The sequence below is a fragment of the Poecilia mexicana genome, unplaced genomic scaffold (assembly GCF_051168715.1).
Source record: "Poecilia mexicana isolate PSO_F unplaced genomic scaffold, ASM5116871v1 scaffold_19, whole genome shotgun sequence".
In the NCBI taxonomy this organism is placed as follows: domain Eukaryota; kingdom Metazoa; phylum Chordata; class Actinopteri; order Cyprinodontiformes; family Poeciliidae; genus Poecilia; species Poecilia mexicana.
The window spans coordinates 1,198,022-1,267,072 of NW_028263388.1; the positions used below are offsets into that span (position 1 = coordinate 1,198,022).

The 69,051-nt window shown below is 44.2% G+C and overlaps 6 protein-coding genes across 10 annotated transcripts in view; 3 read left to right on the forward strand and 3 right to left on the reverse strand.

The window, feature by feature from the left end:
• The window catches only part of maff (MAF bZIP transcription factor F), a 12,145-nt gene extending 4,759 nt beyond the window's left edge, over positions 1-7,386 (forward strand). For both annotated transcript variants that reach the window (XM_015000210.2, XM_088016490.1), the window contains exons 2-3: positions 2,110-2,180; positions 4,702-7,386. In XM_015000210.2, coding sequence (XP_014855696.1) covers positions 2,148-2,180; positions 4,702-5,145 — 477 coding nt within the window. In that variant the 5' untranslated portion in view covers positions 2,110-2,147 and the 3' untranslated portion in view covers positions 5,146-7,386. The remainder of the gene's footprint in view (positions 1-2,109; positions 2,181-4,701) is intronic.
• Positions 7,387-8,194: 808 nt separating this feature from the next.
• On the reverse strand, positions 8,195-17,910 carry tmem184ba (transmembrane protein 184ba). Of its 2 annotated transcripts, none has more exons than XM_015000206.2 (8): positions 17,555-17,910; positions 15,982-16,167; positions 15,742-15,907; positions 12,362-12,452; positions 11,971-12,138; positions 11,735-11,895; positions 11,155-11,349; positions 8,195-10,043 (listed from the first exon to the last, which is right to left on the reverse strand). In XM_015000206.2, exons 1-8 carry the CDS (start codon positions 17,672-17,674, stop codon positions 9,811-9,813), a joined length of 1,320 nt encoding a protein of 439 aa, XP_014855692.2. In that variant the 5' UTR covers positions 17,675-17,910; the 3' UTR covers positions 8,195-9,810. The 2 variants fall into 2 exon arrangements, with proteins under 2 accessions (XP_014855692.2, XP_087872615.1); XM_088016489.1 differs by having other exon boundaries at positions 15,982-16,190; positions 17,555-17,690.
• Positions 17,911-19,044: 1,134 nt separating this feature from the next.
• csnk1e (casein kinase 1, epsilon) lies at positions 19,045-28,281 on the reverse strand. The gene is made up of 11 exons (XM_015000207.2): positions 27,924-28,281; positions 26,856-26,953; positions 26,044-26,154; positions 25,827-25,975; positions 24,650-24,878; positions 24,405-24,575; positions 24,172-24,320; positions 23,663-23,861; positions 23,448-23,593; positions 22,416-22,468; positions 19,045-20,989 (listed from the first exon to the last, which is right to left on the reverse strand). Exons 1-10 carry the CDS (start codon positions 27,956-27,958, stop codon positions 22,436-22,438), a joined length of 1,320 nt encoding a protein of 439 aa, XP_014855693.2. The 5' UTR covers positions 27,959-28,281; the 3' UTR covers positions 19,045-20,989; positions 22,416-22,435.
• A 1,124-nt stretch (positions 28,282-29,405) lies between these two features.
• On the reverse strand, positions 29,406-49,390 carry tnrc6ba (trinucleotide repeat containing adaptor 6Ba). Of its 2 annotated transcripts, XM_015000202.2 has the most exons (22): positions 49,254-49,390; positions 47,486-47,572; positions 47,079-47,100; positions 46,275-46,700; positions 42,300-44,804; positions 41,564-41,728; positions 40,732-40,928; positions 40,561-40,632; positions 39,803-39,994; positions 39,541-39,660; positions 39,322-39,447; positions 37,634-37,774; positions 36,729-36,833; positions 36,117-36,312; positions 34,919-35,086; positions 33,652-33,798; positions 33,430-33,573; positions 32,380-32,472; positions 32,041-32,250; positions 31,694-31,761; positions 31,469-31,608; positions 29,406-31,129 (listed from the first exon to the last, which is right to left on the reverse strand). In XM_015000202.2, the coding sequence occupies exons 2-22, from the start codon at positions 47,540-47,542 to the stop codon at positions 30,661-30,663; spliced, it is 5,763 nt and encodes a 1,920-aa protein (XP_014855688.2). In that variant the 5' UTR covers positions 47,543-47,572; positions 49,254-49,390; the 3' UTR covers positions 29,406-30,660. The 2 variants fall into 2 exon arrangements, with proteins under 2 accessions (XP_014855688.2, XP_014855689.2); XM_015000203.2 differs by lacking the exon at positions 39,541-39,660.
• Positions 49,391-49,669: 279 nt separating this feature from the next.
• LOC106925739 (uncharacterized) lies at positions 49,670-53,608 on the forward strand. The gene is made up of 8 exons (XM_015000209.2): positions 49,670-49,804; positions 50,704-50,831; positions 51,101-51,310; positions 51,381-51,563; positions 52,002-52,133; positions 52,213-52,317; positions 52,850-52,979; positions 53,054-53,608. Exons 2-8 carry the CDS (start codon positions 50,705-50,707, stop codon positions 53,118-53,120), a joined length of 954 nt encoding a protein of 317 aa, XP_014855695.2. The 5' UTR covers positions 49,670-49,804; position 50,704; the 3' UTR covers positions 53,121-53,608.
• A 12,501-nt stretch (positions 53,609-66,109) lies between these two features.
• cdc42ep1a (CDC42 effector protein (Rho GTPase binding) 1a) overlaps positions 66,110-69,051 on the forward strand; it is a 13,499-nt gene continuing 10,557 nt past the window's right edge. Inside the window, exon 1 of one of the 2 annotated variants that reach the window (XM_015000214.2) lies at positions 66,110-66,549. The gene's annotated coding sequence lies outside the window, so the exon portion shown is untranslated. The remainder of the gene's footprint in view (positions 66,550-69,051) is intronic. The other variant, XM_015000213.2, reaches the window with a different exon arrangement.

The window sequence follows — 69,051 nt, forward strand, 5'->3', positions numbered from 1 at the left end:
AAGCGGACCGGAGTCGGGTTAAAGCGGACCGGAGCCGGGTTAAACCGGACCGGAGCCGGGTTGAAGCGGACCGGAGCCGGGTTGAAGCGGACCGGAGCCGGGTTAAAGCGGACCGGAGTCGGGTTGAAGCGGACCGGAGTCGGGTTGAAGCGGACCGGAGCCGGGTTGAAGCGGACCGGAGTCGGGTTGAAGCGGACCGGAGCCGGGTTAAAGCGGACCGGAGCCGGGTTAAAGCGGACCGGAGTCGGGTTGAAGCGGACCGGAGCCGGGTTGAAGCGGACCGGAGCCGGGTTAAAGCGGACCGGAGTCGGGTTGAAGCGGACCGGACTCGGGTTGAAGGGACTTAAATATATAAATGTTTCTTACAGAAATAATAAAATCTTTTGGGAATAAATTGTAGTTGGCTTGAGTTGACTTTAAAGTTTTCTGCAAAGATTAAATATGGATTAAGATTAAATATATAATAATTTAAAATATTTCGTGACCCAGTAAATCTGCTCAGATTTCTCTAATTTTGGGAGATTATGTCTCCAGGTCATGGTCATGTCAATAATCACCACACTGTCACCAACTCAGCAACTTTCTTGCTGTATTTAGCAATAAATAAATCAGTATTGGCCAAAATCAAAATTGGTGATCAATAGTCAGCCAGAAACCTCAATGGTTGCTCTGACGATATGAAATAATGTGATATTGTTATTGAACTGCACCTTGTGATCCACTGGGTTAGTCATGTTTGGACAACGTGATGCTGGCTGATTCACAGGCAGAACATCAGAACAAGGTTCTGAGGTCGGGTTCAGTGGGACCGGCCCGTTTCTTCCTCCAAACATCGGGACTAGAAAGCCTCACCTGGAGGAAAATATGGAGGAAGGACGATCACTTTCCATAGAGAAAAATCCCAGGTTGCGAAAAATGAGAAAGTTTGCTGTGAGTCTGCAGAAGCAGGTCAGGGAAAAACCCCGAGCCGCTTCGGCTGGGTGACAGCAGCTCTGGCTTCTTCTCACTAAGGTTTTATTTCACCTTCCTTTGTCTGAGTCAGTTTGTTTCAGTTAGTTTAATATTGTTTAGCTTCTATTGGTTATTATAGTAGTTTTAGTTTTTTCATAATTTGGTTAAATTTTTAGGGGCAGAATTCAAAAAGGTCAAAGTATTGAGATCATGTTTACGTTAATTTGGGTCATGAATACTCACCAAAAGTTAATATTTTCTAAAAAATGTAAATTATTGTTGAACAACGAGCTGACTGACGTTTTATTCCAACTTTTACTGTCGACGTTTTACCGACTAGCGTAGCGCCGCCAGGATGGTGACGGAGCGTAAACTGCTTTAAAAAATCAGTCCCATCATTTTGAAGGCTAATAAATGATTGATAAACATGAAAATAAAGGACATCATGTCTGCATTTCAGAATGTTTAGTTAGTACTGTAAACACGTTTCGGGTCCAGTTATAGTTTTTCCTCATTAATTTCTTCAGTTAATGACGATGTTTTCTGTCAGTCTTGTTTAATAACCTGGGTATCATTCCTGCGAGCGTTCGGGTCGGCTTGGCAGCGAACCAGAACCTTTACCGATCTGAAAGTGATCCGGAGCGGCACTGAGCATCCGGGGAGAAACGGCCCACTCAGAGGTCAGAGGTCAGACTGAGCCGTCCGGGAGAAACGGCAGAAACAGGCCAGCTCAGCGCTGCGTCACGGCACCGGTCCAGGTTTTCCCCCTCGGTTTTATTTTCAGTGAAAGCTTTGAGCCGTTGATGTTGACAAGAGGAAGTGTTGAGCGAACTGGTTGGGACACCTGCCTTTGAGCAACTAAACGCCAGACACACTCGATATAACTTCCCCTCGCCATTCCAGCGAATAGAAGAAAGGCAGCCGGGTTTTCAGAACCTCCTCTTCCTCCCGTATCAAACCGCAGCGCTTAATGACAGAGCGCGTTTGGAGAAGCATGAAAGCGCTGCGGGTTCTCCTTTTCTTCACAGCGTGTGCATGACCGGCCGTCTTGTGAGAGGATGGGAAATGTCAGGCCGAAACGAGCCAAAAACAGCACAATGCCTGAATCACATGAGGAGCCATAAAGTTTTAATTCAGTTTTTTTTATTCTTCTTCCAGAGTCTGAATCTGTTTGAAGAGCCGAAGACAATCGGATCATGACGACAGAGAGGAGCAACAAAGCCCTGAAGGTAAAACGCTGGCAGGAAGATCTTTATGAGCCGGCAGAACAGCAACACGACAGCTGCAGACCAGCTGCTCAGAAACACTCAGACATGAGCAGCAGCTGCTCTGGAGGAGCTGCAGAGATGCACAGCCAGCAGGAGGACGCGACCAAAATCTTTCTCACCCAAAAATATCTGATCTGATCCACTTCCATACGCTAAACCGATCCAATACCAGGAAAGCACCGATCCACTGCTTTCACTGGCTTAGTGTCGGCTGGAACAACTTAAAACGTTTATTTTCTTTTAAACAGACAGATTTGCACATCTAAACCCAGCAACAGCTTCACCAGCTGCTCAGACATGTGAAAACAACTTTAAGCTGTTCAGTCACTGCAGTCAGGAGTAAAACAGCCAATGAAAATAAATGATAAACCGAAACATCAGGTTGACTGCAACAAACATCCTGTCAAAAAAACGTGCAGTTAGGAATGCTAAATATGATGTCAAATAATGAATGAAGCACAGAATTAGACTGAACTGATCAGGCACATTGTCACAGACAATCAGTCCAGATTTATTTTGAAGTATCGGGCTGATACGGATACTGCTATGGGATCGGTGCATCTCTAACCGATAGTTTCCAAAGCGTCTGATCTGGAACAAACGGCCCTTTGATTCTTCGTCTTAATGTGGAACTAAATGAAACTGAGCTTCACCGCCTGGCTTACATCAAAGCTGGCCTAGTCAAAGTCCAGACCTAAAAAAAACCTGAATCTGCAGAATGACTTGATGTTGTCCATCCAGTCTGACGAAGCTTTAGCTTTTCATGATGCAGTTCAGACTTAAAACTCTGAGGTTTGTGGCTCTAATGTGGCAACAATCGAAAAAGTTTCATGTTTTAACTTTTATTAAAAATGTTTTTGTTCTTAAACGTGCCTCGATGTCGCAACAGTGAAAGATCGATCTCCTCCTCCTCCCTGAGTTAATATTGTCCTCTGAAGAAATGAACCAAAAACAACCAGGAGGCGGGGCTTAGTGCTGTCAATCACTGTCATGTACTTGAATGCTAAATGCACCAATGGCAGCAAAACAACTCGCTGTTACAGGAAGACTATTTATCTGCTGTTGCCACACTAACTTGCACACACAGACTTGTTGCCATAGCAACTGACAACAACAACAACGTTAATGTATCAGGATTCAATACCAAAATGATGCACAAACATTTCTCACACAAAGATCAGAACATTCAATCCATTCCAGTTTTATGTTTCCAGGGTCGATGTTACTTTGCGTTTATTAATAAGCTAACACAGCCGTGGTAGATTAGCTCTCACTGCTATTAGCTAAGCTAACACAGCCGTGGTAGATTAGCTTTCACTGCTATTAGCTAAGCTAACACAGCCGTGGTAGATTAGCTCTCACTGCTATTAGCTAAGCTAACACAGCCGTGGTAGATTAGCTCTCACTGCTATTAGCTAAGCTAACACAGCCGTGGTAGATTAGCTTTCACTGCTATTAGCTAAGCTAACACAGCCGTGGTAGATTAGCTCTCACTGCTATTAGCTAAGCTAACACAGCCGTGGTAGATTAGCTCTCACTGCTATTAGCTAAGCTAACACAGCCGTGGTAGATTAGCTTTCACTGCTATTAGCTAAGCTAACACAGCCATGGTAGATTAGCTTTCACTGCTATTAGCTAAGCTAACACAGCCGTGGTAGATTAGCTTTCACTGCTATTAGCTAAGCTAACACAGCCGTGGTAGATTAGCTCTCACTGCTATTAGCTAAGCTAACACAGCCGTGGTAGATTAGCTTTCACTGCTATTAGCTAAGCTAACACAGCCGTGGTAGATTAGCTTTCACTGCTATTAGCTAAGCTAACACAGCCGTGGTAGATTAGCTTTCACTGCTATTAGCTAAGCTAACACAGCCGTGGTAGATTAGCTTTCACTGCTATTAGCTAAGCTAACACAGCCGTGGTAGATTAGCTCTCACTGCTATTAGCTAAGCTAACACAGCCGTGGTAGATTAGCTTTCACTGCTATTAGCTAAGCTAACACAGCCGTGGTAGATTAGCTTTCACTGCTATTAGCTAAGCTAACACAGCCGTGGTAGATTAGCTTTCACTGCTATTAGCTAAGCTAACACAGCCGTGGTAGATTAGCTTTCACTGCTATTAGCTAAGCTAACACAGCCGTGGTAGATTAGCTTTCACTGCTATTAGCTAAGCTAACACAGCCGTGGTAGATTAGCTTTCACTGCTATTAGCTAAGCTAACACAGCCGTGGTAGATTAGCTTTCACTGCTATTAGCTAAGCTAACACAGCCGTGGTAGATTAGCTTTCACTGCTATTAGCTAAGCTAACACAGCCGTGGTAGATTAGCTTTCACTGCTATTAGCTAAGCTAACACAGCCGTGGTAGATTAGCCAATTTAAGATTTACAGCGTTATGCTAAGAACTTGACAGCTAAATGCTAGTCATCATTAGCAAGCTGTTTCATGCTGGAATGTGTCTAAATATCCTGCTCTGTGTCCCTGCCAGGTGAAGCAGGAGTGCGGGGAGAACGTTCCCTTCCTGTCGGACAGCGAGCTGATGTCGCTCTCCGTGCGGGAGCTGAACCTCCACCTGCGGGGCCTCTCCCGCGAGGAGATCCAGAAGCTGAAGCAGCGCCGGCGGACCCTGAAGAACCGCGGCTACGCAGCCAGCTGCCGCGTCAAGCGCGTCTCCCAGCGGGAGGCGCTGGAGCAGCAAAAGATGGAGCTGCAGAGGGAGGTGGAGCGGCTCGGCGCCGAGAACGCCGGCATGCGGAAGGAGCTGGAGGGGCTGGGCGCGCGGCTGGCCGCCCTGCAGCGGTTCGCCCGCGGCCTGGAGGCCGGTGGCGGCACGCTGCTGGCCACGGCGCCGCGCCTCAACACCGCCTCCGTCATCACCATCGTCAAGAGTCCGCAGCAGCCACAGCAACAGAGAGAGCAGGAGCCGTCCTAGGGGAACCGGAACCAGAACCAGGGGGACAGGAGGGGTTTGCGGGGTCAGGTGGTCTGCAATGCAAACACACACAGAGGCGTGGAAATTCAGAACCAACACACAGGATGCACAGACTGGATCAGTAGGAAAATACTAAACATGCTGTCTGCACCTTTTTCACGTTAAGCGGAAGTGATTTACCTCAGTGCAGTAAAGTGTGCGTCGTTGCCTAGCAACAGCAGCTTAGCTTTTCTATCCAGGAGCAGAAAGTCATCTGTCCTCTCTCCACACACAGACTCACCTGCTCCTCCTGAACCGGACCGACCCAGAGTTACTGTACCGCATTACTGCAGACAGGAAGTGGGCGCAAACTCTGATTGGCTCGTTCCAGCAGTGGAAACTGAAACTGTTGATCCAATACCAAGTAAATAAAAGGCCAAGATACCGGTACCGATACTTTTAATTACCATCAAACTTCTGACCTTCAGCTGTTTTTGTGGTTTTTTATGTCATTAAAAGTCAAGACAGAATTTGGACAAAATTTAAATTTGTCTACAAAATACTTGTATAATATATTATTATGAACAGAAACAGTAGAAAACAAAATAACTTTGTGCTTTTTCCCAAAACAAAGTGCAAAATATTATAATTTGAAAACAAATCAAAACAAAATTTTGAGTTAGATTTGAGAAATTACAAAACATTTCAAAAGGGAATTGAAACTAAAATATCAATATTATTGATATTTTGGATTGATCTGACCTCTGACCCAAATCATTCATCTGCGGTGACTGCTTTACCAGTTTAAATAATATTTTTTAAATAATTAATTTTTTATTTTTGTTTCACATTATTTCAGAAATCAAAACGGATTTAGTTTTTTTGTGTCGACATTCAGGGCTCCCTACTTAACAACCGCTGTCCATATTTATTTAGATATGTTGAAGCTCTTATTTTGAAATTAAACCGGAAGACTTAAGTCCAATCACAGAGAAGTAAGCTAGCGATAGCTAAGCTAAAGTTAAAAAGAAGGTGAAATGACATTTTAATTTCTTCCAATCAGGTGTGGCCTTTGTTTTTTTGGAAACGCCCACTTCCTGTCTGAAGTTCTGGGTTCTGTCATATTCTGATCCCACCGTCCAGATTAGCGTGGATATTAGCCTAGCATAGCAGTGACTGTTAGCTGTCCGGGTCTCTAAGGTTAAAGATGCGGCCGGAAGTGTTACTGGGTTTACTTCCCCCGCTGTTCTCCTCCATCACGGCGGTCACCAACGCAGTGCCTTCGGTTCACGCAGAACCCAAACAAAGAAAAGCAGAAGCTAACCACTCCTCCTTTCCTGTTTTAGAGCCGCGGCACTTTCAGAATGACTGCTGTGGATTTTCTAGGTTTTCAGCCCTATAACACACACACACATTTCATAAATGTGCAGTAACTTGGGTTCAGTCAGCTTCAGTTTCATTACAAACAGACTTTATCTCCAGGCTTCAGACCCGCGTCGCTCCTGCTCGCCTCAATGCAAATCCTCTGAAACATTCCAGTTTTGTGTTATTTGTAACGTCCGTATGTGCTGCAGAGACGAAAATGTTGAGTGACATTTTTAAGAGATATATATTCTATATTTTATTTGTATTTAAAGGTAGATATTCTGAAAAGACAAGCTAACGAGTGCTGTGATGTTCTACATGTTTTCAAAAGTACTTATGACTAGTCTGAGAAGATTCTCACGTCTAATTATTATTACTGTGTTGTGTGGCGACAAAGATTACAAAACGTTAATGATTAGCTGCGTAGAAATACTCAAAGCCAACGGCCATATTGATGTATGATTATTTTTCTGTGTGTGTTTGTGTTTTATTGCCATATTTGTACCAGCTCGTCGCAGCAGATTCCAGGGAGGGACATTTATTTTTCTACGGTGACGTTTGTTTAAAAAAAGAAGAAAAATGGAGAGACAGAAAGCTAAAGAAAGATGGCGGAAGAGATGGAAACGGAAAGTCGAGGCTGGAAGAGAAAGTGCAGAGAGGACGGCTGGTTGACTTGAAGAAATGGAGACATGTTTAGGCCACTGAATATTCATAGCAATATAGGTATGAGTAGGAATTATAACACCAACCATGCTGCAGAGTAAGACATGTTTAGCTAAGTATGAGCATTTATTCCCGATATCTTAACGTTCTTCCAATCGTGCTGGATGTTTTGTAATACCTGCAAAACAAAAATGGTATTTGTATTTATTACCTGTATTTTTTCTATTGTGAAAATTTAAGTACATTGTCTATTTTATATATTAATTATAATAAATGTTGTACATATTGTACATAAAACAGCTGTTTGTGGGGCTTGTTTGTGGAGCAGCAGCTTAACGGCCCAATTTAAAGCATTAATGTTAGATTTTAAATACAAAAACAACAAGAAGGAAACAGAGATAGAAGAAGGAAATGCTTTAATTTATGGAGATGTAAAGACAGAAACGGCTGCAGGTCAGGAGGCAACCAGGGGTTCAATGCCCGGCAGGAGAGGAAGGCTGGATGGACAGAAGGGAAAATGACAAGGGACGAAAAACAAGAAATTAGAAAGAAAATGAAAAAGAATAAAGGAAAAATTGGAAGGAAGAAAAACAAAAAGGGCAGATTGAAGAGAAAAAAAGAAACAAAGATGAAATGGGAGTGAAAATAGTAAAAAGAAATAACCTAGACGGGAGAAAAGTCATGATGGATGAAAAGTTTGGATAAAGTTTCTTTTTTGAATACTTGATCCAAACCTTGAGAATCCTTAAACGGATCTCCAGGCTTTTCCAGGCTCAGCAGGAATCCTGGCGCCATCTTAATTCCAGCGGCTCAGAGAAGAAGAGGAGGAGGAGGAACTGGTTTGAGCTCCAAACTGGTTCCTTTCAGGTTTCACTGGGAACCTCAATCTGCTGAGTCATCCTTTCTCAGCGCTGCTCCCGGACCCCCTTCCCGCACACGCACACACACGCATACGCACACACACACACTCATTATGACAGAAGCAGCTGGAAACGTGCCGATGACGTCAAAACATCCAGGATCAACAACGTTTTCACCTCAATTCAAACCCAATAAGTTTTTTTATTTTATTCCTCTGTTCATCACAGCAGCGACTGAAACAACTAAAAACAAAGTTACTCAAATAAAAATACAAAAGGAATCAGGTTAACATCTTAGATTTTCTCTGGGCTGAACACACGTCACCAAAACAAGCGTTAAAATGATCCTAAACAGGCAGCGCGCCTCTTAGCGCGCCCTCTGGTGGCCACGGCCTGAACTACAGCGCAGCAGTGAAAGTACCAAGTAAACAAGTTGGCATTTTCACCATGACTCATCCAGATGACTCAACAAGTCCAATTATGAGTAAAAAAAAGAAAGCAGCTGCTTGTGGCGAGATCTAAACAAAAACCACATGAAAAGCTCCGGAGGGAGAAAAAAGTGCTTCCAAATGGAAGAAAAACAGGAAATTTAAACTTTATGTTCACTTTTTAACTGAGTCTGATGGAGTTTCAGGGCCTGACTGTTAGAGTTACAGAAACAACAAAAATAAAAAACAATGTTGCAATGCTGACCGGCAGAGATTTAAACGTTTAAACTGTTAAAGTGCAGAAGAAATCAGTGAAAATTTCCAGTTTCTGGATCGTCTGGGTTCAGAGTCGCTGCTTTTCCTGCATTAAAACTTAGAAATGATAATTATCCAAAGATAAAAACCACCGTCAATAAAAGCTGCAGTGACCTTTGACCCAGTTATCGAACTGGTGTGAATATCAATGATGCGGACCTCGGTGTCGGCTGATTGTATCCATGAAACACAAACCTGGAAGCAGCACGTCAACCTGGGTTTATAAACCAAATCATTTCAACAAAATTAAGTAAAATGTCACATTTTTAAGCCACTCATGGCTAAAATTATCTTAAATATCTAGATTTAAGAGCGGGGAGACGACCAGGAATCAAAGCTGCAGTTTTTGGGCCGATCATCAATGTTTATCATCTGACGATTTTCACCGATACCGATTTTTTATCTGAAAAGTCAATAAATATAGCAAGAAAAATCGCTAAGTTTGCAACAGAGAGTGACGGTCGTTTACATCCAGATCTCTGTGGAGGAAGATCAGACGCATCGGCCGATTTCTCAAATTAAAGTAAATCAGAGCCGATTTGTCGGTGCACCGCACCAGGAGCGCACGTTTTTATCGCAATTAATGTCGTAATCTGCCGATCTTAGTCATTTATTAACATATTGGACCAATAAGTAAAGCTGGGCTGATATTAATAACTGATGTTTATTCCTATCATGCTGTTTGATCACATCATGCAACAAAAATAAAACAATTATCAATATCAATATTTAATTGATATCAGTATTGGCCCAGATTTTCAGATCGTTCCATCGTTTGTTTTAAGAGAAACAATCAGTTTTAAAGAATAGATTTCGACTGAGCAACACATTTAGGAAGAAAAAGTAAAAATATAAAAATGAGGTTATATTAAAGGCTTTAAACTGTTGAGGTTTAAATCAGGCTGAGTTTCCACAGACTCAGACGTCTGAGTGTTTTGCTCCAGTTTCTGCATGAAGTTCCTGATTTTCCCATTAATCCTCCCAGAATAACCAACCGGTCTGCGTCGGGTTTGATTCTCTTTAGTTTTCAGTCTGACAGCAGAAAGCGTTCGGCTCTAGAACTCGTCATCTGAGCTGAGCAGCAGCGTTTTCTCCGTGTTGCCGTGGGCGCCGAGCGCGGCGGCGGGGCGTGGCGCCCGCGGCGGCGGCGCCCCCCGCTCCAGCGTGGCCTGCTGCGTGTACTGCTGGTACGCCGGCGAGAAGTTGTGGATGGCGTCCTGGACCATGTCGCCGGGGCTCATCGTCTCCTTCAGGCTGCTGGAGATGCTCTTCATCGGGGCGCAGCAGCCTGAGGAAGAGGAGGAGGAAGAGTCAGCGACTCAAACTGATTCAGTTCAGAGAAAACAGAAAACATCAAAGAAACTAAAACAATAAAGAATATTCATGATTCAGAAAATCATCTGATTTATTTGAAGGATGATCAACAATAAACCTGCAGATTAATCTGAACTATCCACACCAAAACGATGCAAGAAACACAGGAAATGACATCACAGGGCAGGATCTGGACTTGGAGTATGGCACGCTGATTTATAATAAAACAGCCTCCTGAGTATTTAATCTTAAAAATGTATTTCATATGAGAGTCTCAGGCCCAGACTAACAGGATTTATTTTTTTAAATGATGAGAATAGTTAAAGAATAAAGTTGTAGTTTTATGAGAACTCCTGCAATCATTTCATCTGGTTAAAAACTGAGTCATTATTCTGTTAATATTTGGACTTTTCTCTCTTTAAATCTAGTGAGTGTTATTCTGTCATCAGATCCTGTTGATTTCAACTATAAATGTGCAGCGCCATCTACTGTTCAAACCATGTCACACCACATCAGTGTTTATGTTGCAGAAATAAATGTTTATGAATCCAAATTAACTGAATCATTCCTCACAGTGAGAAACTTTCAATTTGACACTGAAGGATTTTAAGATGTTTCTGATTTTTGGTGAAGCTAAAATGAATCAAACATTTGGGTTTTGATTTCATTTCAATCAAAAAGCTCCGTTAGATCCCTGCTGAACAACAACAACAACATAAAAACACAACGAGGCAGTAGAAATGATTCTGGAGTCAAACCTACCAAACTCTCCGTATGTAGAAAGAAATCCTTTATGTTGCAGCAGAGAGGAAAGAAACACGATGCTGAGTCAGCAAACAAGAACCGAATGAGGAGAGAAGTGAAGGTGTCAGGCTCTGGAGCAGCTAGCGCTTAGCATTCAGAAAGCTAGCACTCAGATTAGCGTTCTGAAAGCTAGCACTCAGATTAGCGTTCTGAAAGCTAGCGCCTATGTTAGGTCTCTGAAAACTAGCAACTAGCTTAGCGCTAGGACTTTTGAAGCTAGCGCCTAGCTTAACGCTCTAGCACCTAGCTTAATGCTCTAGCGCCTAGCTTAGCGCGCTGACCTGTGGAGTTGAGGCTTTTGTCCATGTAGACCTTGTAGGTGAAAGCGTGCCGAAGGGCCAGAGCTGCAAAAAACATCTCTATGCAGATGATGAAGTTCTGGTAACCGGCGGCGACCGTGCCCTCGCCCACGGAAACCTCCGGAGAGTTGATCTGAGGAATGGCCCCGCATTTCTCCAGGATGGCCAGCAACATGCCTGAACAAAAAAACAACAGGAAGTGAACTAAAACCAGAAACCGACATGAAGGGAAATCTGATTCTACAGATTCTGAATATTTTATTTTGGTTTGAGAAAATCTGCGGATTCAGGTCTGGACTTTGAGTAGGCCGTTGTACGCCATGAATCTGCTCTGATCTGAACCATCCTGTAATATCTCTGGCTGCTGGTCCTGATTTAACTCCATCCATCAACCCTAACCTGCCTCCCGCAGCATGATGCTGTCCCCACCGCAGTGTGTGTAGCGTTAGCGTTCTGCTACTACTTTATCACATCTATTCGCATTGCGACAGAGAAGCTGGTAGCTTGCGTTGCTAACGGATGTGATGAAGACTCCACAATGAAGAGTGATGAAGACTCCTACCCTGCCAGAAGGAGAGGAAGATGACGGACTTGACGGTGAGGAACTTGAGCATGGGCCTGTAGGGGCTCAGCAGCTCTCTGGTGGAGGAGTAGAAGAGGAAGAGCGCGTAGAGCGCCAGGCTGACGGAGACGTTGTAGACGTACAGGTAACCGCCGGCAACGCTGCGGCGAGAAGGCGGGAACGGGATTAGACACGGATCAGACGTCTGAGGCGTGTGGGTCTGCGGCCGGACTCACTCGAAGTCTCCGTCTCTGTATCTGCCGCAGGCCTGCAGCAGCACGGCGATGGCGGCCATCAGCGGCTTCACCACGCAGAACTGCAGCGTGGCCTGCTTACAGAACCGCAGGAACCCGATGGAGAACGGGCGGCCGCGCAGGCAGCAGGTACCGTAGCAACAGCTGGACCTGGGCCGAGAGGGAGACGATCAGAAAACATGACACTGGAATATAAACACAACCTTAATGCAGAAATGCAGCAAATATATTTTTAATGCATTTCTAATTCTGTATATATATAAAAAAAAACTGCAGAATGTGAATTTTTTATGTGATTAAGCCTTTAATTGTGGGAATAATCTATAGCTTCATTGATTATCGATTTGAGGAGAAGGTTTTTCTCTGGACTCACTCTATAGGTTTCCCCCGGATCTCCGCCATGATGGCGCTCTCTCCACCCAGATACTCGAAGCAAAGACTCAGGAAGTTATAAATCACAAACGCTGCAGAGACAGCAGAAGAAGAAGAAGAAGAAGAAGAAGATTGTTACTTTTCATGGATTTGTCAGGAAAAATTAAGATTTTCCAGTTTCATGGAGAGATGAACCTGAATGGAGGAGACAGAAACCAGGACATGTAAATCCTGAGAACCGACTGCTGCACAAAACTCATCAGCAAGATTAATATTAATAACAAGGAGATGAGATGAGTCGGGTCATGATAAACTGCTGGACGATAAATCGTCCCAGAAGTTACTGCGATAAACGATAATATTGTTGTTTTGAGGCCATTTTCCAGCAATAAAAAAAGGTAATAAATAATAATAATAATAATGCAAGGATACATTGTCAAATATGAATAAACTCTAAATGTGTTGAACATTTAACGATGGAACTGGAGACATTTTAAATTTACAAAATAAAACAACAAATAAAATGAGATGAAATCTGTGGAAACAAAACTTCAAACAAGGTTTAGTTAAAAACAAAATGAAGAATTTTCTTCCAAAATCTGGAGAAGAGAAAATATTAATTGATTATTGATTATTGTGACAGACTTACACAAATCTATTTGTGTTTAAATATAAATTGATGGAATTTGATACACTAAATATTTATTTACAGTCTTTTCCAGAATCTTTGGATCATTTGAATAGAAAAATTAGTTTCTGGATTAAAAATCGTTTATGAATCGGATCATTAGACACCAAAAGATTCTCATCTCTCCGCCCGTTTGTACCGACTCCACCCGAACACACCGGCCGACGCCTGAAAGACAGAACCCAGGTGAAAGGATGCAGCCTCCACCCGGCTGGCGGTTGCCATGGTGATGCAGCAGCCGAGGGATTCTGCAGAAGAATCCATTATCTGATGCAGCCGGAGGATGTCTGAGCACGGTTGCCATGCAACAGGTTGCCAGGAAAACAGATCTGAGCAGAAGAAGAGGAGGAGGAGGAGGAGGAGGAGGAGGAGGAGGAGGAGGAGGAGGAGGAGGAGGAGGAGGAGGAGGAGGAGGAGGAGGAGGAGGAGAAGGAGGAGGAGGAGGAGGAAGGAGCGCGGTGACGTGACGCAGGAGATCCACAGCGTTTCAGATGATGAATCGGAGCGACTTCGTTCCGACATCAACGAGTCGGAACCGAAAAATTTCAGTCCAAAGAGAAAAACAAAGACAAACGACGCTTTTCACCAACCGTCATCCTGACAATAAACGGCCAGAACCTCCAGCAGAACCTCCAGCAGAACCTCCACCAGTTAGAAACCACCAGGCAACATTAGTTGAATTTACGTCACCAAACAGAAAATCTCAACTTTCAACATCAGTCTGATAAAAAGTTTCTTGATGGTTTTTCATGTCAAACTTTCCAGTTTCTCCAAAATATGATTTATAATTTTCTGTTGATTTCAAATAGTTTTTAACGTCCGAGTAGAAAAAAATGATCAATAGTTTTAAAATATGTGGAAAGAACAGAGAGACTGATGGACGGATGTGTCGGATGCCTGGTTGGATGCCTGGTCGGATGCCTGGTTGGATGCCTGGTTGGATGTCTGGTCGGATGTCTGGTCGGATGCCTGGTCGGATGCCTGGTCGGATGTCTGGTCGGATGTCTGGTCGGATGCCTGGTCGGATGCCTGGTCGGATGCCTGGTCGGATGCCTGGTCGGATGTCTGGTTGGATGTCTGGTTGGATGCCTGGTTGGATGCCTGGTTGGATGCCTGGTTGGATGCCTGGTTGGATGTCTGGTTGGATGCCTGGTTGGATGTCTGGTTGGATGCCTGGTTGGATGTCTGGTTGAATGCCTGGTTGGATGCCTGGTTGGATGTCTGGTTGAATGCCTGGTTGGATGTCTGGTTGGATGTCTGGTCGGATGCCTGGTCGGATGCCTTGTGGGATGTCTGGTTGGATGCCTGGTTGGATGCCTGGTTGGATGTCTGGTTGGATGTCTGGTCGGATGCCTGGTTGGATGCCTGGTTGGATGCCTGGTTGGATGTCTGGTTGGATGTCTGGTTGGATGCCTGGTTGGATGCCTGGTTGGATGCCTGGTTGGATGTCTGGTTGGATGCCTGGTTGGATGTCTGGTTGGATGCCTGGTTGGATGTCTGGTTGAATGCCTGGTTGGATGCCTGGTTGGATGTCTGGTTGAATGCCTTGTGGGATGTCTGGTTGGATGTCTGGTTGGATGCCTGGTTGGATGCCTGGTTGGATGTCTGGTTGGATGTCTGGTTGGATGCCTGGTTGGATGTCTGGTTGGATGCCTGGTTGGATGCCTGGTTGGATGCCTGGTTGGATGCCTGGTTGGATGTCTGGTTGGATGTCTGGTTGGATGCCTGGTTGGATGTCTGGTTGGATGTCTGGTTGGATGCCTGGTTGGATGTCTGGTTGGATGTCTGGTTGGATGTCTGGTCGGATGCCTGGTCGGATGCCTGGTCGGATGTCTGGTCAGATGTCTGGTCGGATGTCTGGTTGGATGCCTGGTTGGATGCTTGGTTGGATGCTTGGTTGGATGCCTGGTTGGATGCCTGGTTGGATGTCTGGTTGGATGTCTGGTTGGATGTCTGGTTGGATGCCTGGTTGGATGCCTGGTTGGATGCCTGGTCGGATGCCTGGTTGGATGCCTGGTCGGATGTCTGGTCGGATGTCTGGTCGGATGCCTGGTCGGATGCCTGGTCGGATGTCTGGTCGGATGCCTGGTCGGATGTCTGGTCGGATGCCTGGTCGGATGCCTGGTCGGATGTCTGGTCGGATGCCTGGTTGGATGCCTGGTTGGATGCCTGGTTGGATGCCTGGTTGGATGTCTGGTTGGATGTCTGGTTGGATGTCTGGTTGGATGCCTGGTTGGATGTCTGGTTGGATGTCTGGTTGGATGTCTGGTCGGATGCCTGGTCGGATGTCTGGTCGGATGTCTGGTCGGATGTCTGGTTGGATGCCTGGTTGGATGCTTGGTTGGATGCTTGGTTGGATGCCTGGTTGGATGCCTGGTTGGATGCCTGGTTGGATGTCTGGTTGGATGTCTGGTTGGATGCCTGGTTGGATGTCTGGTTGGATGCCTGGTTGGATGTCTGGTTGGATGTCTGGTTGGATGTCTGGTTGGATGCCTGGTTGGATGTCTGGTTGGATGTCTGGTTGGATGCCTGGTTGGATGCCTGGTTGGATGTCTGGTTGGATGTCTGGTTGGATGTCTGGTTGGATGCCTGGTTGGATGTCTGGTTGGATGCCTGGTTGGATGTCTGGTTGGATGTCTGGTTGGATGTCTGGTTGGATGCCTGGTTGGATGCCTGGTTGGATGCTGGCTGACCTTCGTAGCAGTCCCTGACGCTGTCACAGTAAACGTAGAACTGGTCGTTGGTGAGGAAGAGGAGGCTGAGCCAGGAGTCCAGGGCGTAGATGGGAACGATGAAGAGGATCCTGACGATGTGGCGCTGCTCCTGCGGCGCGCTGTAGAACCGCAGGTGCATGTATATCTGGACACAGAACCAGAACCAGAGTCAGAACCAGAACTAACTGCGGCTAACTGTCCTGCTGGTCTGGTCGTTACCTGGTGACAGGTGAGGATGAGCGCGGTCCAGACGAAGAAGCCGGACACCGCCTGCGCCGCCGGCGACATCAGGAAGGTGGGCCGGTCCGATCCCAGCAGCGGCGCGTCGGGGAGCCATGAGATGTTGGGCCCCACGGGGGCTGCGGTGAGCGGGTCCGGCTGCGGGACGTCCCGGCGCCTGAACATCTGGACAGGAAGCAGTTCACCAGCTGGAGGAAGACGTGACGAAGAGCCGGTCGATCATCATCATCATCAATCATCAACCTGCAGCTCAGACCTGACGGCCTGCCGTCGGGTCAGAACCGGACCGGTCCGGTTTCACTGAACAATGAGTCAGTGTGTGCTCTGGTTACTCTCTGGTTTCAACCCAGCAGCCATTAGATCAGTCAGAACCGGCCCGAACATTCAAACCGGGCCGGGACATTCATTAAACTGGTTCTGACACGTTTAAAACTTGAACGGTTTTCTTTAACACCAGCGCTGCGTTTCTGGAGCGGTTCTGTCGGTAAACCTCCGGATTGAAACGGAAAATAAAACGTTCAACTCCAACAGCTGAACTTTTCTTTCATTACGGCTAAAATCTGAACCTGCAGTCATTTAATGGTTCCATTTAAATATCAGGTTGCTAAGAGCCAACTCTCTAAAACAGACTGGACCTTTAGGTTTATTCGTCCATCTGAAGGAAAGTTGTTGGAAATCATCAAAAGGTTCCTACAAAATCAAAATACCTTTTCCAGACTTAAAGTCAGAGATTTTTCAGTAACTTTTAAATAAAATGTTGAAATTTCAGTAAATAAATGATCCCTGCAGATTGTTTAAAGCACATTTTCTTATCAGTTTTAAAGCAAACGTCTCCATCCTTATCTGATTTTTATTAAGTTAAACACAAATGTTTGTTAAAGCATTCATGTACAGAAAACGGTTGAAACTGTTATTTCTGATGCATTTAATCAAGTCACTATTTGACCTGTTGAGAAAAATCGTCTGGTTCTGACGCCTGGCTGGTAAATCGGTGCGTCTTGAGATCGTTTATTTCATTAAACCGATGGACCAACCAGAAGCAGCAGGGAACACAATGGGATGCAAACGATGCTGCATGGAGGCAAAGAGACAGCTGGCTGCTTCATTAGGAAGGTGACAAAGGTCAGCCAGAGTCACACACACACACACACACACACACACACACACACACACACACACACACACAGAGGAATAATAAGTGTGGAATAAAGCAACAGATGGAAAGGAGTCAGGATGTGATTCACATCATTATGACAGCCAGACTGGATTATCTTAATGGCAATAACAATAAAATTATTTTTCTGCTTTATTTTTTTAAATTATGCCAATAAATTGATAATGTGGTTAAATATCTTTAATTGTATTTCAAAAATATTGAAACGAATAATTTAATCGTATTATAAAATTGAATTATTTTCATGATTAGCATTAAATGAAAAATAATGTGATTACATTACATAAGTGTGACGAAAAATAACTAATTAAATAAAGACAGAGCATACTTCTGTTACAGTATGAGAAGAGATGATGGCTTTATCCGGTCCGGACTCACCTGGTGAACTGAGCCCTGCTTCAGAACCTCTCCGCGCTGCTCCAGAAGAACTGTTCGGGTCCAGTAACCCAGAAATGGCCGGAAGTGTTCCTCAGAGGCGCCCCGGTTCTCCCAGGACATCCATGTTGGCTCCCCGGAGGACCGACCGACCGCCCGGCCGTCAACTCTCACCGTCTCCCACCTAAACAACTAAACTCCCCGCTAAAAGTTCAGCTCGCACGCTGCGCAGCTCCGGTTCTCTTCTTTAACTGGTTCCGTTGGTCCATTTCTGACGTTTCGGTAGGTGTTTGAGTTTATAAGCAGTCAGTTCGGTTCGGGTCGTCCTCCGCTCTCTTGGTAACGGTTCCGTTGTAGAATCTCAGTCGGATTAATAACGCCACATCACAGTAGCTCCGCCCAGTACACCAGGGCGAACTGTCTTAACCAATCAGATCACAAGCACCCCCAGTATAGGGCGGGGCTTATGTTCTGAGCGCAGTGAGTTTGCGCAGTTTTATTCTGGGACTCGCAGATGATGACAGTGACGTAAAACTGCTCCCACTCGCCAGTATCCCCCGGTTTCCTGTCCAAACTGGGCCTGGCGTGGGAAATGACGCTCCTCAGCCACTTTCTAATGACTTATATTTACTCATTAGCTACTTGAGTAACTTTGGGTTAAAACAGTGCTTTTTTTTTACTTCTATCTGAGTACTATTACGAAGGTCTCTTAGGATTAGTTTTACTTCACCATGCTTTTGACTTTTAAATATGTTGAAGAAACAGTGCATGGGTAGTTTCTGTTCTGTTCATTTGACATCTGAATGGCCCGACAGATCAGCAAATAGACAATAATAGACCAATGAAGCTTGTTTATAAATATAAAACTAAGTCTCTTACTTGTTTTAGTCAAGTAAAAGTACCTTTTAGTACTGCAGATACTACTAAAAATAAAATATATGTACTACTACTACTAGTTATATCATGTTACTTAAAATTTGTCATCAGCTGGTGGGAACTAAATTTGTTATTGCAATATTTTGTAAAATATAAATCTGAAACCAGATATCTACGTACACATCACAGTCTGAAATCAAAACAAACAGAAAAAATCTAATAAAATTCTGAATGATAAAGGAGATTTTTTTTTTTTACCTTCCTTGAAATCAAACTTTACAAAAATGAAGATGAGGAGGTCATGGGTTTGTAACCATCATTTAACCAGGAATAAGGAAGATTGATTTACAAGTGTATAGCAGCAAAATAAGATAAAAACAAAACAAATTCAACCTTTAAAACATTTTAAAAATGAGCTTTAAATGTCAAGTAGAAAAACCAGTGTGGATGTATTTTTAGGAATCATTTTGTTGAAGGGCTCACCTCCATCCACTGTAGTTGTTGCTGCAACTTATTTACATCTCTAACTGCTTGAGCTCAGTCAGACTGGATGGAGGATTTAGGTCTGGACTTTTACTAGGCCATTCTTACCCGTGAAACAAGACCAGGAGTCTGGGTAAGCTGCGTATACTTTTATTGAATCTGAAAATAAACACCAATATAGTCATAAAACCGAAGCAGGAAACAGGAAAACAGTTGTCAGTTGTTCCTTTCTGTCTCAGACTCTAAAGGTTGATCAAAGAAAAATAAGCTTTCTGTCACATTCTGCCGAGTCGTATCTACACTCCTACTGCTGTACACGTCCACTTGCTCACATTCGATTAACTTCATACGATAATCGTCTTCCTGATCCGGACATTTCCTCTGAGTCCTTAAAGCAAAGCTGAAGGCGAAACAGAAGCATGACACAAGAACACGAACAAAGATGGAGACTTTCCAAAAGCAGAAACTTTTTCACTGCAGATTTTCTCACATTCACTCTTTTCCTCTGATCCTACTGAGACCAAAACTTTTGATTTACCTTCCAAGGCTGCAGGTTGAAACCAGATATTAATCCTCTGTGTAAAATGGTTCTGACTTTTCCTGTTTTAGGTCAGTAAGGATTACATCAATCATTCCGGTTTGATAGATATCAGCATTTTAAACAACTTATAAAGAATTTCTTTGAATTTAAACATTCATAAACCAAGTTTATGAGATTTGACCAGTGAAACTGAAGCTTTTTCATTAGTATAAAGGAATTATTTGCTGTGTTGCAAGTTAGTTTTGTCTTGTTTCAGGTGTAATAAGATGCTTGCAGTAAAAACTAGAAAAAAATACTTGGTAGATTTTGTGTTTTTGCAGTGTGGCGTAAAACAGCACCAAAAACTAAACCTGTTTGAAAATATCTCAGTTTCCTGATGAAGGCCGCTCAGAGATGAGGAAGCCATCGCTAAAAAAGAAACATAAAAAGACAATTTACAGTTTGTCAACAGACACAGAGACAAACATCACAGGAACTTTAACACGTTCATTTCAATCAATCGCAGTAAAAGTTTTAATGAATCTTTTTTTTAGGAACCTTTGTTTTCATGCGTTTCTGGTACGCCCGTAAATGTGACGCACAGAGAAGAGTGAAGGAGGATGAAGCTTCTTCTCTGGCTAATTTCTGCTTTAATCTGATTAGACGCTGGAAAAGACTACTGTTGTTGAAAGGAGGCGGCCTAACGGCAAAGCTATGCTAGCCTGAGATAGCATCTTAATGCTAAACAGTGCTAGTGCTAATGTTAGCATCCACAATCCATATTTCTAAAGAAGCTCCATGAATGATCGGGGTTTTGAATTGAGATTTTATTGTTAGTTCTTGATTAAATTGACTAATTAATTAAAGACCTTGAAATCAACTGGATTAAACATTTTAATGGGGGTCAGAGTCGAGTCTGATGGAGGAAAAACTGAAAGGTTTGGACTGACTCCAGCAAACCATCCTGAGAAGTTCTGATCCGAGTTAAGAGGAAATAAAGAAATATTGTCTTCCTGATAAATCTGACATTTAACTAATAGAAATACGGTTAGCCCCAACTGGGGTAAAACAGGAAAATGACCCTCAGAGTGTGAGAATAAAGGTTGTGTCGTTCTATACAGAGTATGTAAATATCTGGCTTCAACTTCAGATCAGAATAAATAACAGAAGCTGCAGATTTAGCTCTCAAACAAAAGCAAATTGATCTTTTTTGATCGACTACACGTATAAATCACAGTTGTGTAATTTTAGTCCTTTTTGTGCACTGTTTTCATTCTGTTTTTTTGTGCAAATTGAGCCTCAGTGTTGATGTGAAGGTGAAAAGGAGCAAAGTTTAGCGCCTAGCTCCCGATACCAGCGCTGAAACGAAGCCCAAACTGGTTCAGCTGGAGGTTCTCCTCCTTCCACTGGTTTCCCATCAGGCTTTGGCTCACGCTCCCACCGGCAGACACACGGACAGACGCTCTGGGTCCTCGCTCGCCCGCCGCCTCCCTCACCATTCATGCCTTCATTCGTTCGATTTGGATTTGAAAGTCAGGGGGTTCGATGCCCTTCGGTTGCTACATGATGGGAGACAAAACGAAGAAACGTCACAAAACGTTCTCAGTGGCAGCTGAGAGAACTCAGCGGCCAAAAGGCATTTATTTATCCTTCAGTTAAAAATGCTAAATAGTTGTTGTTTGTTTTTTACATTATTTTCTTTACATGCTCAGCAGAAAATTTACAAGCAATGTTTTAATTAAAAACTTTTGAAAAAGGGTCTAAAAGTTGTACAGTCTCCTAACTTGGCCAAAAACTGCAAATACAAAAATCTTATTTTTGTTTAGTTTCTAATACAAATATTTTAGTTCAGTTGAAATAAAACAATACAAATAACTTTTCATCAAGATATAGGAACTTGTTTTAAGTCAGTAATTCTTTACCATTGATGAAGTAGCTCTAGCTTTATTGGGAGATTATTTCACTCATAATATGGGAAATATGTTTTGTTCTAAGTGAAATAATCTGCCAGTGGAACTAGAACTGGGTTGCTAGGTAACAGGCTGGGCTTGGCATGGGTTGCTAGGTAACGGGCTGGGCTTAGCAGGGGTTGCTAGGTAACAGCAACTAGAACTTTTTCATCAATATTAAGGAATAATTTATCTAAAACAAGCTTCAACATCTCCATGAAAAGTTTCTTGTTTTGTTTTATTTCCAGTCTTTTGCATTAAACCAAAATTACTTGATAGATTTTGTGTTTTTGCACTGCAGATATATTTTTAAATTAATTCCCGGCTAGACTTGTCAGAATTAGCAATAAATCAATTAATCACATGATGAGTTAAAACAAAACCAATAATTTCCATTTGTGTTATTGTTTTTCTCATAAAGCCTGGGTGGTAAAGTCTTCAGGTTGCTGATTTGGTCTCAACTAAACCTTTTTTTGAAGGATAAATTTGTTTTAGAGACTTTATCATTTTTAAATGTGTTCAGCAGTTTAGTTTTAGTTTCAACAATTTTTATGTGCTTAGTAATTCGGAGTTAGCGTCTGCTAATTTTTAGGAGTTTACAATTAGCTTCCATCATTTTTCTGTTTAACAGATTAGCGTTAGCTCCAGCTAATTTTGTTTTGCATCTGTTTTCTTCATTGTAGGTTTTTACTTCTATTTTCTGCGCTTGCAGCATTTTTTTATCTGCAGTATTTTTCTTTTTTCATTCATGTTTTGAAGTTTACATCATTCCTGTGTTTGCGGCGCGTTTCGCTGCCTGTGCCTGTCGGCTGCCTTAAAAGTCCCAATAAAAACCAATAAAGTTTGAGTTTTAATACGTCAGCAAGTGAAAGAGTTAAAGGGTGTGAATACTTCTAGCAGAACGGCTAAAGCCTCATCCTGTCAGTCAGTGAAAGGAAAGCTGAGTCTGACTGAAGGCTAACCTACAAGCAGCTGCTGCCATGTTTCCACCATGAACAGATGATCGATGCTGTGAAGGTGTTTCTGTGTTTCTGACCTGCAGCCGCCAGCAGAAAGTCACTTTGCCAGATGTTCAAACGGCACACTGACCTACATGGAGGAGAAGAGAGGAGCTTAAAGCAGCTCAGATGCTAAAAACCTGCAGGCCCTCAGATCATCTGAGAACACGAACATAAAGGTTCTTCATCCATTCTCTGGTCAAACAAGAAATGAATATTATTTTTTCATAAAATGCTGTTCAAAGACGACCCAACATCTGTAGATATACAGGAAACAGATTCTTGGTGATAAAAGTTCCTGATTAAATTTTCTTCTTGTTGAATATTTTCTTCACTCGTTCCTTTCTTCATCTGTTTCTTTCCTCTTATCATCAGTTAATATTAAACCCTTTTCTGAATTAGAGGAAAACAGAGTCAATATAAATCTTCAAATAATTTTTTAAGGCTGCATTCAGCCTTCAGCTCTGCCTGGTCCACTTTAATCCAACTTCAGTCCATCTGCCTAGTCAAAGTCCGGTCCGGTTGGTGAGGTGTGAACTCTAACTAAACTATGACCTCTGACCTCTGGTCCTCCAAACCTCGGTCTGGGTTCAGTTGAACTGAACTCTGGTTTGGTTTGAATGTGAACGCCAAGCGGACCAGAGACCGCTCCAGAAGCAGGAAGTGGACTACAGAGCAGGGCATTCTGGGTAAATACAACCAAAGCTAACGTGCTAGCCTAGCGCTAGCAGCAGAAATGGCTCCTGGTCTTTAGCCTAAAGAGAAATCCTCCAACACTAAAATCTGACGCCTCCATCTTGTTTCTGGTGAAGAAGGAAGTTGCTCTCAGTGTCTTCAGAGGTTTTTGTGTCGTTTCCTTCAGTGGTTCTTGGTGCAGCGCCCCCACAGGCCAGGAGGGGAACAGGTTGGTTTGACTCAGAGCCACAACAGCTGGAGGTGGAGCAGATGTTCTGGTTCCAGAACCGAGTCTACCAGACCATCACCCTAACAGTCCAAACACCAATGGACCCAACAGGCTAGCTGAGGCCGGTCCTTGGCTAAAGATGGGGTCTCCATCCCAGGCGTCCTACCTGTGAGGCAGTGATGCGTGACTGGTCGAGGCGTGCAGTAAGGTCAGAGGACGAGACGTTGGCGGGGGCACCGCGGTGGAGCCTCATGGCCACCTTCCTTTCTCTCTCGGCTCTCTCGGCCCGGCCCGCCTGAGGCGACCGGTTGCCTGCGCGCAGCAGACAGCGGTCAGAAACTGAACCTCGTCTGACGGTGTTCTACCCAAAATCCTCCTGACCTGATGGCTGGGCTCCACGCGACGCCTGGTTGGAAGGAGCTGTCTCTGGCTCGTTCCGGACTCGGTTGGCGGCACAAGGGTTCGGGCCTGGAGGCAGGGCTCGGCCTCCGGCTCCTCTCTGACCCGCGCCGGCTCGGTCCTCCCCTTCCTTCCCCTCTCTCCTCTCTCGCTCCCCGTCCTCTGCTGTCCTGCTGGAACCCTGACACGGACGAAGAAGAGGATTCAACACGGCACACAGTATCACCGCAAATACCTCATAGTCAAACATGGTGGACAGAACCCAGAGGGAAAGGTTCAGTTTGGATGTAACTTTGTGGACCTGAGATGCATCTCTGGATGATGCGTTTTGGAAAGAGTTGGAACATGTGGAGCTGTCACTGAAGGCTGAAAACGGTGGCATAACGTACAAAGAAAGGTGTCCAATCTGGAGAAAACGGATCCATTTGAACGAGCCAAAGTTCTCTGGAAGATGTTTCCTTAACATATAGAGAGAAAAACAAGAAACTCACAAACTTCAGCATGTTCCAGTCGAAGACGTAGTCGTAGGAGAAGCCCTGCCTGTGGAAAAGGTTCCTGAAGAGCTGCCTCAGGTACGAGTAGTCGGGCTTGTCGTCGAACCGCAGAGAGCGACAAAGGTTCAGGTAGGTAGAGAACTCGGCTGGCGGAGACAGGAAGGAATGATGAGGATCTCAAGGACAAACCGTTTCAAAATGACGCATTTCTCCTCTGACATCCCACTCACAGGGGTATCCTTTGCAGAGCAACTCAATAGGGGTGGACATTTTCTTTTCACTGATGCGTTCGTACTTCTGCCTCTTGGTGGCAGCCTTGAGTCCTTGCCAGGGCAGCGAACCCAGGTTGAAGTACATGAGGACGTAACCCAGAGACTCCAGGTCGTCTCGTCTCGACTGCTCTGTGGAGGAAAGCTCACCGGCGTGAAGCGGCGGCGGCGGCGCGGTGAGACCGGAGAGCTGCGGGGAAACTTACCGATGCCCAGGTGGGTGTTGATGGAGGCGTATCGCGCCGTCCCAGTCAGGTTCTTGTTCTCGCGGTAGGGGATGTGCTGGTGCGTTCGAGCGTCTCGGTACTTCTTGGCCAGGCCGAAGTCGATGATGTAGACCAGGTTGCCCTTCTTCCCGAGGCCCATCAGGAAGTTGTCGGGTTTCACGTCTCGGTGGATGAAGTTCTTGGAGTGGATGTATTCGATCCGGCTGATCTGGGAGGAAAGGTCGACCCGGCGTTGGAACGAGTCAGAACCCAAACGTTTCCGTCTCTGTTGTGCTCGGCCTGAGTGTGAGTCTTAGTGCCAAACTTCAGACCGTTGTGCCACTTCGATTCAGCAAACGGAAAAATGGCGATTCCACCGAATGTTTCACTAAACTGAGTCATTTTAATTTGGTAAAATGTAAAACCTTTAAGACTCTTCAAACATAGACTACATTTAAAACCTAGTTTGTGATTTGTTAAACCTTTATTTGATTTGTGAAAATTAAATAACATTAGTGTATTCAGCCTGAAGCCAACTTCATCTTCTGTATTATACAGTTTATATTTTATGTCACGTCGCATTTCAGTAAAGTGATTAAAAATATTTCAGTGTTTGTCACTTACAGACATCCAGGCCAACCATTTTCTGTTTTAAAAAAAGTAAGAGTTGTGAGTAACCAGCCTATCCAAAGCTAACGATAGCCTATCGAATGCTAACACTAGCCTATCCAAAGCTAACGATAGCCTATCGAATGCTAACACTAGCCTATCCAAAGCTAACGGTAGCCTATCGAATGCTAACATTAGCCTATCAAAAGCTGACGGTAGCCTATCGAATGCTACCACTAGCCTATCCAAAGCTAACAATAGCCTATCAAATGTCAACACTAGCCTATCCTAAGCTAACGGTAGCCTATCGAATGCTAACATTAGCCTATCCAAAGCTGACGGTAGCCTATCGAATGCTACCACTAGCCTATCCAAAGCTAACGGTAGCCTATCGAATGCTAACACTAGCCTATCCAAAGCTAACGGTAGCCTTTCCCATGCAAAGAGTAGGCTTTCCAATGCTAACTGTAGCCTCTCAAATGCCAAACTATACAACGATAACGTTAGCCAGTCCCAGAAACATAAAACCCGGACGTGGCCAGCCGATCTGTCTGTCGTTCTCTCTCACCATCTGATCGGCCAGCAACAGGACGGTCTTCAGGCTGAATTTGCGGGAGCAGAAGTTAAACAAATCCTCCAAGCTGGGCCCCAGCAGCTCCATCACCATGACGTTGTAGTCTCCCTCGGCGCCGCACCACTTGATGGAGGGAATTCCCACTGGAGGGAAAACATCGGAGCGTTGGGAAACTGGATCCGTTTAAACTCATGTCATCTGGAAGCCTCACCTCCTCCCTGCATCATTTTGTAGAACTTGCTCTCAATGTGGAGCTGCGGATGTTTGGTCTTCACACATTCCAGCTTTATGGCGACTTCCTCTCCTGTAGCGATGTTTGAACCTGATGGACAGACAGACAGACAGACAGACAGACAGACAGAGACAGGGCTTCATCAATTCAGATTTAAGACTTTTTAAAACCTTTAGGTAAAAGAGAAACAGTCTTCCGCCCGTAGTGCCAAACCTTTTAGCACAGAATGAATGAAGCATCGTAAGGATGAACAAAAAGGTGATGATGAACATCGTCCAACCGACTGGCCATAAATTTACACTTAAATCACAACAGACACAAAAAGCTAGCTTAATTTAATTTATCTGATTTAATTAGCACAGTGCACATTAATCAACATTACAATTCATGGCAGTGTAAATATGCAGGAATTAGCACAACAGCTAAACTTTGACCATTGCTAGCTGTCATTTTAGCTACATTAGTTTTTCTCCTCCCTCTTTTTCCACTGCAGGAACCAGAACCCAATTTTCCTGTTAGCTGCTAATATACCTATGCTAGCTAGCAAGGATATATTATTATTATAATATATTAGCAGTAGCCTCAACCCCCTCAAGTCACAGAACGCACCTTACAGTAGGGCCTAGTCAAAGTTCAGATCTAACTCTAACTTAAAACCTGATACAGCTGAATACAAAATGCACACCACACTTTTCAGATTGAAAAAAAGGAGGTCTGAGTATAGTACTGTAAAAAAATGAAACAAAAACCTGAGAAGTGTGTGAGTAAACCAAGGAAGCTGTGATTCTCACCCAGGTAGATGTCTCCAAAGGACCCGCTCCCTATCTTCCTCCCGAGGCGATATTTGTTCCCAACGCGTAACTCCATCGCTCCGGAGCGCTTCACCTCTCTGGGACACAACACAACCCGTCAGTCAGTCAGTCACCGCTGATCAATACAGCAAACACAAAGTGGTGCAAAGCTGCAGGAAAAAGAAACTCTGCTGTGTCATGAGCGCACAGAAAACTGGAGGAGACGAGGAAGAGGAGGAAGTAAAAGCAGTGATGAAGATGAGGCTGGGTCAGGGAACCAGGAGGAACGAAGAGAACCGAACCAGGAGGAACGAAGAGAACCGACACGACTGAACCGCAGAGGCACCGAGAGCCGCAGCGGCAGCAGGAAACTCAGGAAACAGTCAGTTCCTGACGGGAGCCGCAGAAAAACGATCAGCAGCATTTTGGTTTATTTGTCAGAAGAGAGAAAAAGAAACAGGATTCATTTCATTCATTTGTCCATAAATGTTAAAGTTCAACAGTAAACATTTAATTTGCTAACTAAAAATCTAACAAGATAGCTAAATATTTAGGCTGTTAATATTTACCACAGCCAAATACTTAGCTGACTTTAGTCTTGAACTAAATATTTAACTTCCTAACTAAATATTTAGGTCTGAGCTAAATAGTTAGCAAATAATTCATAGTTTGTAAATATTTAGCATCATATGGTGAAGATATTGAAGGATTAAATCCTTTCTCCCTCTAATAACAGACTAAATGACCTAAATTATCGCCGTTTTCTCCGCCGTGTTGATGCTGGATGAGTGAGATCGGAGCAGGACGGGCTGAGTTGTGTAACTGATCCGTCCTGCCGCTGCAGGGAGGGAAGCCGGACCTCCCGCTCCACCAGAAACCCACAGCCCGCATCCAAACGCATGAAAATGAGCCGCCTCTAACGCATCCGAGCAGATATTCCGCCAGGAGCCACAACAAGGCGGGACGCTTCACGCATCTGCCCCAGATAGCGACGGCCGCGGCCGCAGCATCGGATCCCAACCGCGCCCTGCAGCCCAACACGACCCAGAACCTCCAGAACCTGCTCACCGGCTCTGTGGTCGCTCCGTCTCAGTCAGGACCATGGACAGCGGCGCGCCGACGGAGTCCGGGACGGATCATACCCTCAGAGATGCGTGACCTGAACGCGCAGCCCGCACGCCGCGCTGCCTCTCCGTCCCTCCCGCTGCGGCGCTTCGACTTCACTGCATTTTACAGGAAAGTCAGAGAAATAAAATATAAATCAAAGCCTAAAAGTCGCTGATTCTCCGCTGCGTGGCTGCGCCTCACACCCAGTCCGCTCTCAGTTTACACCGCTCACAATATCAATGATGTCATCCGCAGACAGCCAGAGATGCCCGGATGTTCTTAAAGCAGCAGCACATCCAGAGCTTACGCAATCAGAAACATTCACCAACTGCAACGACTCCAGGAAAGGTTCACCTAAACACAACATTTAGCTTAACTAAATATACTTACTTAACTTGCTAACTAAATACTTAGTTTTGTTATCTTTGCTGCAAACTTACTATGCCGTTTCTGGCTAAATATTTAGGAAGGAAGTTAGATACTTCGCTTCCTGATTAAATATTTAACAAAGTATTTAGTTAATGTATCTAACTAGGAAGCTAAATAAACCACAGTACTCCACTGTATAATGTCTTCAACCCTCTATACCTTTTTGTTGTGAACATTTAGTTTAAAAAACACACTGACTTAGCTTCTCACTGCATATTTTTATCTAAATATTTAACTTCCTAAGTGCCTAACTTGCAAGGTAAGCGTTTAGCTGAGCTAGTAAAGTGTTAACTTGCTAACTTAGCTAGCAAGTTAGATACTTAGCCTGCTAGCTAAATATCTGTCTTAAAGTAGCCTTGAATTAAACTTCTGCTGTTAAAAAATCATCTGAAGATCTGAGAGAAACCAGGAGAGAATCTCATAAAAAAGTACAAAACTGTTTTAGGTGTTGAGACGCTTTACCAGGTCGAGAAAGAGTCACGCTTAGACAAAGGGCCCATTGTAGAGTTACGTTTTTGATTCTGTTAGACTCTAAGGTCCATTTCTCAGAAAACGGAACCATACTCATCAGGCCACAGAGACATGGTGTGATTTCAAGGAGCGTCTTCAGTCCATATCATCAGCTGCCCTCCTCCTCCTCCTCAGACCTGCAGACTTTTAGAAAGATGTAATGGTAAAAGTGTCTCCTTTCAGCGCTGAAAGTGAATAAAATAAGTCTGAATGCTTTTGTTGGCTGATTTTATGCTCCATGTGTCAATACAAATTATGATTCATCGATTAGGATTTCCATTCTCAACAGTGAAATAATTTAAAAGCACTGTTTTCTGCACGTTTCAATAAATTTAATTGAGTTTAAGTTCAGTTGTGTTAAAGTCCCGACTCTTGTTAAAATAAATTTATAATATGTAAAGCTGCATAAATCCAATCCAGGCCATTTTAGAAGCATTTTCATTTTAACTTTTTAATCTCATGATAAAAGTCAAACCTTTTCCAACAATTAAACACACAAACAGCCAGACTTCAACTCAACCTTTATTATCTTGTTCTTTTCTGCTTTAAATTAACTTCCTCTCCTTTTTGTAACATATGAAATAAATGAAAACATCCTGAACAGGAGTGATAATAAAGACTGACTTAATTTAAACGGATACATAAACAAAAAAAAGAGGAAAACAGAAAAACACAGTAAAACATAAACGGGTAATGTCTTTAACGTGTCTGTAAAACACTGTTCCAGCTCAGCTTGGTATGGTAGGACATGGCATCTTCACACAAATGCCGTCAGTTTCCTGCTTTGTCTTCAAAACAAAACATTTCTCTTATTGCATTTGACAGGAAAACAAAAAACGCTGCTAAAAAATAAACAACCGACATCGGAGACGTATAGAGCCAGATCAGTTTTTGAACTTTTCAGGCAGACGGTCGAAAAAATCCGTTTACATCCAATCGCTTCCCTGACTGGTAGCACACGCGCACACACACACACACGCACACACGCACACACACACACACACACACACAGGCGGGCACGCTGAAGCGGTTCTTATGAATCTCTCCTGGACATAAAAGAAAAACATTCATCATCATGTTGAGCCGCTGGACGCTCTTCATGCACTCAGGCAGGCAGGAGGGCAGCTTTACAGCGAGTCATGGTTGCATCAAAACAAAAAAACGACACAAAGATTCACCGATTTCTTTAAAACATAAAAAATATGATAAACAACCAACGTACACCGACAGAGATACGTTACTGTCAAATATATGAGCAGAGAGGGTGATGACGGGGTTCAGCCAAGGCCACAGCTGTCGCAACGTCTTACCTGTTGGAGTAAAAAACTAAACGAGGAAGAGGAGGAAGAGGAGGAGTCGATGAACCCAGAGGCTAATAGTGCAAGTTTGGCTAACGATGCGTGTGTTTTACCCTGGGTCCCTCTCTGATGGCGGCGCTCCGTACCAGCAGACTAACCTCCGCTGACGCGTGTCGCCGTGTGATTCAGTAGTGTGGCGCCGTTCCTAAGCTCCGCCTCCCTCTCCCCTCCGGAAACGGAAAATGAACGCGCCCCGGAGCGCCGGGCCGAACACGGGCTCAGTCTGCGAGTCTGAGATCTGACCGTTTAATACAGATACAAAAACAAAGTGACGCACTAAAAACAGCGAGTTTACTGGTTGCCATGGCGACCCGGAGGGGCGGAGCCTGAGCGGTCTGGATGCTGATGGTGAGGTTCTGAGTTCAAGTGTTGCTGTCGTCTTCATGTCGGAGGTCGGCGGGTCAGATGGAGTCGGTGCCGCCGCCCAGCAGGTCGCCCGGCAACAGGGAGGCGGGGCTTCCCATCTGGTGGCGGTCCTCCAGCGCCGGAGACGCCCAGAGGCCGCCGCCGGGGTACCCCCCCATCCCGCCCCACAGCGCCGGCCGGGACGTCTCCGCCGCACCGCCGCCGTTGCTGCTCCACTGCGCGAAGATGCCGAGGCCGGTCGCCTGGGCGGCGCCGGCCGGGTCCGACGGGCCGCCGTCCAGACTCTGCCACCCTGAGCTGGAAGACACGGCGGCGCTGGAAGGGGCGGAGCCTTCCACTCCCCCGGCCGCGGTGGCGGCTCCAGGCCGGTCGCCGGCGTTGCTGCCGGTCCCGGCGGCGGCTCCTTCGCTCCCTGCTCCTCCGGCCTGGGAATGTGCAATATAACGAGCGACCTCTTCCTCGCTGACGAACTCCGCCAAGATGGTGGTGTTACCCAGAACGCACCTGGGGCAAAACAAGATGGAGGCCGTCACCGTTATCACTGAGAAAAGCTTTCAAAGGTAAAAGCTAGCATAAAACTAGCATGCTCTCTTCTCAACTGGTGCCCAATGATTTTGCAGCAAAGATTTGTCTATCAGTTTAATATTAATAGATGTTTCCAAAGGTCAAAGGCCAACTACTCCCATCATGAAGAAAGAAAAAATATATATTTTTATTAATGTGAAAAGCTTCAACTGAGGAAACCAGCATGCTAACTCAACTGGTGTCAATCTTTTAGCTACCAAGCTTCACTGTCAGTTAATCTGCACTCGGCTACGGTTTGGCGTTTCCCGTTTGCCTTACATGTGGAGCGCGCTCTGGGCCTTGGCCGCCTCCTGTTTGGAGCCGTAGCGGATCAGAGCAGTGCCCTGGGTCAGGCCGAGGTGAAAGGTCAGCAGAGGGCCGTGCTGCATGCAGATGGTTCTCAGGGTGGAGCCGTCGATCTGCGGACACACAGCAGGCCAGACGGCGCTAAGCTGGCAGCCGGAGCTCACTTCCTGTTTACAGTAAGGTCGGCGGCGTGCGTACCTGCGGCGTGAGGTTACTGAGCACCAGCCAGCAGCTTTCCCGGCCGTTCCCGTCGCTCCAGGTCGAACCTGCAGACAAACTTCACCTTATTCTGGAGCAGATGGTCACATTCATCATGTTAAAGTCAGTCAGTGTTTTTACTTCACCCGTTTCAAATTCTTTTATTGCATTTTAGGCAATTAAATGTTTGTTTTCTTATTGGAAATAAAATTATTTGCATCTTTTAAAGTATTTCTAATATTTCATGAAAAAGTTTGAGGTTAAAGAAAAATCTGCTGAATTATTTTTTATCTGGTGTATTATAGCTCCGTTAGCGTGGTTAGCTCCGTTAGCGTGGTTAGCTGTACCGGTGTTGGTGGCGCCGCTGCCCCAGCCCCTCCCAGCGAGCCGCGGCGCTCCTCCAGACCAGGGCGAGGACGACGGCGGCTTCTGGCCGGCCAGGCCGGGCGGAGGCCGGGCCAGCTGGGCCTGGATGCTGCTGCTGCTGCGGCTGGCTTTCCAGGACTTGTGTCCAATGGGTTCTGGAGGCCAGCTGGTCTTATAGTCTGTGTACTTTGCTGCAGAAAGCAACACATACAAACACAAACAAACTTCACCAACTTTTTTAACCGTCATGGCCTTATTCTGCTGTGATGTGAGTAAAAACTGGAATTGAAATACAAAGGAAGGCAGTTCAGTTTATTTACCTGAGTTGTGTGCATTGTTAAGAAGGCTGTCTGAGGCACTATAGGGCCAGGCACCAGGTGAAGGCAGCAAGGTGTTCAGGGGGGGGGTGGAGTCTGCAACACAGGGCAAACAGTCTGACCTCAAGCTGACCCCAGCACAGTTCACCTGCTGCTCCACCAGCACTTTAACATCCAGTCATTAGTTAAATCCAGGAAACTCAGAAAATTATGTGGCTACAAGGAATAAAACTTCAAATGTCAAAAAGTCACAAATATGCAAGAAAGGCGATTTTTCTGTGACTGAAGGCTTAAATTTATATTAAAACTAAGATCCTCTGACAGTTTAAAGACAAAAATTAGCATGAAAAAAGAAAAATAAGTTCAGACAAGTTTAGCGTCGTCAAAGGTTTCTGCAGGTTTCACAAACTCAGACCCAAAACCGTTAATTAAATTTAGAAAAGAACAAATGTTACTGAGATTAAAGCTGCCGTTACTTTCCGACTTCAGCTGAACAAACAGGTTTCTGTCCAGTCAGCATAACTGATGCTACTGGACGATAAATCATGCCAGAGTTATCGCGATAAACGATAATATTGTTTTGAGACCATTTTCTAGTAATACAATGACAATAATGCAAGAAGGGAGATTTTTTTATTTAGTTATAAATAAAACTATTTGTAATGTTTTAAACTTTAAATTCTGATGGATGTTTAACACTGGACCTGGAAGACATTTTAAAAATACTAAATAAACAAAAAAATAAAATGAATTATGAAGTCTTTAAATTATCCTTTAATAAAAGTTTTATTTGAGACAAAAACATCAAACTGAAATTTTATTCATCCAGTTTTTGATACAAAGAGAAAAAAAATGATAAATCATGAAAATGATTGAATTATTTTAATTTATTAAGCTTTTAATTGATTGATTTATTTCCAGGAAGCGAACTTTCATATTTACACTATTATCAATAAATAACGTGAAAATGGTCTCAACACTTTATTATTATAATGGTAATTAATTCTAACTCATCGTTTCCTGCATCATGACCTCTGACCCCGCAGTCCGTACCGGTATTGTCTTGCAGCAGCTGGTGCTCCGAGTCGTTGAGGCCGGGTGAGACCGCGTTTCCCATCATGCTCCCCGGCGTCATGTACGGGTCGGACTCCGGGTCGACGCGGTCGATTCCCTTCCACGGCACGCCGGGCTGGAACTCTGCAGCGGGAACAAACATGGCCGTCAGTGACGCCAGCGGCCCTCGTCCGACGCCGCTTCCCGGCGGGATGCACCAACCGGGCGGCCAGCTGGGGGCGCTGCTGGGCTTGGCGGCCATCTTGTTGCCGGGGGTGCGATGCCAGCCGTCGCTCGCTCCGTCTCCAACCAGCAAGTCAAACTGGGAGTAATGGGAGGCGCCTGGCATCTTGATGGGGGTGACGGGGCCTGACAGGAAGCAGACGAATGTGACCCACAGCCAGGAAGTAACTAGTTACTCACTTGTTGGAAAAAAATACTTTTAGGATTATTTTTGTGTCCAAACTGAAGAAAAATGCAAAGATTCTTTTATTTTTATATTCTGACCAACAAACATTTTTTATGAAATCTGTAAATCATTAAAGATCCGAGACACAAAAATCACTTCAAACTGTTGCCTTATCTAAAAAAAAAAAAAACTGTTCATCATTTTTGGGTCGTTAATTGTTTTCTGTTTTATTGGCCAAATTTTTCATCATTACTGACTTGCAGTTTGCGGCCGAACCAAAGTATTTTGAAGGGCCATGAATGGCCCCCGACCCACACTTTGGACACCCGTGTCATACATTTTACTTTTGATTTCAATTATTTTCATTTTGGTCTTTAACATTTTTCAAATAACTTTATATTCTGGTCTGATCATGTAATGTTTAGTTGCTGATTTTAATCTCTGGCTTTTGAAGATTTAATTTGTGGAAAATCTGGATTTTTAAACTGTTTTTCCACCAATGAGCTCCTGGGTTCAGAGTGATGTCATCGCCCCACGGCGGCCATCTTGTTTGACAAACGTTATTTACTTCTATTTATTTGGACTTTAGTTCAGGTTCACTTCATGATGAAATGAGAGTCAGACTAAGATTAATATTTATTTTACCAGAATAAAGTCATGATGCTACAAGAGTTCAGCTGCAGTAAAACCAGAATAAAGTTAAAGAAAAATATTTTAAAAACTATTTAAGCTTTTTCCTCATTAAAAACAAACATTTATTTAGCAGTAAATTAATCTTTATTTTTCTAATATCATGACTACATTATCATAATAAAACAAATTCTTCAGTTTGACCCTGAAACCACATTTCATGACTCAGAGTGAAGATTGAAATAAAAATCACTTTTTCAAAATATTTTCTGACATTTGTGATTTTTTTTATGAAATAAGGCAAAAAGAAAAAAACAAGTTAATTATGAATGTATGACAAAAGTTGGAAATGGGCAGAACTGACTGAGTGTGTAAAAGCAGGAGGTGCCTCCATGACGGATCGTTTTTCCAGAACCTCAGATCCACCGGGTCAAAACGTCGGCCTCTCACCGTTTTTGTGGAAAGCGTTTTCCGGTGAAGACGCGTCGGGGGAGCAGCTGCCCTCCATCATCCATTTGAAGCGGGACTGAGGCGCCGCCGGGTCCTTCATGGCGCCGGCGCCGCCCACCATGGAGCCGCCCAGGTCCAGACCCGGCAGGTTCACAGCAGAACCGAAGCCTGAACACACACACACACACACACACACACACACACATTAGCAAACAGGATAGTACTGATCGGTAATTAATCACATTTTGGTTTCTGATTGATTGAAACTTTCTGCAGTCGATGCGCCCAGGGCGGCCATCTTGTTTGTTTACAGTCCGTTTGTCCGTTGAATTCAGGTCGAATCTACGGCCGAGTGTTCGGCTCCAGGTCAGATGTTTTATCCATTTGTTTTTATTTATGATAATAAAATCATAATACTGCAAGAATAACGTCAGAATTTTATGAGAACCCCAAAATAAAAAAGTAAATAAATAATGTTAAGCAAACTTTGGTAAAAACTTTAGAGATAAAACTTTATAGAAATACCAGGCCAGTCAATAAATCACATGATAATTTAAAACAGACTCAATTTAATTTTTCTCTTTCTACCAAAAACTGGATGATAAAAGTTTTCAGTCTGGAGTTTTGGTCTGAACAAGCTCTTATTCTGAAGGACCATTTTGTTTCCAGAAACTCCATAATTCAATTTATAAGTTTTATTTATTTAGGATATTTAAAATGTCTTCCAGCTCCAAAGTTCCACCAATAATTTAAAGTTATTGCTGTGTTCTTGCATCATTATGTCATTGTTATCGTTACGTTACTGGATAATCATCTCAAAACAACAATATCGTTTATCGCAATAATTCTGGGACGATTTATCGTTATGACTGGCCTAAAAAATCCTTCACCTTTTAACCATCAGCATCAAATTATCATCAGTAGCAGAACTTTGAAACTCAAAGTACAAACAAACAGAAGCTGCAAACAAACAAGATGGCTGCCCTGGGCGCACTGACTTCTGAACTACAGAAAGTATTAAATTAAATCATCACAAACCAGGAATGCGATCAATCGATCAATCGATCAATCGATCGAACGACAGAAGAATGAAACGATAAACTGAACAAAACTCTTGTAACTAAAATGTTCTTTCAGGTTAAATTTTGTTTCCTTCTGCCGTTTCTGACTTTACTCCAGCAGTTGGCGGCTCACTGACCCGAGTACGGTCCGAAGGGTTTCTGCTGCAGGTCCGCCACGGACCCGGCCAGGCCCGGATGGGGCAGCGCTTCGGCGCCGGGGAGTTTGGGACCCGACCCGCCGTGGTGGGAGGGGGAGAACTTGGAGCCGGACCCCAGGCCGCCGATCTGCTGGTGCTGCCTCTGCTGCTGCAGGACGGTCATGATGCGGGCCAGCTGGGGAGGCGAGGAGGAGGAGGAGGAGGTGATGAAGGGAAAAACTGGACTGGCTCGTTATTAGAAACATTCATTCTCCTTTGCAGAGCTCCTCATGGTCATTCAGATTTAACCCTGAGCATCAGTTTCATCACCTATTCCAAGCTAGATTTAGGTCTGGACTTTGACTAGACCGTTCTAAAGTCAGTCCCTCCAGGATTTTATGATTGTTTTTGTGATTTGTGGTGTTACTTTAGAAAATATTCCAGGAATTGTTATATTTCTTGCATAAGGTCTGATGACTGGTCCTGCCCAATGCAAAATGTTTACATGCTTCATTATTGCTCTGTTCCTTCACTAACTGGCCTTTTTCTGAGTGTATATCCCAGCAAACGGCTGCTAGCGGCGTTTGGAGCAGCGGCCAGGTGTGGCGGTACCTGCTGAGGGTCGGGCTGCTGACGAACGTTTGGTGAGAACTTCCTCTGGTTCTGCAGCATCGGCTGCGGCGGCGGCTGCTGCTGCTGCAGTAAGAGCTGACAAGCCTGAACACAAACAACGGACAAACGTTCAGATCTACTGTCAACATTTACTTATTAAAGAGAAACCAGGCTCTGAAATCAGCAAATCTTTCAACTTGTTCTGATTCTTAAAGGGCCAGTATCATGTTTTGTTTTCCAGGCACATGGAGCCATTTTGTAGCATAATGAAGTAATTATTACTTTCAGCTGAACAGAAGATAACTTCCTGATCAACACCTTGAAATTGGGCCTCTGTCTCTTTAAAAGCTCCTGCTCCTCCTGAAGCTCCGCCTCCAGGAAGTCGTCCCAACATGGCTCCTCTTTAACCCTTCCATGTTTTTACCAGTGTTGCTCTGAGCAGCAGCTCCTGTAATGAGCTGTTTGCTAATTGCTGCTGGCTAGTCTGAAGGAGCCGAGTGGGGAACAGTTTTAACTGGAGCTGAATCGGCCGCCCATAACAACAATCCCTCTGGGCAATAAACTGTCCCAGAAGTTGTTGCGTTAAACAATAATATGGTTGTTTTGGGACCATATTCTAGGAATATAAAGGTAATAATGCAAAAAAAAAAAAAACATGATCAAAGATCAATAAAGTTTAAATTCTAATGAACATTTAAATATACAAATAAAACAGAAATGAATAAAATGAATTATGAAATGTCAGACCAAAACACCAGACTGAAACTTTCATCATCCAGTTTCTGATGGAGAGAAAATAACAGATCATATACATGGAAATGATGGATTCTGCTTTAACTTGTCATGTGATTAACTGATTTGCTGTTTGAGATTTGTTTATTCCAGGCCTGCGGCGCGGTGCTCACCAGCTGCAGCTGGATCTGAGGCGGGTAGATGCTGAGCATGGCGATGTGCTGCGGGGACAGCTGTGGGGGGAACACGCCTCCCCCGACGGCCCCCACCGCCCCGCTGGGAGGCGGCATCGGCTTCAGCATGGAGCCCGGCACCTGCAGAACCACAGGCGGCCGCAAGTCAGCCTGACGACCCATGAACAAACCCACTGAACCTGCTGCATCTGATCAGAACTTCTTCAAATTAAATACCATTTAATATCTTTCCAAACTGACCAGGATTTTGTAATATTTTGCATTTAAAATCACTGATTTGTGGAGCCGACTTAGAAATATTTGCAAATAAAGTTGGAAATTTGTGCTTAAGAGGTAAATGTGACTGTTTGGTAACTTACTAAGTTGACATGAAGTAAATCTGAGGCATCAGAAGAAAGAAATGCTGCGGCGCGGTGTTAGCATCACTTAATGTTTTTGACCATTTTGGAGGAAAATTTGCAATAAATTCATAATTATGCATTAGTGTGAAACTGACTGATGTAGTTTAGCAGAATGCAGATAAAAACTGTTTAGTGTGACTCAGTAATATTTAAACCACAGAACTGTTTTACTGAAGGCTAAAATAAAAAGCTGCGGCTGTCCGGATTCGGCCCGCGGACCGCGAGTTTGACACCTGAGGTTCAGATGAAAACAAATCGGCAGGAAGTCGGGATTCGTTCCTAACGGTGCAGACTGCAGGTTTAACCCCTCGCTGTGCTGCGTGTACGGTCATGTGACCCAGACTAGCAACGCGCTGCGCAGCGGGAGCCGCAGATCAACCGTCACCGGAGAAACTCTGCTCACGTTAAAACCCCAGAGAATCAAGACGTGACGGCAACATCGCTGCGCTGAGCTGCAAAACGGTGGGATTAATGAGGAGAACAGGAAGAGGTTCTGCCTAAACGCAGATTAATAAGCAGAAAAACACGAGAATCATAAAACCTACAGGAACTAAAATAAAAAGAAAACAAGATGCATAAAAACACAAATCAGGTCAAAAGTACAAAAACTTCTGAGTTTATGTCAAATCAGCAGAAAGACACTTCTAATGTATAAAACATGTTAAAAATAGACGCATTTCAGCTGCACATTTAGGTAAAATCTGCAATAATCACGCCAGTCTGACTGAAATTAATAATAAAGTGTGTTTAAGTCAGTCAGTCTTTAACTGAACCTTTTCAATATTTACAGAGATGAACATGTACTGAAAATCATTTTAACACTGCGCCAATATTTACTGGAATAAATAAATAAATTCAGGAGCGTTCGCTCACAACCAGGAAGATCTGAAACTCGTCTCAAAAACTCCATTTTGAGTTTTGCGTCTTTTTTAACGAGATGTTTTACGTCTAGTAAAAAACTTTTCTTGTTATAGTAAGAAACTTTCACTGCATCTCATTTTCACCAACACTTTTCATACGATGGAAAAGTCACAGCGAGAATTTAGCAAAACATTTTCTCTCCCTATGAAAAGAAAACTTTTGGATTTTGCATGTTGCTATAGCAACAGAAAAACCCTCCAAAATGCTAAGCTTGCAGATTATTATCAATCATTTTTCATTTTCAATCCATAAAATGCGAAACTTTCAAAGATGTGGTGATGTGCTTGGTGTGGATGATCACCACCGGCTCCTACCAGGGAAACAGGAAGTTGGGATGGTTGTTACCTGGGCAGACAGGAACTGATGAGGCACTTGTGCTCGCATCCCTGGGGACTGGTTTATGGGCGGGACACCGGGCTGATGCCGTGACTGGGACATCCCTCCGGTCCCGCCAAAGATACTGTGGCCGCCCTGCAGTCAGAAAACGCAGCGTTTAGCGGCTAACAGCGGCGCGCAGGCGGGCCGAGCAGAAGGTTTGGGCGCCACCGGAGGACAGGGTCTTACTTGTCTAAAGGGGACAGAGTGGCTGAAGAGGGAATGGGGCTTGAAGGCGGTGGGAGGCGAGTTCAGAGAGCGAGGCGCCTCGTCTCCAAGGCAACCATCCTGATTGGCCAAATGTGAGGTCTGTCAGAGCGACAGCCACAGGCCGACCAATCAGAGCCGCAGAGAGGGGAAAGGCAGACGGAGAGAAACGACCAGGCAGGGAGAAAAGCAGAGTCACCAGAGGGAAGGCGGTTCGGACGCAGCGGCGGGCGAGAGGCCGTACCTTATCGTAGTAAGACGCTGCGTCCGCCGGCGCCGGCTCTTTGGACCCGGGACGGTACAGCATTCCTCCACTCGGCCCTCTTCCTCCTTTCCTCATCTCTCCGTTGTAGTCGTTCATCGCCATCCCCCTCTTCTCCGCCTCCAGCTTCTTCTCCGGCGGCAGGTCCATGTTCGGCCCGCCGGGCTCGTCGCTCTGTCGACAGATCGGACCGCGGTCAGACAGGAAATGTCTGCTGCGGAAACAACTAACAATAAATACAAACTTTGAACTTTGACGCGTTTATTGGGACTGTAAGCAACAGGTTGGATAAAAATCTGAGAAGTGCGGCATGCGTTTCTCCCAGAGCTCTGATCAGTCAGTCAGTCATCTGAACGTGGCGACTCTGGAGGAGCTGCAGAGTCACCATGACGATGACTGCTGCATTCAAGGCGCCTGGGAAATGGGAATTCTGAGCTGGGAATTTAAAACGTCTCCAGTTCCAGTGTCAAATGTCTGAGTTTAGACAAATCCAAATTAAAAGTTGGTTTTACAGTGCATTGATTCAGAGAGGGGATAAAACAAATGCAAGCCACACTTTGAAGATATTTTCTAATAAAATCTTTAAGGCCATTCAGCTCCGTGGTTTTGTCCCACACAGAGTCTGCCTGGCACAGGAAGTCCTGAAACATTAAGGTTTGGAGTTCTGCTTGTGACGAAGGTCCGTCGGTATGGAAACGTTTGCTCTTCGCTGTGATTGGGTCATTAGTTTTCAGTCATACCAGAATCCCCATGTGGGAAAACTGCCTGTTGATGGGACTCATCCAGGAATCTCCCGCAGCCTTCAGCGGAGCCTGAAGAAACCAGAGCAGAGCTTCAGCAGAGGAAACACAGAGAACTGAAAACAGGCCGCCTGCGATGCGACCTCTGACCCCACTGAGGTATTAACTGGCCTTGCTGCCGGTCTTCTTGCCCGGGTTGCCTTGCCCCCAGCCTCCGTTGCTGCCCTGGCCCCAGGAGGAGCCGCTGCCCTGGGAGCCGGCGCTGTTCCACATGCCTCCTCCGTCCTCCTCGTCCTCCCAGCTGGAGTGGCGCGACGCCGCCACCGAACTCTCCTTCTCCCCCCAGCCGTCTTGCATAGACTTCGATCCTTTAGATCAGGGTCAGAAAGTTAACCAACAGCTGATCAGAAGCCTCAACCTGCCTGTGACGGTGAACAAACAGGTTCACCGTTTTCACACGCGATGCTGGAGACGCTTTAAAAACCTGGACCAGGCCGGAACTCTGAGCAGCCAAAACGACTGACGAACAGCAGAAATGATGACATTTCATTTGGCACATCAAATATAAATATCACTTTCTATGAAAACTATTCCCCATGGATGTGTTTCCAATCTGCATTGCTACATATTAAGACAACAATATATTTTATTTAAAATTCAGAAACAAAAAACAAACACTGGATTTTTTAGCCTTTTTGTTTTGAAGCAGAAAAACTGAAGAATGAACCAGATTTTACTTTGGATATTTAAAACGTCTCCCCAACGCAGTTAAAGCTCATTGGTCTGAGCAAAACAACAATATTATTATTTATTGGAATCATTACTGGGACAATTTATCGCCCAGTAACAGCCATAGCTGTAGTGCGCCAACAACATGCTGGCTAGTGCTAAAACAGCAAGTTAGTAACCATGGCAACCAGCTCTTTATGCAGTCAATCCCTCTAAATGCACAGAACAGATTCAGCTCCAAACATGATGAATAAATGAAAAGGATTTTTCTCACCAGATCTGATGGAGTTTGAAGGAGCGTTTCCCCAGCCTGCCGGCTTCCCCCCGGCGTCGTCGGCTTCCCCCCAGCCAGTGGGAGCGTCGCTGGGTTTCCCCCAGGCTGCCGTACCGTTGTCCACCGCCGGAGCAGCTGGAGACGCGCCGCCCCAGCCCGAAGGTTCTGCAGACAGACACAGACGTCAACGACGTTCCTGGATTTACACCAATATGTCCACACTCAGCGACTCTGAGACTTCAGCCAATCTAAGCTGCACATCTGCTAAAGCTACTGATCATTAGCCACTTCCAACCAAAACTTATGCACATTTAGAGCAAACTTTTAAAACGTTGCATGGTGCAAAACATGCATGTTTCCATCTACCAGTTGGAGCGAACCAAACATGTTGATGCTACGCGTGGCTGTGATGGGTAGCATGTCGTTAATGCCAGGCTAGTTAGCATAGCCACTGATGATGGCTGTGAAACGGTTTTCCTGCATTGTTCGTTTCTCTGCTATTAGCACATTTAGCAGTGAGTACATGCGGTTGATTGACAGCGGTACGTCCCTCCTCCCGGCTCTGACTGGCTGTTTCTGGTTGCTAGCGGCTCATGCTGTCAGACAGCCAGATCAGATCAGGGAGATCGATCAGTTCTCGGATCATCAGCTCCAAACATGGCGACAGATTAACAGACATGTAAAAAAGGTTCTTTAAAGAAGTTTCTGCAGCTCTAACCGGATCATGTTCTGGTACCTGTGAGCGCCGCAGTCGGCCTGTTGGGCTGCTGCTGGACCGGCGGTCCCGGCTGCTGGTTCTGACCCGGCCCGTGCGGCTGCTGGCTAGCAGTGCCGCTGTTCTTGTCCCACAGGTTAACCGGCTTGTAGTTGTAATGGGTCGGGTCTCCCCACGCAGACGTCCCGTCGTCGATCTCGCTCTTCCTGCTTATGGACTGCGGGGATGGCTCTTCCCAGCCGCTCGGTTCTGGTCCACTCCCGCCTCCGGCAGGGATTGGTCCGGAGTTCCAGCCTGAGCTTTGGTTCTGCGCCTGAGCGGCCATCTTCCTCCCGCCGCCGCCACCTTGCATGGCCCCTTGGTCCAGCTGCGGGTTCTGATTGCGGGGCTGTGATTGTTGCGGTTGCGCCGGCGGGCCTGGCATGGAGCTCGGCTGGCTGTTTGGCATCTGGTGCATTTTATTCCCTCCACCCCAACCCTGGTGGGGTTTGGGCGCCATGCCTCCAACGCCATCCACCCCGCCGCCTCCTCCGCTCCCTCCCCCTGTGCCTCCTGCCCCCCAGCTCCTCCGGGGGGCGCTGCTGTCCCAGTTCCCCCAACCACCTCCACCTAAATCCCCCCCTGAGTGCGCGCCGCTCCTCCTCTCGTCATCCCAACCCCCACCTGATTTGGATTCTTGCTCCAACCAATTCTTACCCGGTCCAACCTTGGGTTTTGATCCCCAGCCGCTGCCTTCGTCGTTCCCCCCTACGTCCTTCCAGCCCTCCGTCCCTTTCTCCTGCTGACCGACTTCCCCCCATCCTCCGCCCTTTTCTGCCCGACTGTTGCCCCTCCAGTCTTCGCCGCCCCAGTCCTTGGCTTCATGATTATCCCCTCCGCCCCAACCCGCCGCCTTGCCCTGGGTCAGCCCGGACCCCACGCCGGGTGCCACCGATCCAGACTGCGACATGTTCCTAATGTTGGCGCATGCGGTTGGGGGGCCTCTGCCGGACAGAGACGCCCCACTGCTGCTGCTGTTGCTGCTGCTCTCCCAGCCTTCCCCTGATGACCCGGTGGAGGGAACCAACAAGGGACTGACCCCCGGACCCGCCGAGTCGGTGCTGAGGGTTCTGGGTCCGCCCAGAGCGACGGGGTGTTTTGATGAAGCTTTGCTTTGTTCCTCGACGTCCCAGGCCGTGTTTTGGCGGATCTGCGTCTGGCCCCAGCCGGAGTTGGACAGGACCCGCGGGTCCAGGTCGGACCGGCTGAGCAGGTTCTGTAAGGCAGCTTCTGCGTTGGGCGCCTGTCGACGAATGCGGTTGCCGTTGGGCCCGCTTCCACTTCGGGAGTTTCCGCCGCTGGATGAAGAACCCCCGTGTCCTCCTTGCCCCCCGGCGCCGTCGCCCCATTCCCCAACTTCCCCGTCTCCTTTCTGATTGTCCCAGGCTCTGCTAGCAGCGGGGGCGGTGGATGAGGACGCAGTGGGGGGGTTCCCTGCAGTGCTGCCGCCGCTGCTGCTGCTGTTGCTGCTGCAGTTTCCCATTTCTTCAGCTGCAGGTTTCGACCCGCCACCCCAGTCACCACTGGAAACCCCTCGATCCGCTCCCACTGGTAACCCCCATCCTCCCTGAGATGCCCCGGAGGTTTGACCCCCATTTTCAGCACTAGGGTACCCCCAACCCAAAGTCCCTTTATCCCCTTCTGCTGCCCCTTCCTCCCATCCGTCAGTCCTTGAGGCACCCGTTTTGGAGCAAGCTGCAGGGTAAGGTTGGCCTCTCCAGGAGGGGGCATGGCTCGGGTCTCCTGCACCTACCCTGCCCCCCCCAACACCATGGTCCATTCCTCCCCCAATCCCTTCCCCCCCTGAAATATTTGGTCCCGCTGATTCACCGTCCCACTTCCCCCCTCCAACGTCTCTGTCTCTGGATTGCATTTGGTGAAGTTGGTGCTGATGGGCGCTTGACTGATTCACAGATATAGATGGGTGGCCCCCCAGGCCCCCGGCTGCCCCACCCCCCAGCCCCATGGAGGCGGCGTTGTTGGCAGCGGCGGGGCCGTCCTGCTGCACCAGAGCAGGCCAGGCTGAAGGGTTGGCATTTGGACTGAAGTTGGCACCTGGAATTCCACTGCTACCATCCAGGGGGCCACTGGCGTCGTGGCTCCCGGGCACAGCAGGGGCTTTGGAAACAGAGGAGGGCTGTTGCAGCAGAGGCCCAGCTGCACCTCCTCCAAGATGACCCTGGGGGGCAGTTGACCCCCACGCCGCACTGTTAGGCAACTGCATACATTCATTGGGCAAAGAGAACGAGGAAGTGGGTGAGGGTTGGCCGCCAGAGGCACTGATGCTCGTCACAGGCGTGCCGCCGTTTCCTCCATCGCTGCCAGCAATACTAGGCCACTCCTCCAGGTCGTTGCCGTCAACAATGACCTTCTCCTTGCCCTGAGAGGGGACCTGGCTGCCTGAGCTTGCCCCCCACATGGAATTTGCATAATTATTAGTAGAAGCAGCAACTGATGGTGAGGTGAGAGCCAATGAAGATGCAGAATCTGTAAAAAGGGATAAGGAAGTCGGCAAGAGTCAAACAGGCCAGTCTGATTAGATATTTCATTACAGGCTAGAGTCTAATGGTGTTCTCCTCCTTCAGTCCGGTCGACCCGGTTCTACTGGAACCAGAACTCCATCATCTGCTCCACCTCCAGCTGCTCTGAGTCAAACCAACCTGTTCCCCTCCTGACCTGTGGGGGCGCTGCACCAAGAACCACTGAAGGAAACGACACAAAAATCGGTTGGAGGATTTCTCTTTAGTCTTTGGTGGATGGTATTCTGGGTAAATCCAACCAAAGCTAACATGCTAGCCTAGCGCTAGCAGCAGAAATGGCTCCTGGTCTTTAGCCTAAAGAGAAATCCTCCAACCGCTAAAATCCTCCATCTTGTTTCCATCTGGTGAAGAAGGAAGTTGCTCTCAGTGTCTTCAGAGGTTTTTGTGTCGTTTCCTTCAGTGGTTCTTGGTGCAGCGCCCCCACAGGCCAGGAGGGGAACAGGTTGGTTTGACTCAGAGCCACAACAGCTGGAGGAGGAGCAGATGTTCTGGTTCCAGTAGAACCGGGTCGACCGGACCATCAGGGAGGAAAACAGACTTATACTAAAAATGCTTGCATTACTCAGTCCCTTCAGAGTTTTTCTAATTCCACAACTGTGGAAATTTGTTTTTACAAAAAAAACAAAGTGGCAGTATTTATTTTTTCTACTGCCTCAGCTTTACCTGATGTCTAATTATATTGGCAATATAACAGTAATCGAGTTATTTAAATCTTTAAAGAATTATCTTTTTATCTGCATGTTTTTTCTTCTACATGTAAATTTTGGGTAACACTTTATTTGAAGGGGGTGAATAAGACTGACATGACACTGTCATAAACATGTCATAACACCTGTAATAAACATGTCATAACACCCGTCATGAACATGAATAAGCCTTCATGAATATTTATGACTGTTGTCATAAAGCGTCATTCGGTAAATTATGACACTTTTAATACAAAGTTGACATTATTCAAAATGTCTTTATGATAACTTGACATTAACCAGGAAATCATCACTGTTTAAACTTTACCTTTAATAACAAAGTTACTTCATTTTTAAAGTGCAATCAGTAATACTTTTATAACAAATTTATATCAGTCATGACTTCTTGGTTAATGTCAAGTTGTCATAACAAAGACATTTGAATAATGTCAACTTTGTATTAAAAGTGTCATAATTTACCGAATGACGTTTTATGACAACAGTCATAAATATTCATGAAGGCTTATTCATGTTCATGACAGGTGTTATGACATGTTTATGACAGTGTCATGACAGTCTTATTCACCCCCTTCAAATAAAGTGTTACCAAATTTTGTTAGCAGTTTAACGAGAAAAAAAAAATTTGCAAATTCTTTGGAAATATTTCTGAAGTAGCAGCATAAAATCTGCTCCATCACAACCTGCAGCGTAAAGGAACATGGCCGCCTTACCTGAAGCAGCAGCCATGTTTGTGTTCGGGCCATCGCCCCCGCCTCCCAGCAGCATGGAGGACAGCGGCGGCTGCCCCCTCTTCAGTAGCACTTTATGGTCCTGCTGGCAGCGAAACCGCGGCGGCACTTCTCTCGGCATGTAGCGCGATGGCTGCTGATTCGCCTGGGCTGCGCCGCCGCCCGCGCCGCCGTTCCCAGTGGCGCCGGGGCCGGCGGCAGAGGAAGAGCCGGTGTTGGAGGCGGGCTGTCCGTTGGCCACGGCCAGGCGCTTGGCATTGTTGCCGCCCGGAGCCGGGGGGGCAGCGCTGCCGGGGCCCGAGGTGGCCGGGGACGGAGCGGCAGTGGGGGCGGGCACAGGGCTGGGGGAGGCGGAGCTGCTCTGGGCGGCGGGAGACTGGGCAGCAGCCGGCTTGGTCACGTCTGTCACTGCAGCGAAGGAGAAAATACCAAGAAACTGATGAGATGACGGCAGCAGACCGAGAAGCAAACGAGTGACAAACTAAAGCAAAAATCAAAGGCGCACGTTAAACACCTTTTTAAAAATTAATCTCTTTTTTAATTAGGCCAAACATTTAAAAATTATAAGATGCCAGTTATTTAATTAGGATTTAGTAAGAAATAATTAACATTTGCAGAAAAATCTAATAAAAACTAACTTGTTTCTCACAAATGTTAACATTTTGTTGAAGCAAAAATAGTTTCTTCTGTTAATGTAAAGATAATAGAAGAGATTTAATCACAAACATTAAAACTAGTCCAACAGATGGAAACAGCAGTTAAATAAAAACATTACATTCAGCTTACCTTTGTTTTTTTGCTCTGCAACCTGAAATGAAGAAAATGTTTCTAAATTAATCTTTTCATGAAATAAAACTTGCAGTATTGAAGCTTTTCAATACATTTTCACATCACAGTTAATAATCAAGTAGAGATCTTGAATCAATCAAACATAATTAATCACCATGAAGTACAGTTTTAGCTCAGTTAAATAAAATAAAAATTCACTACAGGTTAAGGATCAGCTGGACAATTTCTCCTCAATCAGAAGATAAAACACAACGACCACAGTATCCAGAGAAATCAAAGCAAATTAAGGAATATTTAAGTGATTTATTAGTTACTTCCTGTGATTCTGAACCCATAATTTTGTGCAATTAATTTCTTTGAGAATCTGAATCACTCGACTCGTTGCAGATTGCAGGTCGACTTGCCTTCTGAGAGGCTTCCCTTTTCCGTTTGTCTTCCTTTTTCCTTTTCTTGTCTTCCATGAACTGCTGCTCCCGACCAGATTCTCCCCTCTACAAAAAACAAACAAACTGTGACTTATTAAAAAAAAGAAATCTCAAATGTAAAAGGTTATATCAGGGTTTGGAAACTAAGAGTAGCTTAATAAGGTTTAGTAAGTTCAGTTAGCGTAAAGGAGCTAACTGAACTAACAGTGAGTTAGCATGACTGTAAAGCAGCAGACTGCAGGCTAGCCAAACAGATTCTGACCAACCAGCTCGTTATGTTTCCACTGCAACTCAATCAACAACAAAACTGCAAGAAACCATAATATCACAGTGAAGTACATCATTTTATTAAGTCTTTAATCTCCCCATACATCTGTAAAAAACTCAATGCATCACCATGAAGCAGCAGCTTTAGCTCACAGTGACTCAACAGACGCAACTAAGGTAGAATATAACAATTTACTTTTAAAATGTTTTAAGCATTAAACAAGCTGCTTGGTCATTATTAAATTAAATAGTTGCCTTTAAAGAACCACTGAATGCTGAATGTGATGCAAAGTAACTGGAAAAATAAATGTTTTAATATCAGCAGTGCAGATAATTGCAGCTTTTTATACAAATAAAAGTATTTCAGCAGAACATTTTGTTTTAAATCTACACAACACAGTAAACCAGTGAGATGAGTACTGAAATAAAAAGCATATTTAATAAAAACAGCAGGATCTGGTCTGTTTGAAACTGGCAGGAAAACCGAATCATTTGCATAATCTGTTCATATCCTGCAGCCTTAGAAAAACAAACATCCATCTAGATCTGTAAAGATAAATAAAACCTTGTTTGAAAAGTATTTAGAACATAGAAATGTGTGGAGGCAGACGGACAGTTCATGAAATGAGCATTTCTATAGAAATAAACTTCATGAAAATGTGAGCTGAAGCAGCAGTTAAATGCCAAAACTTATAATCACAGGAGACGTCTGAGATCATAAGGACAGCCTGAACATAAAGTCAGAGATAAACAGAAAGGTTCTGTGAACAGCTGGGCCGGGCCTGGGTGTTAGTTTCGTTTTTGATTTTTCCAACCCTCAGGATTCCTGAGCTCAACCTGGCATCTGACTGAAGCATTTCTGACCTCAGGCCTTAAGATTCACCCAGATGTTGATGTTCCCATCAGTCAGAGCCCCAGTGACCCCCAGGTGACCCCCCCAGGTGACAGGTGTAGCTCAAATCCAGCAGCAAACGTTCATGCAACATTTATTCCTCTAATCCTTCAGCTTGCAGACCAGCTAACGTCAAAGTTAGCAGGTCCCCTTCCAGAATGAGTGGAAAGGAACTTAAGGGGAAAATGCAACAAAAGGCTTTAATAATAAATTCACTGAGCACAGACAGAACCAGGAACCCAAATTATCTGGTGGCTGAGTATCAAAATCGATTCTTATTAGCCCGCTAATGCTAACACCAAGGAGTGGTTTCATTCTTCGGTCAAATATATGCGCCCAGTAACGTGTTAACCAGACAACCCAGTGTTAGGTTCGGTTAACTGGTACCAGCAAACACAGAAGGCCGAACCCCTAGATCTGCTATAACGCTCCGCTACACCTAAGCTAGGTTCCTGACAGCGGCTACAAGCCGCAGCTAAAGGCGCTAGCAAAGCTACAAGCGCCGCATTTCTCTGACAGCTACGGTATTTTTGCATGCACACCATTTCTAACCCAAATCAGGAGTTATCAGCAGCACCAGCGACTCACCTCAGGAATCACATATGAAGGTTGGCTAGCCTGCTAGCTAGCTTAGCTAAAGTGCTTCAGTGCGAGCTTTCTCTTTTTCAGGCATTCGTCGAGGCTACAAGGACTTGGACGCCTGAGCGGAGAGTCAAGTAGGTGGAAAATGATGAAAACACCAAGAAATAATACGCTACCGGTTTGCAAATAAGTACTAATGTTCCAAGTCTAAACGCTAATGTGCAGAAGAATTTAAATTTCAAAGCGCTGTGGAGTCAGTCGGTTGACGGGCGGCCATTTTGCTGCTCAGCATGTAGCGTCTCCAATGGGCAGCCCGAAGCAGCTGCGAGGAAGCGCTCTGACTGGCCGGATCCCGGCGGGAGGAATCGGTAAAACAGCCTGCTGACCTTCACAGACCTCACGCTAATTTCACGCCGCTTTGCATAGCGTCTGTACGGGACGGGAGCGTTCCAGTGTCGTTCAGAAACAGAGTGAGAAGATGGAGAGTCGGAGGGAGCCTTTTATGCCTTTTTAAGAAGCCGGCATCCGTCGGAGGACCGTATCTTTACACGGTTAAAGTGAGAAATTTTCTCGTTTTTACGGCATGTGGTTAGCCAGAAGCAGCAGCGGGGAATCTTTCTCTTTTGTTGTTTGTTTTTAACGAGATGCTGCTAATGAGTTTATTTCCTAGCTCTGGTAGCTAAATACTACGTTGGAGTTGAAAGTTACAAATATAAGAGTACTTTATTGATCCCAATGGGAAATTAAATGTCGTTCAAATTCTTTAGTCACTGTAGATATTGGCAAGAAAGATCTCCGGTAGCGGTCTGTATTACAGCGAATAAGAAGAAACCTCTGACTTAAGACGCTCTAAGATTATCTCATGAAGAGGATGGTCAGGATTATAAACAATTTTATTGATTTTATATAAAATCATTCCTTGTATGATCATCTCCAGAAATAATTCCAAAATACGTTTTTATAAAGTCAAAATCAGCTTCTGATTTTACTTTTCTCGGGATTCTGACTTTAATCCCAGAATTAAAAATTTAATCCAAGAATTTTACCCTTTTTTTGTCAGAATTCTGATTTAATCTCAGAATTAATTCTTTTTTCCACAAAATGATGTTATCCCTCTAATTAAAGTCAAAGGATTTACTTTTTTGTCTCACCTGGAACGTTGCTGGAGATGGGCACCAGCAACCCCCCGACCTCGCTAGGGATAAGGGTGTACAGAAAATGGATGGATGGATTTACTTTGTTGCTCATAATTATACATTTAATACCAGAAATCCAACATTTTCTTTTTTTTAAATCAGAATTCCAACTTTTCTCTCATAATTATAAAATTAAATTCAGATCTCTTTTTTTCACTGGCCCTAATATTCTTCGGTACATCTCAGGTCATTTGGGCCTGAACTAAAATCACAAAAGCAGATCTCTGGCTGTGATTGAAGTGGTAACTTTTCCTTGACAGGATGGCAGCAGCGAGGAAAAGGAAAAGTGAAGCTTTGGGAGATGAAACCGAAGATGAGGAGCGAGGAGACAGGCGAAGGAGGATCAGGATAAACAACAAACACATCGGAGCTCATGTTGGTATTCAAGGTAAACTTCACTTCCTCCAGCAGAGAAATGAGTTCAGTCCAGTTTTAGGTCAACAGCAGCAGAACGATTAACTGCTGGCAGCAGCATCTCATCCGATGGTTTTTCCTGACAGAAAACAGAAAGTTAACAGTTTAAATAACAGCAAATTGTGCAAATGGGAGAGTAGTAGGAGAAGAAAGTGAGGAAAAGTGGCCAGTTTGTCCACCAGCAGCCCTGTAGCAGCACGACTGCAGAGATGAGTCAGGACATCCACTGGTGCGTCTCTGCAGGAGGGATCTGGAAGGCGGTGGAGTCCAGCGCGGCGCTCGGCGCCGGCGCCTTTGCTCTGTTTCTGGGCTCTCAGCGCTCGTGGAAGAGGCCGGCGCTGGACCCGGCCGCTGCGGATCGGTTCCAGGAGAGATGCTCTGAACTCGGCTTCGACCCGGCTCACATCCTGCCTCACGGCTCCTACCTGATGAACTGCGGATCGCCCAGAGACGGTTTGTCCTTCCGTGTGCCGGTCGCCTCGGGTCGGCCGGACCTCTGAGTTTGCGCTCCGCTCCGCTGCAGACGTGTCCGAGAAGAGCCGCGCCCTGCTGGTGGACGAGCTGAGCCGCTGCAGCCGCCTCGGCCTCCGCCTCTACAACTTCCACCCCGGATCCTCGCTGGGCGCCATCAGCACCCAGCAGTGCCTGGACAAGATCGCCGCAGCCATCAACCACGCTCACCAGCAGACTCCTGCTGTGGTCACAGGTACGGAGCAACAACAAGCACAAAAACATCCAGGCAAGGTCGGAGCTGGTTCTGCTGCGACGATCAACACGAAAACTAACCAGGTGTTTATGTCTAGTTTATGATATAAATATATTAGTGCACTTCAAATAAGACAAAACTAACTTACTAGTAACTTTTCAGCAAGAGACAGGATCTTATTTTAAGTCAGTAAATCCTTAATATTGATGAATAAGTTCTAGTTCCACTGGCAGATGATTTAATTTAAATGTAAATATTTTTCTCATGTTATGAGTGAAATAATCTGCAAGTGGAACCAGAACTTTTTCATCAGTATTAAGGATTTACTGACTTAAATAAGCTCCAGAAAAGTTACTAGTAAGTTGGTTTTGTCTTATTTGAAGTGCACTAATATATTTATATTATAAACTAGACATAAATAGTTTCTTTGTGGCTCAGTGCTGGAGAACATGAGCGGTCAGGGCAGCACAGTGGGGGGTCGGTTCTGTGAGCTGCGGCGGGTCATCGAGCGGGTCCGGGACCGGAGCAGAGTGGGGGTGTGTCTGGACACCTGCCACGCCTTCGCTGCAGGTGACACTCCGCCGCTTCCCGTCGCAGCAGAGCCACCAGCTCAGAACGTTTCAGATCGTTTTCCGTTTCTTCTGTTAAGGTCACGACCTGGCAGCAGACGGCGGCGTGGCGGCCATGTTGGATCAGTTTGATCAGGAAGTGGGGCTTCGCTACCTGAGAGCGGTTCACCTGAACGACTCCAAAGGTGCAGCTGGAAAAACCTGAGATCCACGTTTCCAACGTTTCTGCAGGATCACAACAATTTAACTTAGTTTAATTCAGTTTGTTTCAATTAGTTTTTACAGTGTTCTATTAATTAAATATTGTTTTGTTTTCATTGGTTATAACAGTAGTTTTAGTTTTTTCATACGCTGATTAATTTCTAGGTGCAGAATTAAAAGAAATGAAGGCAAAGTGATTCTGTCTGCATCGGTCAGGATGAAGACTTGGCAGAAGATGCATTTCTAACAAATCTGATCTTTTCCCCAAACTTTTGCAGTGTTGCATAAAGGAATGCTGCGTGCCGTAAACTGCTTCTGTGGGGAAAAATATAAATTTCACATCAATTCAAAAGGCTGATGAATCGATTCATAAACATGAAAACAAAGGATATCTTAACTAAAACTTCAGTTTTAGTGCGATTTAGTTCCAGTTGCTTAAAGTTTTTCCATTAATTACCGTTTTCTAACCCAAATGTTTGTTGGTTTTATTCAACCTCGGTCTGCTGCTCTCTGCAGGAAAACTCGGCTGCAACCTGGACCGGCATGAAGACATCGGGAAAGGAAACATCGGGCTCTCGGCGTTCCGGGACGTCGTCAACGAGCCGAGGCTGGACGGAGTCCCGCTCATCCTGGAGACGCCCGGACGGTGAGAGTCGAGCCGGAAAACCGTCCGACGACGGTTCAGCTGCAGGTTCTACCGCCATCTTTGTTTCCCTGCAGGCCGGGATTCCAAGACGCCGAGCAAATCGAGCTTCTCTACTCGCTGTGTGAGAAAAATAAAGAATGAGAGAAACAACCGAGGGCCACGCTGAGAACATCACACAAGAAAACTAAAGGATAAAGTCACAACATTATGAAAATAAAGTTAAAAAAATGAAGAGAATGAAGTCAAAAATTAAGAACATTTTAAAAAATGACAAGCTTAAAGTAATACAATTAATAAATTCATATTATTTCCTTTATTTATGAGACTAAACAAGAATGAAATCATATTAGGAGAATAAATTCAACATCAAACTAAAGTCACTATTATGAACAGTTAATGAGACTAAAGTCATAAAGAGAATAGTCGAAATGTTACGAGCATAAAGTGGCAGTATTGTAATAATACTTTATTCTGAAAATATAATTATTGAAATATAACTTTATTCTTCTTCTCTTATTATGACTTTGTCCTCCTAGTTTTATTTGTGTGGCCGTAGCGCTCCATCACCATCCAACCGGTTTTAAAGAAATGTTTCCATTTTTCATCCTTAAATAAACAATTTAAATAAATCTGGTCCTGCGGGGATTTGCTTGGCCACAAGGGGGCAGCAGACTCTCAGAAATACTCCACAAACTTTATTCCTACGAGAAAGAAAAGCAGCAAATAGACAAAAACTTTCATATAATCCTTCAGAAAGAGCCATTTGTGGAGGTAAAATCCATATTTTTTATTCATATTTTCCAACCTGTATGGTTTCATCTACTGAGCAGGTCCGGCTGCTGGGACTGGACCGGTTGGTTCTGGTTTCATCCATCTTCTTTTTATGTTACTTTGAAGATTGAATACAGTTGGTCCTGTCACAATAAACAATAAATCAACTAATCACATGATAAAAAAAAACCTCAATTTCCATTTTTATGATTTATCATTTTTCTCTTCCTACCAAAAACTGGATGATAAAAGTTTCAGTTTGGTGTTTTGGTCTTTTTTTAAGGTCATTTTGTTCACAGTAAATTTATAATTGATTTTATTTTGTTTATTTAAAATGTCCTTCTGTTCCCGTGTTAAATGTTCATCAGCAGGTGAAGGTTGAGATTCTGGCATCATGTTACTGGAAAATGATCTCAAAACATCAAAATTATCGTTTATCACGATAACTTCTGGGACGATTTATCGCCCAGAAACATTAATGACAGGCCAGGATTTGTTTCAAATCGGCGTTTTGGGATGTTTTTATTATTCCTGGGTTGTAAAAACTCTCTGGCCCAGACTTCCTGTTGGCTGCTGCAGCGTTCGGTCAGAAACACGTCAACCTCACAGGGAGCCGATTCTCCTGGTGAAACGGTCGGTTAATAACCGAAGCTCCCAACATTTACTGGCATTTTCTGACACCAAACATCAGATTCAGCAGCTTGATTGGAATTTATATGATAAACACAAAACTGCATAAATTATAATTATGATATCAAGATAAGCAATAAAACTGTTCTGAGATAATTTTCTGTTTATATAATAATAGAAGAACAAACTTTAAATTCTTAACATTTAACACAGGAAGTGAAAAACATTTTAAATAAAATAAATAAAAAACAAATAAAATGAATTATGAACTTTTTAAACAAAAGTTAATTGCTCTTTAATGCATCAATATGGAACCTTATATCTGTCTAAACTAAACCCCTCAGCATGCTGCTGCCACCACCGTGGGGTTCATTCAGGTCAGACGTTTTCACGTCGCTCCACCAGGAGGAAGTTTGATTCGACGTGAACGAGCCGCCCCAGACGCGGCGCCGCTCAGACAGGAAGTGGGGTTCCTGGCTGGAAGATTGGCCCCGCCCACAGGAAATGCCTGTCCAGCGAGTCTTCAGCCCGCGAGGAGCCGTGCGCTTCAGTCCGGCCCGACGGAGAGCAAACCATCGTAAAACCAGAATGAATCGGGTTCAGGACGAACAGAAGAACCAAATGGGGCCAGAAAACGTCTTGATGTTTCAGCGACGCGGTTCTGGTTGATGAGTCACTGCTTTGTGCTCCTAATATTTTCCATTTGCAGCCGTTATGAACCTTCAGAGCCCGGCGGAGAGAGAATCCGTCTCTGAAGGATCAATGGAGCTTTTCCTTTCTGTTCCTGCTGTTTCTGCCCACCGGTTGCCATGGTAACGGTGGATAAAAGGTTTCAAACGTGTGAATGTGAAGAGTTTACATCCTGACCATAAAGAAAACTGCAGCAGAGGGTGTTCAAAGTGCGGTGCAGGGGCCATATGTGGCCCACAGGCTGCAGCTAATTAATGCTAAATGATTATAAAATCTTCTGATAATGGAAAATGTTTGATGCGATAGAAAGTCTCCATGTTTTAATTACGGTTCCAGTAAATGGAAACTCATCAGTTTAGTGACTTTTAATCAGAACCACAAGTCTCCTAAATACAAAGGGTCCAAGAGAGACTAATTACCTTTATATCGTTATTCATACATTCATAAATATTTCTCTTTCAAACTAAATACTTACATTAGAGCTAAATACTCAACATACAAATTCACTTCTACACTAATCTGCACATCCTTTTCCAAGTGACAAAAGTAGTGCTGCTCTCACTTGAGTTTAATTTTAGCCTGCTCTGCCCAGCTGACAAGATCTGCTGTACCGCCTGTAAACTCAACACAAACACACACACACACACACACACACACACACACACACACACACACACGTTCAGAAGAAATTAGAGCTTCAGGGCAGAGTGAGCCTCGTTCTGCTTTGTCAGCCAGTCCTTTATTTTTGCAGCAGCCATCATGAGTCGGCCGCTCGGCCTGCAGCTCTGACCGAAACGTCTGGGTTTCTCCCTGAGGACAGAGTGTAGCGAGAGGCCGGCCGTCTGAGTGGACGCGGCTATAAACGGCTGAAACTGGAAGATTTACGGCCGAGATGGCGCTCCAGAAATCAACCTCAGAAAGGTCGCAGGCCTGGCTTCCTGCTGGCTCAGGAGGAGGAATGCTACCGAGGCCGTTTAAAAACCAACCAGAACCTTAAAGACGGAAACAGGAAGCGTCTTCGTAAAACTCCAGCAGCTCAGACATTTGGTTCAACGCACCGACTGCAGTTTTCAGGCTGATCTTTAACGCTGCAACTTTTCTAACAATATTTGGTAACTTTATTTGAAGGGTTAACATGAGACTCACATGAGCATGAAAGATTCTTCATGAATGATTATGACTGCTGCCATTAAATAATGACGCTATTAATGCAAAGCTGCAGTAAAAGTATGCAGCTGTGTGTGTGTGTGTTTGTAATACCTTGTGGGGACGATTTTCCTGACATATTCTACGTTGTGGGGACCAATTGCTCCTCGTGGGGACCGGAGCCTGGTCCCCACGAGGGGAAACCCTGTTTTTGGGTCAGGGGTCAGAGTTAGGGCTAAGGTATGAATTGAGTTTTGGTTGGTTAGGGTTAGGGAAAGGGTAAAGGTGGTTTAGGCTGTAGAAATGAATGGAAGTCAATGGAAAGTCCCCACAAAGATAGCCAGACAAATGTGTGTGTGTGTGTGTGTGTGTGTGTGTGTGTGTGTGTGTGTGTGAGGGAAGCCAGTACATGCAGGGTCGGCCTTCCAGGGTTCAGGCAGACATTCCTCACCACGCCAACGCTCCTCGCTCTAGAGGTCACCGCTCTGTGGAAAGGTCAACCAAACACAACGGTTCATACAGTTTACACCACGGCGGCTCTGTGACTCGTCGCAATCAGCAGCTCTTTCCGCCTGATCTTTTCTTCCTTCTTTTCTTCCTTTTAATGGCTCAAAGTTTTTACCTGAATGCAGAAACCTGAGCAGAGCTTCAGAACAAACACCTGAGAATTTACTGCAGTTCACTTAATGCTGTTTGATAAACACTTTAATCACCATGGCAACCATTCAGCTGCTAAACGCCTGAGTGAACCTCGCCCCGCCTCCGAGGCGCAGCTCCTCCCCCTCTCAGCTCCTTCAGACTAGCCAGCAGCAATTAGCAATCAGCTGCTGAGCTGCTGCTCAGAGCAACACTGGTAGAAACATTAAAGAGTTAATGGAGGAGCCATGTTGGGACGACTTCCTGGAGGCGGAGCTTCAGGAAGAGCAGGAGCTTCTTAAAGAGACAGAGGCCCAATTTCAAGACATTAAATCAGAGAGTTAGATTAATTTACATGTATCATATTGTGTAAATATAGTATTTAAATAACAACTGAAGGTAATCTTGCTAACATCCATGAACAGATGGACGCATTAAAGGATGGATGAACAGTGCCATAAAATGGCTCCTTGTGCCTGGAAAACACATTATACTGCCCAGTCTAAGGTAAACCTGGAGGGGTCAAGGGTCACCAAGGTGACAAAGTTTCTCCGTCTTCTGCCTGCCCCGTCTGTCCTCCATTTGTCCCACTCCTCTTCTTGTCCCTCTCTCTCCGTCTTTCTGTCCTTTCCTGTCAGGTTTGCAGCAGCAGAAAGTATTTTCCTACAATGGTCCATTGTCCCGCTTCCTGCCGGGTCAGAATTCACGGAAACGCCGCAGAGCAAACAAACAGCGGCGGCTCTCCAGGCTCAGGAGGAACCCGGCCCCTGCTCCGGGGCGGGGGGCGTTCCTGTCAGGAAGCTAATGGGCGTCGCGACCCCACGACCCCGCGGCTCGCTGTGTGAAAGCGGCGCGGCGATGGAGGCTGGAGGAGGGCGGAGTCAGTAAAATAAAACCGGCGGCGGGGATTTCCAGCTGAGGTTTATGGCTGGTCGTTTGTGACATCACAGCCTGGAAACGCTGCAACATCGTCTGGTTTTCACATTTAGGATTAAAATGTTTAAACTCCAAGTTCAGAAGATGAAACAACTGAGATATTTAAAGCAAAATGAGCTTAAAAAATATGTCATCTTCCCAAAAATAAAATAATTGGATAATAATTCAGATTACCAGTAATTATGGATATTAATCATGTTTTGGATGGATGGATGGATGGATGGATGGATGGATGTGAGTCGCTGTCTCTTTAAATCAGGTCAAAGTTCAGCAGGCAGTCGCCGTTTCTGCTCCTCGTTTTGTTTCTGTTCGTTTCTCTGCAGATGAAAAATGGTTTCTGGAAACGTTTCGCCTCTCGTGTTTATTCAGATCTAAACGGAGCAGAAAGAACGACCAGCAGGAATAAACATCGTCATTTCGGCCTGAACGTCAACAAAACTCACATCAACAGACGTCAGACAGAGCAGCAGGAAAACACCTGAGCAGGTAAACACTGTTTAGATTAACTTAGACGTTTCTGAGATTCAAAAGGAATAAAATACATTTTTAAAAAACTTGAACATTTCTGAGATTAATCTAAAACTTTTCTATTTTTTTTAGCCAATTTTTGACTTTTTAAAATCAGAACTTTTTCTTTTTTTTCTAGAAAATTTCTGAGTTTTTTCTGGTAAACCTACCTCATTTTTTTTTTTTTGCATAAAAATGGAGGGGTAATTTAACTCCTTGAAATTGGACCTCTGTCTCTTTAAGAAGCTTCTGCTCTTCCTGAAGCTCCGCCTCCAGGAAGTCATCCCATCATGGATCCTCCATTAACCCTTTAATGTTTTTACCAGCGCTGCTCTGAGCAGCAGCTCCTATAATGAGCCCAGCAGATGGTTGCTTATTGCTGCTGGCTAGTCTGAAGGAGCTGAGTGGGGGAGGAGCTGCGCCTCGGGGGCGGGGCTAGGTCCACTCAGGCGTTTTGAACAGCTGAATGGTTGCCATGGTGATTAAAGGATTTGAAAGAATCAAGGCAACGCTCCAGGTTTGTTTTTGATGAGGGAAAACATGAAAACATGGTGGACAGATAAAAAAGTGGATTTTAAGCGACACCGGCCCTTTAAAACTACGTATTCGCAGTTAAGCACCTTTGAGGTTCATTGTTGCAACGTAACAAAACGTGTAAAAGTTCAGTGGTTGAACGCTGAAGGTTTTCAGTGTTTTACCAGCATTTCACCCCTTTATATTTAACTCTCCTGTCTTTGTGAATCAAACCAGAAACATTCTGAACTTTAGCCAAAACAAACCAAACTTGTTCACAGAACGTGAGAAACGGCTGGCATCGTTTCACAGCGGACCTTTTACAAACTGTTATGTATAATTTAAGTCATTTCTGTTATTTCATTACCTGAAATCTTCAGTTCAAATCTTCTGTAAACACGTCCATTAGCAGACTGACTCGCATATAAAACGTTGGGTGCAGAAGGAGGAGGGCGCCAGAGGCTGAGTAAATATCCCGTTTGTGCCTCATAAAGAACTATTTTAGGATATTTCTCTGGTTTGAAGTTAAATTTTCTCTCGTTCTCTGTAACACCTTCTCTCCTCACACACCTACTGATGAGGTTTAGATGTTAGTGATTGTTAAACATGAAGCTTTTTAGTCAGATTAAATTATTTTAATAAGATATTTTTATCAGAATCTCTCCAGGGGAAAATATGTGGATTCAGAAAACGATGGGCGGCTCCAGGAAGGAAAATCTGCCGTTCCTCTTCCCGTCTTGACCCCGCCTGACCCCTGCTCTCCTTTGTTCCCCTGTTAGGCCGATAAAATTAGTCTTTGACTGTGAGCAGAACAACAAAACAGCGAAACGCGTCTGCAGAGGAACCTGCAGCTGAAACACAAGGAGAGGATCTACTGACGTGTTTTTAAAGACCAACGTGGAGCGTCAGTGTTTGGCTTCAAGTCGGGTTTCCATGAGGAGCCGCTTGTGAAGCTACAGTAAAAATTAATCATTTATTTTATTTAACCTGATGGAGACAAAATGGGTTTAATGTTTCAAAGTCATATTTTCACCATATTTTTAGCTCCTAGCTAAATATCATTTAGCTAGAAAACTAAAAATTTAGCTAAAACTATATATTTATAGTTAACAAGCTAAATATTATTTAACTTAAAACTAAATATTTAGTTCAGCAAGCTAAATAATATTTGGCTAGTAAGCTAAATATTGAACTCAGATTAAATATGCAGTTACAAAGTTAAATATTAAAATTCAAACTCATTAACCAACTAAATAATTAGCTTCTAACTAAACATTTAGTTAAAAGAAACTAAATATTTCATCTGAAAAATAAAAATTAGCCCCCTGCCGGTCCTGGCCAGGCTACTTTATAACGACAGTGTCGTCAGCATATAAACGTATTTTAGCTACATTTAGTCCATTTATTTGCTATTTCTCCTAAAAACTACCTGGTCCTTTAACTTGATTAACTGATTTTTGCACAGCTGTCCAAATCAACATCACACCTGTAGTTTACCTGAGTGTAAAATCTGAAAAACATTCGTTATTCACCTGGTTGTGCTTATGGTAGCTAGCTCTTTTCTACAAGTGCGAACATTTAGTTCTTCTGTTCTCTGCTCATTTCATGCATCTGTTTTCAAGAAACAAGCCGTTTAATTGCAGCGTTCTGCATCCCAACCCTGATCGCTCACATAAAGATCTTATTTCATGCGTTCTTGCTGTCAAGAAAACAAACACTCTGGGTCATTACTCTAAGAAAAGCTTTCCCAAACAGGCTGTGATAAGCAAACGCCAAACTGGATTGTTTGGAAGTCTGTGTGAATCAGGCTGAGCCTTTATCAGAGCAAAGTGATGATGGTTTCTGACAAATCTGCAAACAAGAATCCAGAGGCTCCATTTGGTCAAACTGACCAGAGCAGCAGGAACAAAAGGTGACAAAACTCAAATCAGTGAGAAACGATGGAGTCGTGAGAGAGTTTAGAGAAGAAACACAAACTTAGACCAAGAAAAATGGAAAACAGAGGGAGGGAGATTGTGAAAAGCACTAAATTTGTAATCTTGCCTCCCTTCGGAGACTCTGAACGGCGTCCAAAAGCTTTTCTGAGCAAATAGCTGACATGCTTCAGGACAGAAGTTGTTTATGTTGGGTTGCAGCACAGGAGAGAGAGGAGAGGATGCAGAAACAGGAGGGGGAGGGGAACACAGAGCCGCTAACCTCAGAGAAAACAGAGGATGTGCTGCTTTTCCTACTTCATGTCGTCAGACAGGTTCTGCTCCGGTCTTCATTCTGCAGGCCCGCCAGTGATCACATCTGAGGGAAATTTAAAAAACTTCAAATCTTTATTTCATAGAAACACAATCACAATGACGATATGGGCGTCTTTACTGCAATCACCTCAACTTACAGAAAAATAAGGTCATGGATTTATTTTACACAAAAATCCGGAGTCCAACTTTAAAATGTACAGAAAAGGATCAAGGCCAAAACAAAATTAATTCTGATTCTTCCTCAGAATTCTGACTTTAATATTCTGATTCAGAAAAAAAGTAAAAATCCTGAAGAAAAATGATCAGAATTCTGGTATGAAAATCAAAAGTTTGAGATTAAAATCTGAATTTTTGGGGAAACATAAATAAAAAATTCAGAGGAAAAAATAATTCTGAGATTTAAGTCAGATGGTTTTGATCCTTTCCCATAAACATGACACCAAGAGTCCCTGATTTCATTTATTCTTTTTTGAATTATTTTATATAGATACATTAAAAAAATAAAGACTTAAAGTAAGCGTTGCTGATGAACTGGTTTCTGTGAGCAGATCAACAGTTCTTCGGTTCGTTGGTCGGCTCAGGTGAGCCAAAGGTTTGGGACCGTCAGCAAGGATTCAGAGTCACATGGTGGGTCTGCTGAAGGCGCCGTGAGCCTGAGCCGAACCCGGAGCGAAAACTCCCAACACGTCCTGCATGCGGGGTGGTGGGGTCAGGGGTCAAAGGTGGCAAGACACTCAGCCAGCTGGTTTGGCTCAGATTCATGCCAGCGATAAATCCTCCTCCAGAGCTTAGAACCATTTTAAAGTTCGGATCCCAGTTCTGATACCTGAATCTAACTGGACCCACAGAACGGAACCAAACCGGGACACTTCAGGATGAATGATTCACATTTTGTTCAATAGGCCCTTTTCACATGACGTCACACAACTTCCGTTTTGGCTCAAAGCTGTGTATCCTTAGTTCCGGTGTACATAGTAAGTAACGATAAAGTTGTCTATTTCATATATATATATATATATATATATATATATATATGTATCTGACAGCATACATTGATCAGACAGAACACCGGAGCATGGAGTTTACACAGTCTCTAAAACATTTGCCTAAAATAAGATTTGAAGATAGATCACGATTTGCAAACCAATTTTCTCTGACAACAAAATCTAAATTAGACAAAGGCTAGAAATTCTTCACCGAACAAAACCTGTTTGACTATGAAGGTAGGTATTTTTGTTTTGCGTAACCGTTAGCTTAGCATTACTGAATTTTGTTAGCTAGCTAACTACGAGACATAACTGTTCCTTAACCAGAACTTTTTACTGGTTTTGAACTATAACGTTTTAGGCTCTAATCTTGAACAGATTATTAAATTATAGACTGGAGTTGCCACTCATCCCATAAAATAGGGGTTTGTTTGTTATAAGCAGAGATGTCCGGTGCCGCCGCTGCTTTGTAATGCCTTCTTCTAATCGGACCACTTTTTCCGGTAACGAATAATCTAACGAGCTCGTATTTCAAATCCAGTAATCAGATTGAAGTTATTTATCCAAATCACTGCGCATTAATATTTTCTTTTGTATTTATTTTTATTCCTTCTGTGCGTCTTTGGGAGAGACTCTGACAGTTAGCAGGACAGAAACATGAACAGTGCATGGAGATGCGCATTTTGTTGCTGGAAAAACAGAAATGTCGTCAAGCCCAAATGTTATTTGTGGCTTTTGTCTTGATTTTTCTAAACTCATAAAAAATAATGATTCACCGGTCGCGTTTTTTGGGGGACTTGTGTTTGAACGTGAAGTTGCTCATTTGAGCTTGGAAATGAGCAGAGATACATAATCAGCCCCAGAATATTTAAAATACTATTCTAAACAACGTTGTTGGAAGCTGTCCTTTATTTTCCATTAATGCAGAAAATGAACCTCTAAACGTTACATCACTGACAGGCGGCGGTGTATACGTTTCCTAACTGTGGCTAAAGCTGCTGCTAGCTGGTTTACTCATGATCGGAGGCTGGTTCCTTTGAATACAGTTGGAGAATGGTAAATTGACAATGACTAATAACGGTTATCTAACACGTAAACACTGTTTTATAAAACACAGAAAGTGAACCTCTAAACGTTACAGCGCTGACAGAGTATATTTTTTCCTAAATGTGGCTAAAGCTGCTGCTAGGTGGTTTACTCTCCGATCGGAGGCTGTTTGTTTTATACACAGTTAGAGAATGGTGAATTTACAATGATTAATAACAGCTATCTAACATTTAAATGCTGTTATTATTAAACTTGCATTTTATTATATCCTTAAGATTATGAGAATGCGGGAATTTTTCAGCTTGGTTCCCAAGGCAAAATCACACCGGAAGTAAAGGTACCCAGTTTTGAGTTATGGCGGCCATTGTCTGACGTCACTGTGAAAAGGGTCTATTAGCACCGCTAGCTGTATTGTACACTTGCCACTTACTCAATAAAGTTTTCCTAAAAAACGGAAGAACAAGCAGAAAAGAAACGGAACTGCTGCATAAACAACTTCAAAATAAAAGCATGAATATAAATCTCAAACTACTTGAAGAACTTTTAACAGTCAATGACCAAAATTTCAACACAAATGTTGAATTATTCAACATACAGTTTATGAAACAGCCAAAAATAAATTAAGGCCTCAGAAGCTAAATGCGCTAAATGTTTTCGGGTTAGCAAAACGCTAAGGCGCTAAGCAAAAAACTAGCTCTAATTAGCATCTTCCAATTTACTAGTAGAAATTAAATTAGGGTAGATATTAGCTTCAGACTATAACTTAGGTTAAGCTTTTAAAATATCTGCATGTCTAAAAATGTGATTTTTATTAAAAAGCAGGAAAAGCAGATAAAATGTCAGCGGAGAGCAGACAGGAAGCAGGTCAGTGCTGCTGACCTCAGAGCTCAGGATGGGATCCTCTTCCTGTTCATAACGAGTTCTTCCTGCTGCAGCGTGAAAACGTTTCCATCCTTTCAAGAAGCAACACGGCGACAGAGACGATATATTGATGTAAAGTTTAACGGCAGCAGCTGCAATAAATCAAAATCCTTGTCAGATTCGTCCAGTCCTGGTTGGACTAAACGTGACGTGGAGCGTTTCTCAGGTGCAGGCTGGGAAATCCGAGGGATTCACTAATTGTTGTGTTGCTAAGAAGCAGCAGCAACACAAACAGATTACAGGCGTGACTCATGATCTGCAGCCTGAAGGGACGCGATCACCGGCATCAAAACCGTCTGAAGTGCTAATAAATACGGTTTGCCATATTTGAATTGAGTGGTTTTCTCCAGTAAACAGGATAGTTTCGTTTCTGCAGGAGCCCAAAGCCAAACTGGACCCTCCTGACCACAACGACAGGTTTATGAAAAAAATCTGTTTCTATTTAAATCAGAGCAAAAACAAATAGATTAACTAAAGCTATAAAGAATTTCAGCTTCAATTCAGACCAACAATAAAACTAAAAGTTTAAAAGTTAACAGTTCCTACCGACTCAAAAGATTCAAAATGATAACATCTACCTGCTTTTTGAATAAATTGTGTCAAATTTTTATTTTTTCCTGTTTTTACTTTTTATTGTCTGTTCAAAATAAATAATTGTAATAAAAAATGGAGATTTCATAGGAATATCAAATCATTGTTCTGCACTTTGCACTGTCACATTATCTGTACTTTGCCATAATTGGACCTGCTGCTACTTCTTTGGCATGGTTGAGTGCCTTTAGTTAATTTAGTTGTATATATTGTTATTATTGTTATTATTATTATTGTGTGTTTGCTTATTTATACTGTATATATTTGACCTTTTGCACGGGAGCTGCAATGGAAATTTCGTTGAATTCTGTTCAGTGACAATAAATGCTATCTATCTATCTATCTATCATTCAAAAAATAAAATCTGACCAATAAAGAGGTGGAAAAAAAAGATTAAACAAAACCCCAAATTTAATCAAAACAGATGTTTGGTTTAGCTTTAGCTTCGATATTGTTAATTAATACAAAGCACATAAAATCACTAAACTATAAAATCCTTGATTTCCGGATCTTGTTTATAATGGAGTTCTGGTGCAGCTGGTAGCGCTGAGCTAACAGGGTTAGCTTTAGCAAAATGAAAGGTTTGGAAACTGAATTTGTAAAATCGGTTAAAATAGTTAAAACAATGAGAGGCTTTACTAATAATACTGAACAAAATTAACTCACCGCTTATTGTGCGTCCAAAAGCAACTTCTTCTTTTTTTTTCCTTCTTTTTCTGGGTTTTTACTGTTGGTTGACAAACCAACTTACCGCCACCTACTGGACTGGAGTGTGAATGGCAATCAGAGAGATTCCTTTTATAAAAGCTTCTTAAACAGATCTGAGTCTCATAGAGGAAGCTAGAAAACAGGAAGTGACATCATGGCTCTTACAGGAGTGAAATAACAATGCAGTTTGGTAACCAGGTGCAGCTGATGACACATGTCAGCCATTTTGGATTTTTAGAATCGATTGGATATTTGGTAAAGCATTTATTTGTGTAACTTTTTATACACTCTGCAGCCATTTTGGATTTATGGTTGTCTGAGGTTTAAACAGGACAAACCTCCTAAATGCTGAGTCATGATGTTCTGTCATTGATACCCAGGATTTGCTTTTATTTCTCACTAGAAAAGAATCGCCGAGCTAGAATCAACCAATGAGAGTTAGGAGGCGGGTCTTAGCGCTGTCAGTTGCAATCTAATATGTTGCAGCTAGCATGTGAACGCTCAAACTAGTTGGTGACTGATGATGGTGGATAAATGGTTTTCCTGTAACAGGTGTTTATCTGCCATTATCACATTTGGCAGCAAGTACATGAGTTGATTGGCAGCGTTAAGCCCCTCCTCCTGGCTCTGATTGGCTGTTTTTGACGGGAGGAATCATTAATAAGTCAGTAGGAGATCTTTTCACAGATTATCTCACAACAAACTGTCATGACATGGAGACAGTCTTAGCAAATATGTAAAAACAGAGATATTTTTTTATAAATGTACCTTTAATGTCTCAGTTTTGCTAAAATGAATCAGAAAGTAACGCCAGGGTGTCCTAATTATTCCACATGACTAAAATGTTTCCTAAATTTCTCAGCGCGCTGAAAGTCAGCAGACATTCATCTGATGACGTCTGCTGACATTAAAATCAGGAAACTGATTTATTTTAGTTGAATAAATCAGTGATCGATCGTGACCGCCGGGTTTGGATGCGGAGCTCTGGAGCGGCTCTCCCAGGGTTCTGCTGGTATGTGAGGCTCAGCCCGCCCCTTTCCGCCCCGCAGACCCAAACTCTCCGGCGGGACAGACCCACAGCTCCGGCGGCTCGCTCGGACCACCCGGACCCGAAGCGCGCGTCCTGTCCGCGGGAAGCACAGCCAGCCTGGAGCCGCCGCGTCTCATCGCCCTGATCCCGGTCCGCCGCGGCCAGGTGAGCGTCCGAACCGCTTAGCGGGAATCCAGCCTGGTTTTTAGGTAAATGTGAACTCATTTGAACTTTCCTGGTCATGCAGAGGCTTTGTCTGCAGTCAGTGTGATTCATTCAGGGGCTTTTGGAGCCGCTTTCATTGCTGCTGCTGCTGCATGAACATCATTTCAAAAACATTTTTCCACTTCGAAGATGACAAGAATAGAACAGAAATAACGTTTATTCAGGTGTACCAGCAGAAAGTTACAGATAAAACTTACAAAAACAACAAAAAAACAGGAACAAGAGGCTGAGCAAAAATAGCAGTTATTCCAGCCTATCACCGCTGTGGCATTCTGGGATTAATAATTAGACTGTTTTCTGAAGCTGAGCAGATTAGGTGCAGTTTCAGATGAAGTCGTATTATTCTGGTGTTAATGACCAAACCGTCTGCAGCAGATTCACAGATTCATATCCAAACAGGAGCAGCAGCAATAATTCACTTTATTTCCACACTTCAGCAGGGCTTTGGTTGTAATTACACGCCTGTGGAACCTCTGATTCTGTGAAACACGTCAAACAACCGGAGGGTTTAAATTTAGCAACAAGCTGGGCTCAGTGAGGTGGGCGTGATCCTGGGGTTCGGTGGCCTTTGACCCCACCGGGACCACCACGTCAGGCTGCAGCGCTGCAGCAAACAAACACCACCGATCAATAAAAACCAGAGATGGGCGCAAAAACCCGATAGCCAATCAGGCTGGGACAGATCCAGGCCGGTTCTGCAGCCGCCAGTCAGGCCGTCGCCGTCAGCAACAAATCAATTCACTACATGATCAATTAAAACTCAATCACTTCCAGTTATTGTTTTTCTCTTTCTACTGGATGATAAAAGTTTTCAGTTTGGTATTTTAGTCTCAACTAGCAGAAACTTCATGATGAACTGGATTTGTTGTTTTTATTTCTTTGGATATTTAAAATATCTTCCAGTTCCAGAGTTAAATGTTCAATAGAATTTAAAGTTTATTGATCTTTGAGGATGTTTTCTTGAAAATGGTCTCAAAACAACAATATAATCGTTTATCGCAATAACTTCTGGGGTAATTTATCACGTGGCAGCAGATGGTTAGCACAGGCATGTTTCCTTGTAGCCAAATGATTTCCAGTAGCGTCGGCACGCTGCTAGCTGATGACAAACGTTTCCTGAGGTCCTAACATTCCTCTGACCCCTCGTGACCTCCAGGTGTGACTGACGCGGCCGACGTGAAAATCGGCCGCTCCTCGACCCGCCGTGTTGATTTTCACACGGCTGAGCTCGCTGCGTTTCTCCTGCTGTCTTTGGCCTCAGTGTGAAGTTTGGAAACCTTTGACATCACCGGCGGCTGTCAGCAAATGGTCACAGTCCAGTCGACTGTCAGTGACCTCTGACCCCATGTTAACAGACGCACTGTGTTGTGAAGAGCTTCAAGCACACAATTTGGTCCTGACACCAATGACTGCAGATTAAAGGGCAAACGTTTATGATGGCATAAAACCTGCATAGATAATAACTGGGCTTTCCAAGCAGTTACAGAATTTAAAAAAAGAAAATTTTTAATGGAAATTTGGCTGTGAATAAAAAGGGAGGGAGATTTTTACAGAGACAAAGACAGAGTAGGACTTCAGTTGTTTGTGAGCATAAAGTTTGTTTCCTTTTATAATGATTTTTACTCCTCATCACTCAGAAAATGTTTATTGGGATGGATTAAATTATGACATATGAATTTATTCACTTATTTATGTATTTATTGGGTTTTATATTTATGTCTTGACTAAAAAACAAGGCTGTAAGGTTTGTATGACATGAATATGATTTATTACAGAGGCAGAAACTCCTCTAGCGGTGGCCAGGCCCCCGATGGCCACCTTTTGGGGACGCCACTGCTCATTATGTGTCATCAGTCATAGAAACTGTCTAATAATGTCAGTAGATTTGATTAAATGTGAAACTGGAGCTTTTTAATAATCCTCCTGCATTAATCTGTGACTAGCAGCATCGATATTTGGGCCTGAGAACTGAACAGTTTTAATCTGTAACATGTAAAAAGTCAGAGAGAGAAGGCGAGAACAGAAGGAAGTCGACAGAAACACAAACACAAAGAAGGAAAGTCAGGAGTGCCAGGAAACAAAGCGCTGCGGAGAGGCTGGATGTTTTCTGGAGGCATGCGAGTTTTTTCTTGGCTGCGGAGGAAACGTAGAGCTGTTTTTCTTGGACTCGGACTGAGCGCCGATGGTGAAAATAGGAGTGTAATTGAAAGTCAAGCGGTGGCCCTGAAAATCGTGGCCTTATCGCGTGTTTGTTCACCTGGTTAGTGAGTAACTGAGAGGAGAGGAAGACTGGAGCTAAAATATTCAATCGAATGTGGATTTAACTGAAAACCAGCAGAGATCCACGCAAATTTAAGAACAAGACAAATGAAAACCTGATGTAATTTAGAGGAGCTGAGGATGGCAGAGAGGAGGAGGAGAGAAAGATCCCAAACATGGTTTCAATCAGATGGTCGTAATGGAGACTCCACCGAGTGATGCTCTGC

What these genes read in the sequence shown, in the direction of transcription:
- tmem184ba (XM_015000206.2), bottom strand. Translation starts at nt 17,674, where the DNA reads ATGTCCTGGGAGAACCGGGGCGCCTCTGAGGAACACTTCCGGCCATTT. An exon ending in TACAGAGACGGAGACTTCGA is followed by an intron (nt 11,896 to 11,970) that starts GTGAGTCCGGCC and finishes TTCTCGCCGCAG; the next exon opens with CGTTGCCGGCGGTTACCTGT. An exon ending in CAAAAGCCTCAACTCCACAG is followed by an intron (nt 10,044 to 11,154) that starts GTCAGCGCGCTA and finishes CCTCTTCCTCAG; the next exon opens with GCTGCTGCGCCCCGATGAAG.
- csnk1e (XM_015000207.2), bottom strand. Translation starts at nt 27,958, where the DNA reads ATGGTCCTGACTGAGACGGAGCGACCACAGAGCCG. An exon ending in TGTTGCTGGCCGATCAGATG is followed by an intron (nt 24,879 to 25,826) that starts GTGAGAGAGAAC and finishes CTTTCCTCCCAG; the next exon opens with ATCAGCCGGATCGAATACAT. An exon ending in CAACACCCACCTGGGCATCG is followed by an intron (nt 24,576 to 24,649) that starts GTAAGTTTCCCC and finishes TTTCCTCCACAG; the next exon opens with AGCAGTCGAGACGAGACGAC.
- LOC106925739 (XM_015000209.2), top strand. Translation starts at nt 50,705, where the DNA reads ATGGCAGCAGCGAGGAAAAGGAAAAGTGAAGCTTTGGGAGATGAAACC. An exon ending in AGCTCATGTTGGTATTCAAG is followed by an intron (nt 50,832 to 51,100) that starts GTAAACTTCACT and finishes GCGTCTCTGCAG; the next exon opens with GAGGGATCTGGAAGGCGGTG. An exon ending in TCACCTGAACGACTCCAAAG is followed by an intron (nt 52,318 to 52,849) that starts GTGCAGCTGGAA and finishes TGCTCTCTGCAG; the next exon opens with GAAAACTCGGCTGCAACCTG.
- tnrc6ba (XM_015000202.2), bottom strand. Translation starts at nt 47,542, where the DNA reads ATGGAAGACAAGAAAAGGAAAAAGGAAGACAAACGGAAAAGGGAAGCC. An exon ending in TGCAGAGCAAAAAAACAAAG is followed by an intron (nt 46,701 to 47,078) that starts GTAAGCTGAATG and finishes CCTTCGCTGCAG; the next exon opens with TGACAGACGTGACCAAGCCG. An exon ending in GCCCAGAGCGCGCTCCACAT is followed by an intron (nt 31,130 to 31,468) that starts GTAAGGCAAACG and finishes GTTTTGCCCCAG; the next exon opens with GTGCGTTCTGGGTAACACCA.